General features: G+C 54.4%; 1 protein-coding gene and 1 non-coding gene across 2 annotated transcripts; one reads left to right on the top strand and one right to left on the bottom strand.

Annotated features, from left to right (window-relative positions):
* Positions 1-23093: 23093 nt before the first annotated feature.
* Positions 23094-53344, top strand: LOC144949521 (hepatocyte nuclear factor 4-gamma-like). Its single transcript, XM_078879445.1, has 13 exons — positions 23094-23214; positions 23367-23405; positions 28233-28422; positions 34059-34153; positions 34897-35003; positions 37290-37463; positions 38147-38234; positions 42124-42276; positions 48080-48135; positions 48775-48975; positions 49399-49513; positions 50263-50397; positions 53187-53344. Exons 1-13 carry the CDS (start codon positions 23094-23096, stop codon positions 53342-53344), a joined length of 1632 nt encoding a protein of 543 aa, XP_078735571.1.
* Positions 53345-66952: 13608 nt separating this feature from the next.
* On the bottom strand, positions 66953-67059 carry LOC144949709 (U6 spliceosomal RNA). Its single transcript, XR_013640299.1, has one exon. It is a non-coding gene; the product is annotated as a U6 spliceosomal RNA (small nuclear RNA).
* Positions 67060-72089: the final 5030 nt, after the last annotated feature.

The raw sequence follows: 72089 nt of genomic DNA, 5'->3' as shown, positions 1-72089 counted from the left end.
TAGAGCAAATCTGAGATCAGATTTGGAATCGGCACCCTGAAATTACACACGGCAGACGACGATGCCGCCGCACATTCTGAATTAAACAAAACAAAAAATAAGTTTTCATTTTCTTGGTTCTTTCGGTAAAGTCACGTAGAAGGGAAATAATAAAATAATAAAAATAAAACATAATAAAAATAGATAATTATTTTATCTTGGTTCTTTCGGTAAAGTCACGTAGAAGGGAAATAATACAAGAATAAAAATAAAACATGATAAAAATTGAGAATTGTTTTATCTTGGTTCTTTCGGTAAAGTCACGTAGAAGGGAAATAATAAAATAAAACAATAAAAATAGTGAGAATGATTTTATTGTTTTATTTTTATTATTTTATTATTTTATTATTTCCCTTCTACGTGACTTTACCGACAGAACCAAGAAGATGAATCCCTGCAGTCACGAAAGAAGCTTTAAATCGAAATTTAGGTTGTCATTGTTCGACATTGTGTTGTCGCGGAGACGCGACTTATACACTGCATCTGTGGGTAAAATAGGGTCCGATTTACGACGCAGTTACAGGAACAGAATTGTCGTAAAAGCGGGGACTGCCTGTAACGACATTTTCGAGTGTGCAGAGTCGAGGAAAGTATATTCTGGTTCCTTTAAATAAATAAAAAACTACCGCCCGCAAGGGGCAGCGAACGAGTCACAAGGGGGCAGCCAAAGAGTCACAAGGGGGCAGCCAAAGAGTCACAAGGGGGCAGCCAAAGAGTCACAAGGGGGCAGTCAAAGAGCCACAAGGGGGCAGCCAAAGAGCCTCAAGGGGGCAGTCAAAGAGTCACAAGGGGGCAGTCAAAGAGCCACAAGGGGGCAGCCAAAGAGCCTCAAGGGGGCAGTCAAAGAGCCACAAGGGGGCAGCCAAAGAGCCTCAAGGGGGCAGCCAAAGAGCCTCAAGGGGGCAGTCAAAGAGTCACAAGGGGGCAGTCAAAGAGTCACAAGGGGGCAGCCAAAGAGCCACAAGGGGGCAGCCAAAGAGCCTCAAGGGGGCAGCCAAAGAGTCACAAGGGGGCAGCCAAAGAGCCTCAAGGGGGCAGTCAAAGAGCCTCAAGGGGGCAGCCAAAGAGCCACAAGGGGGCAGCCAAAGAGCCACAAGGGGGCAGCCAAAGAGCCTCAAGGGGGCAGCCAAAGAGTCACAAGGGGGCAGCCAAAGAGTCACAAGGGGGCAGCCAAAGAGTCACAAGGGGCAGCCAAAGAGCCACAAGGGGGCAGCCAAAGAATCTCAAGGGGGCAGCCAAAGAGTCACGAGGGGGCAGCCAAAGAGTCTCAAGGGGGCAGCCAAAGAGCCACAAGGGGCCAGTCAAAGAGCCACAAGGGGGCAGCCAAAGAGTCACAAGGGGGCAGCCAAAGAGCCACAAGGGGGCAGTCAAAGAGCCACAAGGGGGCAGCCAAAGAGTCACAAGGGGGCAGTCAAAGAGTCACAAGGGGACAGTCAAAGAGTCACAAGGGGGCAGTCAAAGAGTCACAAGGGGACAGTCAAAGAGCCACAAGGGGGCAGTCAAAGAGCCACAAGGGGGCAGTCAAAGAGCCACAAGGGGGCAGCCAAAGAGCCACAAGGGGGCAGTCAAAGAGTCACAAGGGGACAGTCAAAGAGCCACAAGGGGGCAGTCAAAGAGCCACAAGGGGGCAGCCAAAGAGCCACAAGGGGGCAGTCAAAGAGCCACAAGGGGGCAGCCAAAGAGTCACAAGGGGGCAGTCAAAGAGTCACAAGGGGGCAGTCAAAGAGTCACAAGGGGACAGTCAAAGAGTCACAAGGGGGCAGCCAAAGAGCCACAAGGGGACAGCCAAAGAGCCACAAGGGGGCAGCCAAAGAGCCTCAAGGGGGCAGTCAAAGAGTCACAAGGGGGCAGCCAAAGAGCCACAAGGGGGCAGTCAAAGAGTCACAAGGGGACAGTCAAAGAGTCACAAGGGGGCAGTCAAAGAGTCACAAGGGGGCAGTCAAAGAGTCACAAGGGGACAGTCAAAGAGCCACAAGGGGGCAGCCAAAGAGTCGCAAGGGGGCAGCCAAAAAGTCACAAGGGGGCAGCCAAAGATGGAGGGGGGGGTTTGCTCGGATGAAGGGGGATGGAGAGGGGGGGGGATTTAAGAATCTCGCCCCCTATTGTTTCACATGCCGCCCTGGGAGATCGAATTACCGAGCCGTCGACCCGTGGGGATTATGTATCTATTTATTATGTATCTATTTATTATGTATATATGTATTATGTATATATTTGTTATGTATCTGTTTATTGTGTGTCTATTTATCATGTAGCTATTTATTATGTACCCATTTATTGAGTATCTATTTATTGTGTATCTATTTATTATGTATCTTTTTAATGTGTATCTATTTATTATGTATCTATTTATTATGTATGCATTTATTATGTTTTTCTTTATTGTGTATCTATATATTGTGTATCTATTTATTGTGTATACATTTATTATCTATCTATTTATTATGTATCTTTTTATTGTGTATCTATTTATTATGTATGTATTTATTATGTATTTCTTTATTGTGTATCTATTTATTGTGTATCTATTTATTGTGTATATATTTATTATGTATCTGTTTATTATGTATCTTTTTATTATGTATCTATTCATTATGTATGTATTTATTTATTTTGTATTTATTTATTGTGTATCTATTTATTATTCAGTTCGATCCACACCTCCCTGCTGCTGCTGCGGGGCGGGCGGCAGGGTTCGATTCCCGGCTCGACCGCCACTCTGTGTGTGTGTGTGTGCATGTGTGTGTGTGCATGTGTGTGTGTGCGTGTGTGTGTGCGTGTGTGTGTGTGCATGTGTGTGTGTGCATGTGTGTGTGTGCGTGTATGTGTGTGCATGTGTGTGTGTGCGTGTATGTGTGTGCATGTGTGTGTGTGTGCGTGTGTGTGTGTGCATGTGTGTGTGTGTGCGTGTGTGTGTGTGCGTGTATGTGTGTGCATGTGTGTGTGTGCGTACATGTGTGTGTGCAGTCTGTACGTACAGGTGGTTCTGTAAGAGTGTGAGTTCGTGTGGGGTGTGTTGGGTGAGTGCGAATGAGTGAATGTGTGTGTTGTATGCATGAGTGAACGCGTGTGTGTTGTATGCATGAGTGAACGCGTGTGTGTTGTATGAATGAGTGAATGTGTGCGTGTGAATGAGTGAATGTGTGAGCGCGGGGCGCGGTAGTGCAGTGGTTAGTGCGTTGCTCGGCGACCTCGATGATCCGAGTTCGATTCCCACTCACGGACGAGCACCAGCGAGGTGTTGGCCACCACCACCCCCTCGTGTGCCGTGCCGGCCTTCATAGGTGCTGCTCGCTAACAGCACTTGCCCCTACAGTCTGTCAAGGCTACACGGGGGAGCTTTGTCTTTGGACGTGTGAGTGACTCCTGGTGTTGGGCATCGCTGGTCTTAGCCGTGAGCGGCAATGCAACTCGGGCAGCGTGCTAACCGCTGCGCCACCGCTCCCCAGAAAGCTATTTAGTACATATCATATGTTGTCGTGTGGCTGCGCCGTACTGTTGTGCTGTATAGTATTGTATAGTATTGTATAGTATTGTATAGTATTGTATAGTACTGTATAGTATTGTATAGTATTGTATAGTACTGTATTGTATAGTATTGTATAGTACTGTATAGTATTGTATAGTATTGTATAGTATTGTCCTGGGCTGAAAAGCGCCCCTCCCCTCCGTCAATATTTGCGGTGCCGCTTGGCGACTGCTCCGCTCCCCCCTGCCCCTCCCCCCTGCCCCTCCCCCCTGCCCCCTCCCCCCTCCCCCCTGCCCCTCCCCCCTGCCCCTCCCCCCTACCCCCTCCCCTGCCCCTCCCCCCTCCAACCTCACTCGCCCCACGACCCCTCCCCCAAACTCGCACGGATTCTTACGACCATTGATCTCAACCTCATTTACTGACCTACTGACCTGACCCATTGATCTCACCCCATGATCTGACCCATTGAACTGACCCATTGATCTCACCCCATGATCTGACCCATTGAACTGACCCATTGATCTCACCCCATGATCTGACCTATTGAACTGACCCATTGATCTCAACCCATGATCTGACCTATTGAACGTACCTATTGATCTCACCCCATGATCTGACCCATTGAACTGACCCATTGATTTCACCCCATGATCTGACCCATTGAACTGACCCATTGATCTCACCCCATGATCTGACCCATTGAACTGACCCATTGATCTCACCCCGTGATCTGACCCATTGAACTGACCCATTGATCTCACCCCATGATCTGACCTATTGAACTGACCCATTGATCTCACCCCATGATCTGACCTATTGATCTGACCCATTGATCTCACCCCATGATCTGACCTATTGAACTTACCTATTGATCTCAACCCCATGATTTTACCCATTGATCTGACCCATTGATCTCACCCCATGGTCTGACCCATTGACCTGACGCCATGATCTAATCCGATGATCTGACCCATTGTCGTGACCCCATTGATCTGACCCATTGATTTGACCCCACGATCTGGCGCATTGATCTGCCCCCATGAGATGGCCCATTGACCTGACTCCATGATCGGACCCATTGATCTGACCCCATGATCTACTACATTGATCTGACCCCATGATCTACTACATTGATCTGACCCCATGATCTGACCTATTGACCTGACCCCATGGTCTGACCCGATGATCTGATCTCTTAACTTGACTTTGGCGGGGGGGGGGGGATTGTTTTCACCTCACAGCCACTTAAAACACACACACCTGACACACACACTGACACACTGACACACACACAGACACACACACACACAGACACACACACAGACACACACACACACACAGACACACACACAGACACACACACACAGACACACACACACACAGACACACACACACACACACACCTGACACACACACACACACCTGACACACACACACACACTGACACACACTGACACACACACCTGACACACACACACACAGACACACACACAGACACACACACCTGACACACACACACACACACCTGACACACACACACACTGACACACAAACACACGCTGACACATACACACTGAAACACACACACACACTGACACACACACACTGACACACACACTGACACACACACCTGACACACACACACACCTGACACACACAACAACAACAACCGCCATTCGCCACTAAGTGGCGGTGACGTCACCACGACGCTTGTGCCAGGCCATGTGCACCTTGAGGCCACGTGAAGTGTCGAACGCCCGCTGGCAGGAGGTCACGGGGCAGACCCAGGTGCCACGGGTCGACTGACCGAGATGACCGAGATGACTGGCTGATGCACCACCTGTGCCCCCTACTGTGCCAACTTGCTGTGCTTTAGCCACCCGGCGCTCCGCTCGTTGTTGTGAGCGTCGCTCCTCCGCCCTCCGTTGTTGTTGGAGGGCGACTGCCTCCAACTGCCCAGTAGCGTCCTTCACGAGCCTCCTCCACTGAGGCCGATCTTGACACCGCTGGTACCAGTCATCGGCAAGTCCACTCAGCTCCACGTCCTCCTGTACCACATCACTCCATCTCTTCTCTAGCCCGTGCCGCGCCCGTTTAGCCCCCTCGATCCGGCCGAACAAAAGCTGTTTAGGCATGCGGTGGCTGGGCATGCGGGCTACATGACCCAGCCAACGCAGCCTTGCCTGCCGGAGGAGCTCACTGATGGGACTTTGCCCAGATCTTTCAAGGACTTGTGAGCTCCTCACACAATCCAGCCTGGTCAAACCCAGGATGGATCGTAGGCAGGCCAGCCTAAATGTTTCCAACCGGCGAAGATGCTCCACTAGGGGGGTCCACGTTTCGCAAGCGTAGAGAAGGGAGGGAATGACCGTGGCCGAGAAGACCTGAAGCTTCGTGCGGAGCGACAGACCAGGTAGCTTCCACACAGCGTTACGCAACCGATGAAAAGATATTGCCGCTCGACTGATTCGGAGTGAGACCTCTGCTGATAAACTGGAGCTGGTCATGAGCACACTGCCCAGGTATGGGAAACTCTCTACTCTCTCCACAACTGCCCCATCACCGATTGGGAGTTGTGGGGGCGGAGTGCCCGATGGTACAAAATACCCAGGCAGGTGCTTAGTTTTGGTGGGGCTGATGGTAAGGCCCCACCTCTTAGTGGCACACTCCAGCCTCAGCAGCAGCGTCTCCAACTCCTCTTCTGAATGAGCAGCTATTACCAAATCATCGGCATACATAACGTGGTTGACCAATAGGGAGCCATCCCTTGATCGCACCCGGGCGTCGATCAGCCTCCCATTATATCTGTACCAAATGGTAATTCCCCCGGTACAGCTATTGAAGGCTTCACGAACTACGCAGTCGAAATAGATGTTAAATAATGTGGGAGCCAGAGGACATCCCTGTCGCACCCCAAGGTGTACAGGGAAAGGCTCCGACTCCCGGCCACGTAGTTTTACCCGGGCCCGCTCACCATCATGAAGGTCCTTAATGATCGTGAGCAGAGGGTCAGGGACTCCGAAAGCACGAAGAACAACCCAGAGCCCAGTCCTACTGATGGTATCATAGGCCTTGACCAGGTCAATAAAGCAGAGATGTAGGTCTTTTTGGAATTCCCTACACCTCTGCTGTAGCAGACGGACAGAAAATATGGCATCTGTGCAGGACCGCCCTTTCCTGAAACCACATTGGGGCTCCGCAAGCCTCTCCTCAGCATGCCTAGCAAGGCGATGTTGAATAATCCTTGCCAGGACCTTACCCGGCACACTGAGGAGTGAGATGCCCCTGTAGTTGTTACAGTCTGTGCGGTCCCCCTTCTTAAAGAGGGGGACCACCAGGGCATCCTTCCAGTCCTGCGGAACCCGTCCAGTGGTCCAGACTGTTGTTATGATGTCATATAGGGCAGTCTGTGCACAAACGCCACCCTCCCTCAGCATTTCGCCTGGGAGATCATCTCTGCCCGGTGCCTTCCCTGGTCTCAGACTCCGGATCGCCCTCAGTACTTCCTCAACAGCCGGTACCTCAGCCAGCCACTCACAGGGGGTGACCTCTTCCAATATTTGAGGCACCGCAGCCTCAGCAGGGTTATCCCCACTTTGTGCCATGATGTTTTCCTGGCTGAGAGATTTTCCCTCCCCCAGGACCTCACAGAAATGCTCAGCAAATCTGCAAACCTGTTCCTGGGGGTCGGAGATTGGATCACCGTTTTTTCCTCTAATGATGGTAATAGGTGTGGCGCTGCAGGTTACTTTTTTGATGGAGTTAAATAGTGATTTGTGATCGCGGGCCACTGAGGCAGACTCCATCTCCTCAGCAACCCGCGACCACCACCCATCCTTACAGCGCCTTACGGCTCTCCGAACCTCCGAGCGAAGGCTGCGGTAAACCTCCTCATTCTCTGACGTGGGATGCTGTAGGCGATGAGAGTGGGCCTGTCGCTTTTTCTCAATTAACCTGAACACCTCCTCCGTCAGCCAGGGTTCCCGGGGAGGTCTGGACCGCGTACCCAAAGCAGCCATTGCAGCTGCATGAGTCACAGTCTTAAACCTCGCCCATTTACCCTCGACATCAGGTGGAGTGGGGGACGATGCCAACCCCAGCTGCAAGCGATGATGAAATTCTCGCTTGCAACTTTCATCAGCTAACTTAGACCAGGCCACTTTTGGTTGGAATGGGATCCTGGGTGTACACCCACCACCGGAGTGGAAGAATGGCAGGCGCATCTTACAGATGACTAGTCGATGGTCAGAGGGCAGATCAGCTCCACGGTAGGTCCTGGTGTCAAGGACATGGGCTCGCATCCGCTGGTCCGTCACTACGTAGTCCAGCAGATGTTCTTGCTTGGACCCGGCATGCATCCATGATGTTGTGTGGATGCGCCGATGCCGGAAGAGCGTGTTGGTAATTACAAGCCCATGGGCTGCACAGAAATCTAGCAGCCTCCTACCGTTGTTATTGAGCTGATCTGGCCCATGCCTTCCAATCACTCCAGACCAGGTGCCAGCATCATGACCAACTCGGGCATTGAAGTCACCCAACAAGATGACTCTGTCCCGAGTGGCCACTTTAGCCAGCACCTGTGACAGTAGGTCATAGAAAGCGTCTGACTCATCGGCTTTGCCTGCATCCCTCCACGGATGTTCGTCTTCGGTGGGGGCGTAAGTAACCACGACCACCACTCCTCGCCTCTGGTTGATGGGAAGGCGAGCCCAAAGTATCCTGGGGCTTACAGCTTCCCACACCTCACCGCCACGCTCCCACGCCCCCTTCATTCTTTTGTTCAGAAGAAGAGCCACACCCTGTTGTTTGGCAGTCTCCTGCCCCGAGTAGAGGACTGTCCACCCCTCATGGTGGCAGGAGCCAGAACCGGTCCACCGGACCTCCTGAATGCCACAGAGATCCAGGCGGTACCGGTCCAGCTCCCGACAGAGGAGTGGCAGCCTCTCCTCCGCAGTGAGCGTTCGAACATTCCACGTGGCCATCCGCAATGGTTTTTCGTTGTTACTGGAGGAGCCCCGAGGGTTAAAATTCAATCTCCTGGCTCCGCCAAATGGGGTTTGGCCAGGAGACGTCATAAAAGCCTGACCCCCCGGGGCCTCCGGCACAAGCTTATTAATTACAGGTTTATGTTTAAATCGTAGTTTAGTGGTGGTTAATTGAAGGTGGAGGGGTTACCAGCCCCTCGCACCCGTCCAGAGCCCCCGTTTAGCCACTGTGGTGGTCACAGACGCCATGAGGGGAGAGGCCAATGGGCATTGGCCCTCCCCCCACAGCACTGCCCACGACAGTGTTGCCCGTCCGGCACCGCGAGGAGGTAGGAGGCTGACACACACACACTGAAACACACACACACTGACACACACACTGACACACACACTGACACACACACACACTGACACACACACACCTGACACACACACACACTGACACACAAACACACGCTGACACACACACACTGAAACACACACACACACTGACACACACACACTGACACACACACTGACACACACACACACTGACACACACACACACTGACACACACACACACCTCACACACAACAACAACCGCCATTCGCCACTAAGTGGCGGTGACGTCACCACGACGCTTGTGCCAGGCCATGTGCACCTTGAGGCCACGTGAAGTGTCGAACGCCCGCTGGCAGGAGGTCACGGGGCAGACCCAGGTGCCACGGGTCGACTAACCGAGATGACCGAGATGACTGACTGATGCACCACCTGTGCCCCCTACTGTGCCAACTTGCTGTGCTTTAGCCACCCGGCGCTCTGCTCGTTGTTGTGAGCGTCGCTCCTCCGCCCTCCGTTGTTGTTGGAGGGCGACTGCCTCCAACTGCCCAGTAGCGTCCTTCACGAGCCTCCTCCACTGAGGCCGATCTTGACACCGCTGGTACCAGTCATCGGCAAGTCCACTCAGCTCCACGTCCTCCTGTACCATAACACTCCATCTCTTCTCTAGCCCGTGCCGCGCCCGTTTAGCCCCCTCGATCCGGCCGAACAAAAGCTGCTTAGGCATGCGGTGGCTGGGCATGCGGGCTACATGACCCAGCCAACGCAGCCTTGCCTGCCGGAGGAGCTCACACACACACACTGACACACACACACACCTCACACACACGGACACACACACACACACTGACACACACACACCTCACACACACACACACTTCACACACACAGACACTGACACACACACACACCTCACACACACTGACACACACACACACAACCACACACACACCTCACACACACACACACCTCACACACACAGACACTGACACACACACACACACTGACACACACACAGACACTGACACACACACACAAACTGACACACACACACCTCACACACACACACACCTCACACACACAGACACTGACACACACACTGACACACACACACACACCTCACACACACACACACCTCACACACACAGACACTGACACACACACACACACTGACACACACACACCTCACACACACACACACCTCACACACACCTCACACACACACACACTGACACACACACACTGACACACACACACACACTGACACACACACACACCTCACACACACACACCTCACACACACAGACACTGACACACACACACACACTGACACACACACACACACCTCACACACACACACACCTCACACACACACACACCTCACACACACAGACACTGACACACACACACACTGACACACACACACACCTCACACACACACACACACCTCACACACACACACACACCTCACACACACAGACACTGACACACACACACACACTGACACACACACACACCTCACACACACACACACAGACACTGACACACACACACTGACACACACACACACACTGACACACACACACACACACACACTGACACACACACACACTGACACACACACACACACTGACACACACACACACACACTGACACACACACACACACACACACTGACACACACACACACTGACACACACACACTGACACACACACACACTGACACACACACTGACACACACACACACACTGACACACACACACAGACACACACACACACACACACTGACACACACACTGACACACACACACACTGACACACACACACACCTCACACACACAGACACTGACACACACACACACAGACACACACACTGACACACACACACACACACACTGACACACACACCTCACACACACACACACCTCACACACACACACACACTGACACACACACTGACACACACACACACACACTGACACACACACACACACACACACTGACACACACACACACACACTGACACACACACACACACTGACACACACACACTGACACACACACACACTGACACACACACACACTGACACACACACACACACTGACACACACACACACTGACACACACACACACTGACACACACACACACAGACACTGACACACACACACACTGACACACACACACACACAGACACACTGACACACACACACACACTGACACACACACACACACACACACTGACACACACACACACACTGACACACACACACAGACACACACACACACACTGACACACACACACACACACTGACACACACACACACTGACACACACACACACCTCACACACACAGACACTGACACACACACACACACAGACACACACACTGACACACACACACACACACACTGACACACACACCTCACACACACACACACCTCAAACACACACACAATGACACACACACTGACACACACACACACACACACTGACACACACACACTGACACACACACACACTGACACACACACACACACTGACACACACACACACTGACACACACACACTGACACACACACACAGACTGACACACACACACACTGACACACACACACACACTGACACACACAGACACTGACACACACACACACACTGACACACACACAGACACACTGACACACACACACACACACTGACACACACACACACAGACACTGACACACACACACACACACACTGACACACACACACAGACACACACACACACACACTGACACACACACACACTGACACACACCTCACACACACACACACACCTCACACACACACACACTGACACACACACTGACACACACACACTGACACACACACACACACACTGACACACACACACACTGACACACACACTGACACACACACACACACCTCACACACACACACACTGACACACACACACACACACTGACACACACACACACACACTGACACACACACTGACACACACACACACACTGACACACACACACACTGACACACACACTGACACACACACACACACTGACACACACACTGACACACACACACACTGACACACACACTGACACACACACACACACACACTGGCACACTGACACACACACACACTGACACACACACACACACTGACACACACACACACACTGACACACACACACACCTGTCGCGCGAGACAAAGGCGGCCGTTGCCGCTCGTGGCAGGAATCACGGCCCCGTGCCCGAGAGTGGCGCGCGCGCGCGAGCGCGAGAAGAAGAAAAAGTGCCGGGGTCACGTGGGGTCACGTGGGGTCACGGTCTGCGCCGGCGTGAGGGCCGAACTCGCAGCTCGCTGGGGTCGTCAGACAAAGGCGGCGCCGTGACACACGGGGTGCACGTGACTGGCTAGAGTCCCCGTGACGCACGGGGTGCACGTGACCGGTTCGAGTCCCCGTGACACACGGGGTGCACGTGACCGGTTCGAGTCCCCGTGACACACGTGGTGCACGTGACCGGTTCGAGTCCCCGTGACACACGTGGTGCACGTGACCGGTTCGAGTCCCCGTGACACACGGGGTGCACGTGACCGGTTCGAGTCCCCGTGACACACGTGGTGCACGTGACCGGTTCGAGTCCCCGTGACGCACGGGGTGCACGTGACCGGTTCGAGTCCCCGTGACACACGGGGTGCACGTGACCGGTTCGAGTCCCCGTGACGCACGTGGTGCACGTGACCGGTTAGAGTCCCCGTGACGCGTTAAACTCAACAGTGAAGGCAGCAGCCGTGGAGTTGCTCGTCTCTGCCAGAGAGAGGGAGAGAGGGAGAGGCCTTCTCGGGACTTTCAAAATTGACAGCGGTGCGAGGGAAGGATTGTGACCTGCGGTGTGGTGAGTGGGTGGGTGAGTGGGTGAGGGTGTTGTTGTGACCTGCAGTGTGGTGAGTGGGTGGGTGAGTGGGTGAGGGTGTTGTTGTGTGACCTGCGGTGTGGTGAGTGGATGGGTGAGTGGGTGAGAGTGTTGTTGTGGTATGAAGAGTGGTGAGTGGGTGGGTGACAGTGTTGTTGTGTGACCTGAAGTGTGGTGAGTGGATGGGTGAGTGGGTGAGTGTGTTGTTGTGGCCTGCAGTGTGGTGAGTGGATGGGTGAGTGTGTTGTTGTGACCTGCGGTGTGGTGAGTGCGTGGATGGGCGAGTGCTGTTGGGAACTTCATCACTCACCATCCCTCTCCAACACTCACCATCACTCACCATCACTCTCCAACACTCACCATCACTCACCATCCCTTACCATCACTCACCATCACTCACCATCCCTCACCATCACTCACCATCCCTCACCATCACTCACTATCACTCACCATCCCTCACCATCACTCACCATCACTCACTCACCATCACTCACCAACTCTCACCATCCCTCACCATCACTCACCATCCCTCACCATCACTCACCATCACGCACCATCCCTCACCATCACTCACCATCACTCACCAACACTCACCATCCCTCACCACCACTCACCAACATTCACCAACACTCACCATCACTCACCATCACTCACCAACACTCACCATCCCTCTCCAACACTCACCATCACTCACCATCACTCTCCAACACTCACCATCCCTCTCCAACACTCACCATCACTCACCAACACTCACTATCCCTCTCCATCACTCACCATCCCTCACCATCACTCACCATCCCTCACCATCACTCACTATCACTCACCATCCCTCACCATCACTCACCATCACTCACTCACCATCACTCACCAACTCTCACCATCCCTCACCATCACTCACCATCCCTCACCATCACTCACCATCACGCACCATCCCTCACCATCACTCACCATCACTCACCAACACTCACCATCCCTCACCACCACTCACCAACATTCACCAACACTCACCATCACTCACCATCACTCACCAACACTCACCATCCCTCTCCAACACTCACCATCACTCACCATCACTCTCCAACACTCACCATCACTCACCATCACTCACCATCCCTCTCCATCACTCACCATCCCTCACCATCCCTCACCATCACTCACTCACTCACCATCACTCACCATCACTCACTCACCATCACTCACCAACACTCACCACCCATCTCGTCACTCATCATCCCTCACCATCCCTCTCTATTACTCACCAGCCACGCTCACCACTCGTTTGGTCACGTGCCGTCATTAATGAGTCAAGGAGTGCGTGATGGAGTCACGTGACCTGCAATCAAAGCCCCCCCGCTCACGTGGGACTAGCCCCCCCCCCATCCACCGACGCCCCCTCTCCCCCCCCCCTTCACCGACGCCCCCCCCTCCATCCCTTCACCGAATCCCCCATCCACCGACCCCACCCCCCCTGTCTGCTTGTGGGCGGGGCTAACGTGACAGCCCTGACGTCACTCAAAATAGGTCACGCCTACCGGCGTGGCATCTCTGTGTGTGTGCTCTCAAGAAGGGGCATTGCCCGAAACGTCGCCCGTTACTGTACATAGGGTGTTGTGTTTAAGGCCACGGTGTTATTGACTACTTTGGTAAAGAGTGGGGGGTGGTGGGAGCAAAGCTGGGTGCAACCATTCATCCCAAACCTCCCGCCCACCTTTCCCCCCACCACTCACCCCCCACCTCACCACTGACAACCTCCCTCCATCCACCCCCCCAACCCTCTCCTTTTTCCTCGCGATTCTAAACTAAACTAAACCAAGGCCGTAATTATCATATATATTGGGGGGGACACATTCCCCCCCCAATATTCAAATATGCTCAAAATATCTCCCCCCAAATTTCTTTGCTATAAAATAGATTTTTGTTGAAATGAGTGTGGTTATGGTTGTACTTTATGAATCCCTAATCTCTGCCATTACATACAATGAAACAAGAAAAGGTACAAAAGAAAATACACTATTAGACATTATTGTAAAAAATAAAAGTCCATCCTGTGTGTTAGTGAATTTTTTAAATATTTTAGGCAGGAAATTAGTTTTCAAATTTATATTTTTTTCGGGGGGGGGGGACCCCCAGACCCCCTGAAAGATTTGGTCCCCCCCAATGTTGACTCCATGGCTACGGCCTTGAACTCAACACATTAAACAAAACAATGTTACCAGGTAAGGGCTCCGCTGAGCTACGTAGCTCTGGCCGCAAACGATCATAGCTCAACGAAGGTGGCTTATAATTTCACGTCGTATTTAAAATTAAATTCTTTGTGTTGTTGTCCGCATCTCTATGCACTGATGTCGTTCGTTACATCTCGCTCTCGTCCAGATCTCTCCTGTCATCATCTCACAAGGAGTTTGTAAACTACTAAATTTAACGTTGTAGATTTTGACTTAAAACTTTCGTGACTGCAGGAATTCATAATATTTGGTTCTTTCGGTAAAGTCACGTAGATATAAAATTATATTAAAATAAAATTAAAATAGCTTTTATTTTTAATTTAATTTAAATGTTCTTTCTACGTGACTTTACCGAAAGAACCAAAGAATATAACATTTTAGATTTTACCAGGCAAGACCCACTGAGCTATATTTCTCGTTTTCAAAAGCGACCTGAACACAAATGATTGCTCAACGAAGCGGCTTATCGCGTGGACATTTATAGCAGCCAAATGACTCTAAACGCGTGACGTTGATTCAAAATGTGACGGGAAAAACCGGAGGACACGGAGAAAAACCCACGGGGAGAGAGAGGAGAGAGACACCGCAAACTCCAATTAGATAACAGGCACCAACAGGGTCGGGAACGAACCCACGACCTCCCGTAAACCAGGCGAGGTAGTTAACATCTCACCTCGGAGAGACACACAAACTCCAATATACAGCAGGGTCCCGTCAGGGTCGGGATCGAACCCACGACCTCCTGTATACCAGGCGAGGTAGTTAACATCTCTCCCCGATTCTCGTGAGGTTGACATGGTGACCTCGCTTCGTTACCGCGTCGTTGGTTAACAATTCTATTGACTCGATGGGCCCAAGTTCAATGCTTTGCATATCATTTGCATGATTATGTAAAACAGCGAGTCGCACACGCGCGTTACGCGAATCGTAAGAGGTTTTGTTTTTAAGCCATTTGTGGTGACACCCCCACTGGGTGCTGAATGGAGAGTGCAGGGTGGAGAGTGCACGGTGGTGAGTGCAGGGTGGTGAGTGCAGTGTGGTGAGTGCAGGGTGGTGAGTGCAGGGTGGTGAGTGCAGGGTGGAGAGTGCACGGTGGTGAGTGCAGGGTGGAGAGTGCACGGTGGTGAGTGCAGGGTGGTGAGTGCAGGGTGGTGAGTGCAGGGTGGAGAGTGCAGGGTGGTGAGTGCAGGGTGGTGAGTGCAGTGTGGTGAGTGCAGGGTGGTGAGTGCAGGGTGGTGAGTGCAGGGTGGTGAGTGCACGGTGGTGAGTGCAGGGTGGTGAGTGCAGTGTGGTGAGTGCAGGGTGGTGAGTGCAGTGTGGTGAGTGCAGGGTGGTGAGTGCAGGGTGGTGAGTGCAGGGTGGTGAGTGCAGGGTGGTGAGTGCAGGGTGGTGAGTGCAGGGTGGTGAGTGCAGGGTGCGATACGCAGAGTATCGAGTATAGATCGTTACACTGGTCAACAAAAAAAAAGCATATTTTTCTGGTCGGGACTTTTGCAGCTGTTTTAGACTAATTTCAGGGTGCTGATTCCAAATCTGATCTCAGATTTTCTCTATCACATCATTTTTATGCTATCGGCATACCCCATTTTCATTGATTTTACCCGAAATTAACTCTGTCACTTATGATTGCAAGTTGTTGCGAGTCAGTGACTGCTTTAGTGTTAAAAATATGGTGCTGTATTTTTAGGATAGTGTGTTTATAATATAATTAAATGTAGATATCCACATTTATTTAATATTTTTCTTCTGCAGTTATTATTGAAAATGCAATATTTGATATCTCAAAAACCTGATGTGATAGACAAAAACTGATGCCAGATTTGGAATCAGCGCCCCAAAATTACCTTACAACCTTTGGAATACCTTATGCCAGAAAAAGTGTGTTGACCAGTGTTATCGTTGCAAGGTGTTAGGTGTGCGATGTGCATTTTGGGGTAGGGGGGGGATTTGAGGTTGACCCCCCCCCGGATGAATGACGTGGCAGTGACGTAGCAGTGACGTTGCACGAGCGTGGATGACGTTGCAGTGACGTGGCAGTGACGTTGCACGAGCGTGGATGACGTTGCAGTGACGTGGCAGTGACGTTGCACGAGCGTGGATGACGTTGCAGTGACGTTGCACGAGCGTGGATGACGTTGCAGTGACGTGGCAGTGACGTTGCACGAGCGTGGATGACGTTGCAGTGACGTTGCACGAGCGTGGATGACGTTGCAGTGACGTTGCAGTGACGTGGATGAGCTCGGGAGGGAGGCTGCTCGTGGCTGACTTTTGCCACGTGGCCAGAAGATGGCAGCACGATCATGGATTCATGAATCCATCCGTGCGACCCGGAGCTTTGAGTGGCTTATAGCACGTGGGAGCAGGGAAAACGGGGCACACAGCTGTATGTCGTGCGGCAGAGTGCAGGGTGCTGTGCCTATAGTGCATGGGGCTGTGTGCGGGGTGCATGGCACTGTGCCAATAGTGCAGGGTGAGGAGTGGTGGGTGCAAAGTGCAGGGTGAAGGGTGTTGCTGTGTGCAGGGTGTTGCTGTGTGCAGGGTGTTGCTGTGTGCAGGGTGTGCTGTGTGCAGGGTGTTGTGTGTGCAGGGTGTTCTGTGTGCAGGGTGTTGCTGTGTGCAGGGTGTTCTGTGTGCTGTGTGCTGTGCAGGGTGGTGCAGGCTGCAGGGTGTGCTGTGTGCAGGGTTGTGCAGGCTGCAGGGTGTTCTGTGTGCAGGGTGTTGCTGTGTGCTGTGTGCAGGCTGCAGGGTGTTGCTGTGTACTGTGCAGGGTGTTGCTGTGTGCAGGGTGTTGCTGTGTTCTGTGTGCAGGGTGTTCTGTGTGCAGGGTGTTGCTGTGTGCAGGGTGTTCTGTGTGCAGGGTGTTGCTGTGTGCAGGGTGTTGTGTGTGCAGGGTGTTCTGTGTGCAGGGTGTTGCTGTATGCAGGGTGTTGCTGTGTGCAGGGTGTTGTGTGTGCAGGGTGTTGCTGTGTGCAGGGTGTTCTGTGTGCAGGGTGTTGCTGTGTGCAGGGTGTTCTGTGTGCAGGGTGTTGCTGTGTGCAGGGTGTTCTGTGTGCAGGGTGTTGCTGTGTGCAGGGTGTTGTGTGTGCAGGGTGTTCTGTGTGCAGGGTGTTGCTGTGTGCAGGGTGTTACTGTGTGCAGGGTGTTACTGTGTGCAGGGTGTTGCTGTATGCAGGGTGTTGCTGTGTGCAGGGTGTTCTGTGTGCAGGGTGTTGCTGTGTGCAGGGTGTTCTGTGTGCAGGGTGTTGCTGTGTGCAGGGTGTTGTGTGTGCAGGGTGTTCTGTGTGCAGGGTGTTGCTGTGTGCAGGGTGTTCTGTGTGCTGTGTGCTGTGCAGGGTGGTGCAGGCTGCAGGGTGTTGCTGTGTGCAGGGTGTTACTGTGCTGGGTGTTCTGTGCTGGCTGCAGGTTGTTACTGTGTGCAGGGTGTTACTGTGTGCAGGGTGTTACTGTGTGCAGGGTGTTGCTGTGTGCAGGGTGTTACTGTGTGCAGGGTGTCACTGTGTGCATGGTGTTGCTGTGTGCAGGGTGTTACTGTGTGCAGGGTGTTACTGTGTGCAGGGTGTTACTGTGTGCAGGGTGTTGCTGTGTGCAGGGTGTTGCTGTGTGCAGGGTGTTGCTGTGTGCAGGGTGTTACTGTGTGCAGGGTGTTGCTGTGTGCAGGGTGTTACTGTGTGCAGGGTGTTCTGTGTGCAGGGTGTGCTGTGTGCAGGGTGTTCTGTGCTGGGTGTCGCGGCCTCGGGGGCGAGGTGACGCGGTTATGGCCATGGGGTTCAAAGTCCTCGCTCTGTCGTAATGCGAGCCGCGGGGTGGGGGGGCGGGAGGGTGGGGGGTGAGGTGGGTGGGTCGGTTTGGGGGGGGGGGGTGAGGTGGGGGGGTAGAAATCCGCGGAAGCTCCACGTTCTCGTTGTCTCCCCCCAAATTATACTCTGGCATGTTGAGGTTGTCCGTACTCTGTGGGGAAAGACAACAATCACAGGCGCACGTACGTGCACACACACACCTGTACACACACACACACGTGTACACACACACACACCTGTACACACACAAACACGTGTACACACACACACACAAACACCTGTGTACACACACACAAACACGTGTACACACACATATACGTGTACACACACGTGTACACACACACATATACGTGTGTACACACATGCATGTATGTGTACACACACACACGTGTACACACACACACGTGTACACACACGTGCACAAAGACAAATATCCCCCTTATAGCCTCACCAGACTGATGGGGCAAGTGCTGTTAGCGAGTAGCTCTTACTAAGGCCGGCACGGCACGCAAGGTAGAGGATGGCAAACACCACGCCCGGCCGCCTTTGTCTCCCCCCCCCCACCCCGGAGTGGCAATGTTTACACATCTCTGCACCAGGGAACTAATTTGAGGCCGAGTCGACCTAGAGGGGGAGGGCCCTAGACCGGTTCAGCTGACCGCGAGGTGAGTGTCAGGGTGAGTGTACCTGGAAGGGAGGGGGGGTGAGGAGAGAGGCGAGTGGTGAGCGGGGTGAGGGGTCAGGTGAGTGGTGAGGGGCGCGAGTGGTGAGGCGAGTGGTGTTGGTTGGTCGCCGTGAGCGGGAATGGAACTCGCGTCGCCGGGTGCGTTGGGGCAGCGCGCTCACCACTGCGCCCACCGCTCCCCCCCCCCAACACACAAAGACAAAGACCCCCCGTGTAGCCTTAACAGACTGTAGGGGCAAGTGCTGTTAACGAGCAATTACGAAGGCCGGAACGTTACACGAGGAGGTGGATGGTCAGTGGCGATGTTTACACACCGCACCAGGTACTCATTTGAGGCTGAGTCCACCTAGGGGAGGCCCGGGACCGGTTCAGATAATTGTCACTGGTGTTGGCCGTGAGCGGGAATCGAACAGGTTCGTAGCGCAGCGCGCTAACCGCTATACAACCGCACCCCACAGACACACACACGCGCGCACACACGCGCACACGCACACACACGCGCACACACGCAGACACACACGCACACACGCGCACACACGCACACACGCACGCACACACACACGCACACACGCACACACACACAAACACGCACACACACACAAAAACATGCACACACACACACGCGCGCACACACACGCACACACACACACGCGCACACACACACGCGCACACACACACGCACACACGCACACACACACACAAAAACATGCACACACACACACGCGCACACACACACGCACACACACACACGCGCACACACACACACACGCGCACACACACACACGCACACACACGCACACACGCACACACACACACACGCGCACACACACACGCACACACGCACACACGCGCACACACACACACACGCACACACACACGGCACTGGCTTGACACACGTGGGGTGAGGGGGGCGTGAGGGGGGTGGTGGGGGTTGACCCTGGGGGTGTTACTGGGGGGGGGGGGAAGTAACTTTTCGGTGATGTTTGGGAAAAGCGTAGATCGAAGCAACACGGGTACCGGTCGTGTGATCACTCACCAACACTCACCCTGACACGGCCATCACTCACCATCACTCACCAACACTCACCGTCACACTCGCTCGCCGTTAGAGTCACACGAACTCACCGTCACTCGCCCTCACACCTGCAATCACACTCACCAACTCGCACTCACCCCCCTTGCTCATGTACACCCCTCTACTCACCGTCATTCAAACTCACCCTCACCACGCAGGCTCGCCCTCACACTTACCCTCATTCAAGCTAGTCCACCCTCTCACTCACCCTCACACTCCCTCGCACTCACCAACACTCGCGACAATTACACTCACCCATTCACTCACCGTTCACTCACCCGTTCACTCACCCGTTTACTCACTCATTCACTCACCCATTCACTCACCCGTTCACTCACCCGTTCACTCACCCGTTCACTCACCCATTCACTCACCCATTCACTCACCCGTTCACTCACCCGTTCGTTCACCCGTTCGGTCACCCGTTCACTCACCCGTTCACTCACCCATTCACTCACCCATTTACTCACCCGTTCACTCACCCGTTCATTCACCCGTTCGGTCACCCGTTCACTCACCCGTTCACGCACCCGTTCACTCACCCGTTCACTCACCCATTCACTCACCCATTCACTCACCCGTTCACTCACCCGTTCACTCACCCGTTCACTCACCCGTTCACCCACCCATTCACTCACCCATTCACTCACCCGTTGACTCACCCACTCACCCATTCACCCATTCACTCACCCATTCACTCACCCGTTCACTCACCCGTTCACTCACCCGTTCACCCACCCATTCACTCACCCATTCACTCACCCGTTGACTCACCCACTCACCCATTCACCCATTCACTCACCCATTCACTCACCCATTCACTCACCCGTTGACTCACCCACTCACCCATTCACCCATTCACTCACCCATTCACTCACCCACTCACCCATTCACCCATTCACTCACCCATTCACTCACCCGTTCACTCACCCCCGCGCTCGCTCGACTCGCATGGCCGGGGTGAGCAGGCCCCATCGGCAGGCATCACTAGTGGCCGAGTGTGTAAGAAGGGGTGAGGTGAGGGGTGAGTGTCTCTAAGTGGTGATGAGCAGAGTGAGGGGAGCGTACGTCTCAAAGGGGTGAGCATTCGGGTTCGGCGAGTGATATTGGGTGGTGATGGTTAGGTGGCGAGGGTTAGGTGGTGTAGGTGAGCGTCACTGTGAAGTGATCGGTGAGGAGTGTCCCTGGGGGTGAGGAGAGAGGTGAGTGAGGTAAGATTGTCCCTGGGGGGTGAGGTGGAGATTGTTTTGACGGGCCGAGTTTGGAATTAGGTGAGGAGCAAGGTGAGCGATCCCTGGAGGGTGAGGCAAGCAGCGGGGTAAAAGGTGAGGAGGCGAGGCAAAGTGGTGAGGCGAGTGGTGAGCAGAGTGGTGAGGGGAGTGGTGAACAGAGTGGTGAGGCAAGTGGTGAGGCAAGTGGTGAGGCGAGTGGTGAGGGGAGTGGTGAGGGTAGTGGTGAGGCGAGTGGTGAGGGGAGTGGTGAGGCAAGTGGTGAGGGGAGTGGTGAGGGTAGTGGTGAGGGGAGTGGTGAGGCAAGTGGTGAGGCAAGTGGTGAGGCAAGTGGTGAGGGGAGTGGTGAGGGTAGTGGTGAGGGGAGTGGTGAGGCAAGTGGTGAGGTGAGTGGTGAGGCAAGTGGTGAGGCAAGTGGTGAGGGGAGTGGTGAGGGGAGTGGTGAGGGTAGTGGTGAGGCGAGTGGTGTGGGGAGTGGTGAGGCAAGTGGTGAGGGTAGTGGTGAGATTAGTGGTGAGGGGAGTGGTGAGGCAAGTGGTGAGGTGAGTGGTGAGGCAAGTGGTGAGGCAAGTGGTGAGGGGAGTGGTGAGGGGAGTGGTGAGGGTAGTGGTGAGGCGAGTGGTGAGGGGAGTGGTGAGGCAAGTGGTGAGGGGAGTGGTGAGGGGAGTGGTGAGGGGAGTGGTGAGGGGAGTGGTGAGGGGAGTGGTGAGGGTAGTGGTGAGGGGAGTGGTGAGGCAAGTGGTGAGGCAAGTGGTGAGGTGAGTGTTGAGGCAAGTGGTGAGGCAAGTGGTGAGGCAAGTGGTGAGGGGAGTGGTGAGGGGAGTGGTGAGGGTAGTGGTGAGGCGAGTGGTGAGGGGAGTGGTGAGGCAAGTGGTGAGGCAAGTGGTGAGGGGAGTGGTGAGGGTAGTGGTGAGGGGAGTGGTGAGGCAAGTGGTGAGGCAAGTGGTGAGGTGAGTGGTGAGGCAAGTGGTGAGGCAAGTGGTGAGGGGAGTGGTGAGGGGAGTGGTGAGGGGAGTGGTGAGGGGAGTGGTGAGGGTAGTGGTGAGGGGAGTGGTGAGGCAAGTGGTGAGGCAAGTGGTGAGGTGAGTGGTGAGGCAAGTGGTGAGGCAAGTGGTGAGGGGAGTGGTGAGGGGAGTGGTGAGGGGAGTGGTGAGGGGAGTGGTGAGGGTAGTGGTGAGGGGAGTGGTGAGGCAAGTGGTGAGGCAAGTGGTGAGGGGAGTGGTGAGGGTAGTGGTGAGGGGAGTGGTGAGGCAAGTGGTGAGGTGAGTGGTGAGGGGAGTGGTGAGGCAAGTGGTGAGGGGAGTGGTGAGGGGAGTGGTGAGGCGAGCCGGGCGAGCAGCAGGAGGAGGATGCGCCTGTCGCCACGTCTCACCGCGGACATCATGTCCGACTTCCCCGCCCTCGACCCCGATTTCTCGCGTCTCATGGAGTTTCACGGGGACCAGCAGCAGGGCGTGGGGTCCCCTCACGGTGAGACCCCCAACAGGGACCCCTCTCAGCAACCCCCTTCCTCCCCCCCCCCTGATGGACCTCACGGATACTGCCTCCCTCACCCCTCTATCTTCAGGGGTCTCACAGAGGGGTTCTGGGGACCCGCTTTGGGACCGAGTGCGTCTCCTCAGGAACCTCACAGAGGGGTTCTGGGGACCTGTTTGTGTCCAGTGAGACCGAGTGACTCTCTTCAGGAACCTCAGAGGGGTTCTGGGGACCTGCTTTGGGACCGAGTGAGTCTCTTCAGGAACCTCACAGAGGGGGGTTCTGGGGACCTGTTTGTGTCCAGTGGGACCGAGTGACTCTCTTCAGGAACCTCAGAGGGGTTCTGGGGACCTGCTTTGGGACCGAGTGAGTCTCTTCAGGAACCTCACAGAGGGGGGTTCTGGGGACCTGTTTGTGTCCAGTGGGACCGAGTGAATCTCTTCAGGAACCTCAGAGGGGTTCTGGGGACCTGCTTTGGGACCGAGTGAGTCTCTTCAGGAACCTCACAGAGGGGGGTTCTGGGGACCTGTTTGTGTCCAGTGGGACCGAGTGAATCTCTTCAGGAACCTCAGAGGGGTTCTGGGGACCTGCTTTGGGACCGAGTGAGTCTCTTCAGGAACCTCACAGAGGGGGGTTCTGGGGACCTGTTTGTGTCCAGTGGGACCGAGTGAGTCTCTTCAGGGACCTCACGGAGGGGTTCTGGGACCTGCTTGTGTCCAGTGGGGCCGAGTGAGTCTCTTCAGGGACCTCACGGAGGGGTTCTGGGACCTGCTTGTGTCCAGTGGGGCCGAGTGAGTCTCTTCAGGGACCTCACGGAGGGGTTCTGGGACCTGCTTGTGTCCAGTGGGGCCGAGTGAGTCTCTTCAGGGACCTCACGGAGGGGTTCTGGGACCTGCTTGTGTCCAGTGGGACCGAGTGAGTCTCTTCAGGGACCTCACGGAGGGGTTCTGGGACCTGCTTGTGTCCAGTGGGGCCGAGTGAGTCTCTTCAGGGACCTCACGGAGGGGTTCTGGGACCTGCTTGTGTCCAGTGGGGCCGAGTGAGTCTCTTCAGGGACCTCACGGAGGGGTTCTGGGACCTGTTTGTGTCCAGTGGGACCGAGTGAGTCTCTTCAGGGACCTCACGGAGGGGTTCTGGGACCTGCTTGTGTCCAGTGGGACCGAGTGAGTCTCTTCAGGGACCTCACGGAGGGGTTCTGGGACCTGCTTGTGTCCAGTGGGGCCGAGTGATCCACACCGCGATGTTTAGAGACGAGTGGGCGATGTTACAGATGGGCGAGTGATGTTATAGGCGAGTGGTGTGTGTTGAACACGTAGGAGGAAATGAGCTCGAGTGTGGGTGCTGCGTGGATTGTTACAATGACAGGATCTATAGAGTTGGTGGCGGCTTAGAGAGGCATTCATCCAGCAGTGGATAGACCATTGATGATGGGTAAGAAGTGACTTGTGAGTGACACGACGTCTTACTAAAGCGTTGTTCATGTCCAACCATCGTTCGGAGAGTGACGTGATGGCAAACCTCCCCCCACTTCACACAGACACTTTCAACCCTACTTTTAATGTATCTATGCATGTTGAACTTCTTTCGCACCGTACGTAGCCAACCCGTGCCAATCGGAGGTGCGGGGGAAGGGCAACAAACTAGCGCACGCAATAAGCAGCGCTGAATAAATTGTTGATCTAGATGTGCATAGAGGTGAGCGAGCGATGTTACATATGAGTGATGTTAAAGGTGATGTTACAGGTGAGTGAGTGATGTTATAGGTGAGTGAGCGATGTTACGAGTGATGTTAGAGGTGAGTGATGTTACGAGTGATGTTAGAGGTGAGTGATGTTAGAGGTGAGTGATGTTACAGGTGATGTTACAAGTGAGTGAGTGATGTTACAGGTGAGTGAGTGATGTTACAGGTGAGTGAGTGATGTTACAGGTGAGTGAGTGATGTTACAGGTGAGTGAGTGATGTTACAGGTGAGTGAGTGATGTTACAGGTGAGTGAGTGATGTTACAGGTGAGTGAGTGATGTTAAAGGTGATTGATGTTACAGGTGAGTGAGTGATGTTACAGGTGAGTGAGTGATGTTACAGGTGAGTGAGTGATGTTACAGGTGAGTGAGTGATGTTACAGGTGAGTGAGTGATGTTCCGAGTGATGTTGAAGGTGATGTTACAGGTGAGTGAGTGATGTTACAGGTGAGTGAGTGATGTTCCGAGTGATGTTGAAGGTGATGTTACAGGTGAGTGAGTGATGTTACAGGTGAGTGAGTGATGTTCCGAGTGATGTTGAAGGTGATGTTACAGGTGAGTGAGTGATGTTACAGGTGAGTGAGTGATGTTCCGAGTGATGTTGAAGGTGATGTTACAGGTGAGTGAGTGATGTTAAAGGTGAGTGAGTGATGTTATAGGTGAGTGAGTGATGTTACGAGTGATGTTACAGGTGATGTTACAGGTGAGTGAGTGATGTTATAGGTGAGTGAGTGATGTTATAGGTGAGTGAGTGATGTTATAGGTGAGTGAGTGATGTTATAGGTGAGTGAGTGATGTTACGAGTGATGTTACAGGTGATGTTACAGGTGAGTGAGTGATGTTAAAGGTGAGTGAGTGATGTTATAGGTGAGTGAGTGATGTTATAGGTGAGTGAGTGATGTTAAAGGTGAGTGAGTGATGTTATAGGTGAGTGAGTGATGTTACGAGTGATGTTACAGGTGATGTTACAGGTGAGTGAGTGATGTTAAAGGTGAGTGAGTGATGTTATAGGTGAGTGAGTGATGTTATAGGTGAGTGAGTGATGTTATAGGTGAGTGAGTGATGTTATAGGTGAGTGAGTGATGTTATAGGTGAGTGAGTGATGTTATAGGTGAGTGAGTGATGTTATAGGTGAGTGAGTGATGTTATAGGTGAGTGAGTGATGTTATAGGTGAGTGAGTGATGTTATAGGTGAGTGAGTGATGTTATAGGTGAGTGAGTGATGTTATAGGTGAGTGAGTGATGTTACGAGTGATGTTAAAGGTGATGTTACAGGTGAGTGAGTGATGTTACAGGTGAGTGAGTGATGTTCCGAGTGATGTTGAAGGTGATGTTACAGGTGAGTGAGTGATGTTAAAGGTGAGTGAGTGATGTTATAGGTGAGTGAGTGATGTTATAGGTGAGTGATGTTATAGGTGAGTGAGCGATGTTACGAGTGATGTTAGAGGTGAGTGATGTTACGAGTGATGTTAGAGGTGAGTGATGTTACAGGTGATGTTACAAGTGAGTGAGTGATGTTACAGGTGAGTGAGTGATGTTACAGGTGAGTGAGTGATGTTACAGGTGAGTGAGTGATGTTACAGGTGAGTGAGTGATGTTACAGGTGAGTGAGTGATGTTCCGAGTGATGTTGAAGGTGATGTTATAGGTGAGTGAGTGATGTTACAGGTGAGTGAGTGATGTTAAGAGTGATGTTGAAGGTGATGTTACAGATGAGTGAGTGATGTTACAGGTGAGTGAGTGATGTTATAGGTGAGTGAGTGATGTTACAGGTGAGTGAGTGATGTTACAGGTGATGTTAGAGGTGAGTGATGTTACAGGTGAGTGAGTGATGTTACGAGTGATGTTAGAGGTGAGTGATGTTAAAGGTGAGTGAGTGATGTTACGAGTGATGATAGAGGTGAGTGATGTTACAGGTGAGTGATGTTACAGGTGAGTGAGTGATGTTACGAGTGATGTTGAAGGCGAGTGATGTTGGAAGTGAGTGATGTTAGAGGTGAGTGATGTTAGAGGCGAGTGATGTTACAGGTGAGTGATGTTACAGGTGAGTGATGTTACAGGTGATGTTGGAGGTGAGTGATGTTAAAGGTGAGTGAGTGATGTTACGAGTGATGTTGAAGGCGAGTGATGTTGGAAGTGAGTGATGTTAGAGGCGAGTGATGTTACAGGTGATGTTGGAGGTGAGTGATGTTACAGATGAGTGCCATCTGTCCACTCAGCAGAGTCGATTCGCAGTGTGCGCGTGGTGGGGGGTAGAGTGTGGGTACGACGACGATGGTCACCGCATCGCGCGGCGCCTTCAGACGCGCTTCTGCGGCCGTCTGGAACGCTCCTCCTTCCGATATGAGGAAGCCACTGGGAGCGAATGCACTTTCATATCTGGATTGAAAACTCATTTCTTTAGAACTCCTTTTCGTGTTGTTTGCGGTCCTTCCTCCGCGCCTCCGATTATCACGGTTGGCAAGGTACGGTGCGAAAGAAGTTCCACAATCAGTACATACACCCCACCTCTTACAAGACGCCAGAGCTTCCGCCAGCAGGGGCGCGACGGAGCACTTGCAGGAGCTGCGCCTAATACAAATAAAACATAATAAAATTCTCACGACGTTTCGGCCACAACGCAAGCAGCCGTCCTCAGGTGAAGAACAGGGCTGTCGGTAAGACAGCGTCTGAATGAACACGTGTTCATTCAGACGCTGTCTTTCCGACAACACGTGTTCATTAGGACAGCTGTCTTTCCGACAGCCCTGTTCTTCACCTGAGGACGGCTGCTTGCCGAAACGTCGTGAGAATTTGATCTTATTGTTTTATTTTTATTATTTTATTATTTCCCTTTTACGTCACTTTACTGAAAGAACCAAGAAGAAGCCTCCTACGTGTTAATCTTATTTTGAACTCTTCCCCCCCTACCCCCCCCACCCAACCCCTCCCCCTACCCCCCACCCCATCTCCCCCCACCCCACCCTACCCCCCCTACCCCACCCCCCACCCCACCCTACCCCCCCCTACCCCATCCCCCCCACCCCACCTTACCTCCCCCTACCCCAACCCCCCCCACCCCACCTTACCCCCCCCTACCCCATCCCCCCCCACCCCCTCCTACCCCCCCCTACCCCATCCCCCCCACCCCACCCTACCCCTCCTACCCCATCCCCCCCCACCCTACCCCCCCCCACCCCCCACCCCCCCTACCCCCCCTACCCCATCCCCCCACCCTACCCCACCCCTCCCTACCCCCCCCCCACCCCTACCCCTACCCCCCCTACCCCCCAGGTGTGCATGGGCCCTCGGACTCCGTGGGGCCCGGGGGCCCCGGGGCGGGCGTGCTGGTCGGCGGCGTGGTGGCCACGTGCGCCATCTGCGGAGACCGCGCCACCGGGAAGCACTACGGCGCCTCCAGCTGCGACGGCTGCAAGGGGTTCTTCCGGCGCAGCGTGCGCAAGAACCACATCTACACCTGCAGGTGCGGCGGGGGCGGGGCTTGCACCTGCAGCGCTTGCACCTGCAGTGCTTGCAACCCGCAGCGCTTGCAACCTGCAGCGCTTGCACCTGCAGCGCTTGCACCTGCAGCACTTGCACCCGCAGCGCTTGCACCCGCAGCGCTTGCAACCTGCAGCACTTGCACCCGCAGCGCTTGCAACCTGCAGCGCTTGCACCCGCAGCACTTGCACCTGCAGCGCTTGCACCTGCAGCACTTGCACCCGCAGCGCTTGCACCCGCAGCGCTTGCAACCTGCAGCGCTTGCACCCGCAGCACTTGCACCTGCAGCGCTTGCACCCGCAGCGCTTGCACCTGCAGCGCTTGCACCCGCAGCACTTGCACCTGCAGCGCTTGCACCCGCAGCGCTTGCACCCGCAGCACTTGCACCTGCAGCGCTTGCACCCGCAGCACTTGCACCCGCAGCACTTGCACCTGCAGCGCTTGCACCCGCAGCGCTTGCACCCGCAGCGCTTGCACCTGCAGCGCTTGCACCCGCAGCACTTGCACCCGCAGCGCTTGCACCCGCAGCGCTTGCACCCGCAGCGCTTGCACCCGCAGCGCTTGCACCCGCAGCGCTTGCACCCGCAGCGCTTGCACCCGCAGCACTTGCACCTGCAGCGCTTGCACCCGCAGCGCTTGCACCCGCAGCGCTTGCACCTGCAGCGCTTGCACCCGCAGCACTTGCACCCGCAGCGCTTGCACCCGCAGCGCTTGCACCCGCAGCGCTTGCACCTGCAGCGCTTGCACCCGCAGCGCTTGCACCCGCAGCGCTTGCACCCGCAGCGCTTGCACCCGCAGCGCTTGCACCCGCAGCGCTTGCACCCGCAGCGCTTGCACCCGCAGCGCTTGCAACCTGCAGCGCTTGCACCCGCGGTGGCAGCGGCGCGCCCGCCTGCAGTTTCAGTATCGCGCTGCCTGGCGTAGTAAACGAAGCGCACCGCCTGTAGCAGCGTGACACCTGCGGTGCACCACCTGCAGCAGTGTGACACCTGTAGCAGTGTGACACCTGTAGTAGCACCCCGCTTGTAGTACACCACCTGTAGCAGTGTGACACCTGTACCAGCGCACCACCTGTAACAGCACCCCGCTTGTAGTACACCACTTGTAGCAGTGTGACACCTGCAGCGGACCACCTGTAGCAGCGTACCGTCCATAAATGATGTCACGCGATTTTAGACGATTTTTGACCCCCCCCTCCCCTCGTCACACGGCGTCACAATAAGCCAGACCCCCCCCCTCAAATATGACGTCACAAAGCTCTGCCCCCCGCGCCCCCCCAAAACCATATTTTCATTTTGAAAATAAAACATGTTTCAAATCGCTTTAAACTATTGTCATTGTAGCGCGTATTTAATGTGGCGCTGCACTCTGATGTTGTTGGAGTGTTGTTATAACAATTCTATATTTATTTAAAGTTGCGCATTTTGACGTCACACATCGTCACAAATGTCTGACCCCCCCCTAGGTGCGTGACGTCATTTATGGACGGCCCCTAGTGTACTGCCTGTAGTAGCGCACCGCCTGTAGTGCACCGCTGCCTGCAGCATTGATTCAAGCATAGCCTGACTCTGCTGATGACACACCTGTCCTGAGCTTGCCTGCGTTCAACCAATGGAGGAAGGGCCGTGCGGGTGATGGGATGGGCGCTCGCGCGTGCACACGTGTGTCCACCTGTGTGTCCACCTGTGTGTCCACCTGCGTGTTCACCTGCGTGTTCACCTGTGTGTCCACCTGTGTGTCCACCTGCGTGTCCACCTGTGTGTCCACCTGTGTGTTCACCTGTGTGTCCACCTGTGTTCACCTGTGTGTCCACCTGTGTGTCCACCTGTGTGTTCACCTGTGTGTCCACCTGTGTGTCCACCTGCGTGTTCACCTGTGTGTTCACCTGTGTGTCCACTTGTGTGTCCACCTGTGTGTTCACCTGCGTGTCCACCTGTGTGTCCACCTGCGTGTCCACCTGCGTGTCCACCTGTGTGTCCACCTGCGTGTTCACCTGTGTGTCCACCTGTGCGTCCACCTGTGTGTTCACCTGCGTGTCCACCTGTGTGTCCACCTGTGTGTTCACCTGCGTGTCCACCTGTGTGTTCACCTGTGTGTCCACCTGTGTGTCCACCTGTGTGTTCACCTGTGTGTCCACCTGTGCGTCCACCTGTGTGTTCACCTGCGTGTCCACCTGTGTGTCCACTTGTGTGTTCACCTGTGTGTCCACCTGTGTGTTCACCTGTGTGTCCACCTGTGTGTCCACCTGTGTGTTCACCTGTGTGTCCACCTGTGTGTCCACCTGTGTGTTCACCTGCGTGTCCACCTGCGTGTTCACCTGTGTGTTCACCTGCGAGTCCACCTGTGTGTTCACCTGTGTGTCCATCTGTGTGTTCACCTGCGTGTCCACCTGTGTGTCCACCTGCGTGTTCACCTGCGAGTCCACCTGTGTGTTCACCTGCGTGTTCACCTGTGTGTCCACCTGTGTGTCCACCTGCGTGTTCACCTGCGTGTCCACCTGCGTGTCCACCTGTGTGTCCACCTGCGTGTTCACCTGTGTGTCCACCTGCGTGTTCACCTGCGTGTTCACCTGCGTGTCCACCGCCCCGGGGCTTCGTTCGTGCGGCCTCTGCCAAAACCCACGAGGCGTCGACGACGACGTGGGATGTCGATTTTACGACCCCCCTGCTATCTCCACTTTACTGCCCCGATAGTAGCAGCCAAGGTCGCTCCGTGCGTACCCAACGCTCACCTGCAGTGGGGGAGTGGGGGCGGGCGATGGGGCGGCTAAATGAGTTACCCATTAACGCAAACCGCAAACCCTCCCATGCAAGCCCCCGTCACCCCACACTAATCCCAGATACCCCCCCCCGCCCGGCCACGCGGCCAAAGCCCGGCACAGGCCGTGAGCGAGGATCGTATCGGGGAACCCAAGTAGCTCCAATCATCCCGGAATGGCTCGCTCTGGACACCACTGCCACCCCTCGCACCCTCCCCGCCTCTCCAGCCGGTGGCGTCTCTCTGACCAAACCGACCGCTCGTTGTTGTTTGTTGTGATATTTTGACAATCCTAGGAAAAAAATCAACCAGGACGGGTGGTAAACCTAGCCATTCCAAACGCAGTCAAGCTAACCTAACCATAACAAAAGCCGTACCACACCCGGTCAAGCTAACCTAACCATAACCTTTGCCATTTTTCGTTCGAATTTGGTAAAAACTATTTTTTTTAAACCGCACTGTATGTGAATGCGAGACAGTGGTCCTTAATGAGTAACGTCACGAAGCACTCCTTAGATTGAAGAGCCACGTGCAGCTCTGAAGCTGCAGGTTGCCGACCCCTGCCCTAGCCATACTGCAGCCAGTCTAGCTGGCCTAACCATAACCCTAACCGTACCACACCTGGTCTAGCTGGCCTAACCATAACCCTAGCCCTACCACACCTGGTCTAGCTGGCCTAACCATAACCCTAGCCCTACCACACCTGGTCTAGCTGGCCTAACCATAACCCTAGCCCTACCACACCTGGTCTAGCTGGCCTAACCATAACCCTAGCTGTACCACACCTGGTCTAGCTGGCCTAACCATAACCCTAGCCCTACCACACCTGGTCTAGCTGGCCTAACCATAACCCTAGCCCTACCACACCTGGTCTAGCTGGCCTAACCATAACCCTAGCTGTACCACACCCGGTCTAGCTGACCTAACCATAACCCTAGCCCTACCACACCTGGTCTAGCTGGCTTAACCATAACCCTAGCCCTACCACACCCGGTCTAGCTGGCCTAACCATAACCCTAGCCCTACCACACCCGGTCTAGCTAGCCTAACCATAACCCTAGCCCTACCACACCCGGTCTAGCTAGCCTAACCATAACCCTAGCGCTACCACACCTGGTCTAGCTAGCCTAACCATAACCCTAGCCCTACCACACCTGGTCTAGCTAGCCTAACCATAACCCTAGCCCTACCACACCCGGTCTAGCTGGCCTAACCATAACCCTAGCTGTACCACACCTGGTCTAGCTAGCCTAACCATAACCCTAGCTGTACCACACCAGGTCTAGCTGGCCTAACCATAACCCTAGCCCTACCACACCTGGTCTAGCTGGCCTAACCATAACCCTAGCACTACCACACCCGGTCTAGCTGGCCTAACCATAACCCTAGCCCTACCACACCCGGTCTAGCTAGCCTAACCATAACCCTAGCTGTACCACACCCGGTCTAGCTGGCCTAACCATAACCCTAGCCCTACCACACCCGGTCTAGCTGGCCTAACCATAACCCTAGCCCTACCACACCTGGTCTAGCTGGCCTAACCATAACCCTAGCTGTACCACACCCGGTCGAGTTAGCCTAACCATAACCCTAGCCCTACCACACCCGGTCTAGCTGGGCTAACCATACCCCTAGCTGTACCACACCCGGTCTAGCTGGCCTAACCATAACCCTAGCGCTACCACACCCGGTCTAGCTGGCCTAACCATAATCCTAGCGCTACCACACCCGGTCTAGCTGGCCTAACCATAACCCTAGCGCTACCACACCCGGTCTAGCTGGCCTAACCATAATCCTAGCGCTACCACACCCGGTCTAGCTGGCCTAACCATAACCCTAGCGCTACCACACCCGGTCTAGCTGGCCTAACCATAACCCTAGCTGTACCACACCCGGTCTAGCTGGGCTAACCATAACCCTAGCGCTACCACACCCGGTCTAGCTGGCCTAACCATAACCCTAGCCCTACCACACCCGGTCTAGCTGGCCTAACCATAACCCTAGCTGTACCACACCCGGTCTAGCTGGGCTAACCATAACCCTAGCTGTACCACACCCGGTCTAGCTGGCCTAACCATAACCCTAGCCCTACCACACCCGGTCTCGCTGGCCTAACCATAACCCTAGCCCTACCACACCCGGTCTAGCTGGCCTAACCATAACCCTAGCTGTACCACACCCGGTCAAGCTAGCCTAACCATAACCATAGCTGTACCACACCCGGTCTAGCTGGCCTAACCATAACCCTAGCCCTACCACACCTGGTCTAGCTGGCCTAACCATAACCCTAGCCCTACCACACCTGGTCTAGCTGGCATAACCATAACCCTAGCCCCACCACACCTGGTCTAGCTGGCCTAACCATAACCCTAGCCCTACCACACCTGGTCTAGCTGGCCTAACCATAACCCTAGCCCTACCACACCTGGTCTAGCTGGCCTAACCATAACCCTAGCTGTACCACACCTGGTGTAGCTGGCCTAACCATAACCCTAGCCCTACCACACCAGGTCTAGCTGGCCTAACCATAACCCTAGCCCTACCACACCTGGTCTAGCTGGCCTAACCATAACCCTAGCCCCACCACACCTGGTCTAGCTGGCCTAACCATAACCCTAGCCCTACCACACCCGGTCTCGCTGGCCTAACCATAACCCTAGCCCTATCACACCCGGTCTAGCTGGCCTAACCATAACCCTAGCTGTACCACACCCGGTCTAGCTGTCCTAACCATAACCCTAGCCGCACCATACCCAGTCAAGCTATCCTAACCATAACCCTCTCTGTACCACAACCTGGTAGTGAGTAAATTTTTGTCAAATGACCTTTGACCCGCTCCCCTGGATGACCTCTGACCCCCAGGTTCAATCGGCAGTGCGTGGTGGACAAGGACAAACGCAACCAGTGCCGCTACTGCCGCCTGCGCAAGTGCTTCCGTGCGGGGATGAAGAAGGAGGGTGAGCGGAGGCAATCAGATTGAAAAGCCGTTAATCCCAAAGGGAAACCCTATTAAAAGCGAGAGAAAATTAAATTCGTAACCCATGGAAAATATCTCATTAAAGCTCAGTGGTAATTCTGTAAAAAACCCGACGTAAAATTCTATTAAAACACAGAGAACATTATTTAAACCGCATTGAAAATCCAAAAACTTGAACCACAGAAAATCCCATAAAAATCCCATTAAATCAGGAATAACCCCATTAATAATCGATAGAAATTTCCACTAAAAAACATTAAATACATAACAACCCAGAGAAACTCCATTAAACTCATAGATAATCCTAATATCCAGTGAAATCCCATCAAAACAGTGAAATTTCCATTTAATCCTATAAAAACTCCCATTAAACCCCATAGAAAAAAATACCATTAAAATCCAGATAAAATTCCATTAGACCCATTAAAACCCAGAAAAACCCCATTAGACCCATAAAACCCCATAAAACCCCAGAGAACCCCTCCCTCCCCCCATTAAAACTCTTTAAAATCTCATTAAACTCAGACGTACTACACCTGGGACAGCTAGCCTGACCCATAACCCTCGTCTGCTCTTCGCACCAACTTGTGTCCTGCCCTGGTTGTCAGTGAAGCCGAGTGGTGTTGACGATCTTGTGCTGCACACCCAAAATCATCTCACCGCCACCCCCTACTCCCCACTGTCCCCACCTCACCCCAAACCCCTCACTCCCCCCTCAAGCAGCCGTGCAGAATGAGAGAGATCGGATCGCCCTGCGGAGACCGAGCTACGAGGAGGTGGGGTCGCTCTCAATCAGCAGCCTCGTGCAGGCTGAGGCCCTCTCCAGACAGGTGCCCTTAACCTAACATGGCACCCTCACTCTAACATTGCACCCTCACTCTAACATGGCACCCTCACTCTAACACGGCACCCTCACTCTAACATGACACCCTCACTCTAACATGGCACCCTCACTCTAACATGGCACCCTCACTCTAACACGGCACCCTCACTCTAACATGACACCCTCACTCTAACATGACACCCTCACTCTAACACGGCACCCTCACTCTAACATGGCACCCTCACTCTAACATGACACCCTCACTCTAACACGGCACCCTCACTCTAACATGGCACCCTCACTCTAACATGGCACCCTCACTCTAACATGGCACCTTGACTCTAACATGGCACCCTCACTCTAACGTGACACCCTCACTCTAACATGACACCCTCACTCTAACATGGCACCCTCACTCTAACATGACACCCTCACTCTAACACGGCACCCTCACTCTAACATGGCACCCTCACTCTAACATGACACCCTCACTCTAACACGGCACCTTCACTCTAACATGGCACCCTCACTCTAACGTGACACCCTCACTCTAACATGGCACCCTCACTCTAACATGACACCCTCACTCTAACACGGCACCCTCACTCTAACATGGCACCCTCACTCTAACATGGCACCCTCACTCTAACATGACACCCTCACTCTAACATGGCACCCTCACTCTAACATGGCACCCTCACTCTAACATGGCACCCTCACTCTAACATGACACCCTCACTCTAACATGGCACCCTCACTCTAACATGGCACCCTCACTCTAACACGGCACCCTCACTCTAACATGGCACCCTCACTCTAACATGGCACCCTCACTCTGACACGACACCCTCACTCTAACATGGCACCCTCACTCTAACATGACACCCTCACTCTAACATGGCACCTTCACTCAAACAAGGCACCCTCACTCTGACACGACACCCTCACTCTAACATGGCACCCTCACTCTAACATGGCACCCTCACTCTGACATGACACCCTCATTCTAACGTGACACCCTCACTCTAACATGGCACCTTCACTCTAACATGGCACCCTCACTCTGACATGACACCCTCACTCTAACGTGACACCCTCACTCTAACATGGCACCCTCACTCTAACATGGCACCCTCACTCTAACATGGCACCCTCACTCTAACATGACACCCTCACTCTAACATGGCACCCTCACTCTAAAATGGCACCCTCACTCTAACATGGCACCCTCACTCTAACATGGCACCCTCACTCTAACGTGACACCCTCACTTTAACATGACACCCTCACTCTAACATGGCACCTTCACTCTAACACGACACCCTCACTCTAACATGGCACCCTCACTCTAACATGACACCCTCACTCTAACATGGCACCCTCACTCTAACATGGCACCCTCACTCTAACATGACACCCTCACTCTAACATGACACCTTCACTCTAACATGGCACCCTCACTCTAACATGGCACCCTCACTCTAACATGACACCCTCACTCTAACATGGCACCCTCACTCTAACGTGGCACCCTCACTCTAAAATGGCACCCTCACTCTAACATGGCACCCTCACTCTAACATGGCACCCTCACTCTAACGTGGCACCCTCACTCTAAAATGGCACCCTCACTCTAACATGGCACCCTCACTCTAACATGGCGCCCTTACTCTAACATGACGCCCTTACTCAAGCGTGGCGCTCTCGGTCTTTACGATGACGCTCTCACCCTAATGTGGCGCACCTCACCCTCACTGATGTCCCGACGTCACCTTCATGAGCAATTGCCCCTAAAGTCCGTTCGGGCAATACGGTAAAATACAAGTTCGAATTTAAAGTTCTTGTATTGGCCTTCAGCGCCATGACAGGGCGTTAGTGGCTCCATTATATCTCGGAGATCTGCTGAAACCGTACTCTGCCCCTGTCCGGTAACTTTGATCCACCAAATCCGGGCACCCCGAGTATACCGAGGACAAATCTGCATGCAATGGGTGATGATAGAGCTTTCAGGAATCAGGGCGTTTCGCTTGTGGGATGTTTTGCCCCAGTCCGTCAGGGACGCTCCTTCAGTCGAGATTTTGAAGGCTCGCCTGAAAACACATTTATTTTCTCCTGCATATCCGTCTGTACGGTGTTGTTTTACTCACTGTTTTAATGTCAATGTTTTTTGTTGTTGTTTACCGGGATTGCGTTGTAAAGCGCCGTGGGGCCTTGCACGAACGGCACTATTTAAAACCGAGTCTTACTCGCTTCACCTCACACGGGGGGTTGTTCTTTGTCTCTGTGCGCATAGATCACGGGGGCCAGGGAAGTGGGGGGCTCGGGGCCGATGGGGGACGGCGGGGGGCCCGTGCGCAAGCTGGCCGGGGTGCAGGACGTGTGCGAGTCGATGAAGCAGCAGCTGCTGGTACTGGTCGAGTGGGCCAAGTACATCCCGGCCTTCTGCGACCTGCCCCTAGATGACCAGGCACGGCGACTCCCACTCCTCATCAATCACGTGACCCACCCTCCTCACCAATCACGTGACTCCCACTCCTCATCTATCACGTGACTCACCCTCCTCACCAATCACATGACTCACCCACCTCATAAATCAAGTTACTTGCCCTCCTCACCAATTAAGTGACTCCCACTCCTCATCTATCACGTGACCCACCCTCCTCACCAATCACGTGACTCACCCTCCTCATAAATCAAGTTACTTGCCCACTTCACCAATTAAGTGACCCACCCTCGTAACCAATCACGCGACTTGCCCTCCTCACCAATCACATGATTCTCCCTCCTCACCAATCACATGACTCTCCCTCCTCATAAATCAAGTTACTTGCCCACTTCACCAATTAAGTGACTCACCCTCGTAACCAATCACGCGACTCGCCCTCCTCACCAATCAAGTGACTCGTTGTCTTCACCAATCAGGTGACTCGCCCACCTCACTAATCACGTGACTCCCCCACCTCACTAATCACGTGACACGCCCTCCTCACCAATCACGCGACTCGCCCTCACCAATCGTGCAACTCGCCCATCTCGCCAAGCAAGTGACTCATCCCTCACGTGTCCTGCTCACCGCTCACCGCTCGTGTGCCCCCCTCGTCGCTCACCCCTCGCGTGCCCCCCTCACCCCTCGCGTGCCCCCCTCACCAGGTGTCTCTGCTGAGAGCTCACGCTGGTGAGCACCTTCTTCTTGGGGTCTCCAAGCGCTCCCTGCCCTACAAGGAGCTGCTGCTGCTCGGTGAGCACCACACTCACACGGACAAAGGTGCCCCGTATAGTCTTCAACAGACCGTTGGGGCGAGCGCTGGTCCTGAGCACCTATGAAGGCCGGCATGGCGCACGAGGGGGTGAGTGGCCAGCACCACGCCCAGTGGCGATGCTCATTTGAGGCCGAGTCGGCCTAGGGGAGGCCCAGGACCGCTTCAGATAAATCCTCACCGATGTTTGGATGGAAAGTGAGTAGGAATCAAACTCGGGTCATTCGGTTTGCAGTGCAGCGTGCTAACCACTGCACCGCCGCTCTTCACAACTGCCGTGAAGTGTCGATCCCGTTGCCATGGGTTCACTGGCGATCCCGTTGCCATGGGTTCACTGGCGAGGCCGTTGCCATGGGTTCACTGGCGATCCCGTTGCCATGGGTTCACTGGCGATCCCGTTGCCATGGGTTCACTGGCGAGGCCGTTGCCATGGGTTCACTGGCGAGGCCGTTGCCATGGGTTCACTGGCGAGGCCGTTGCCATGGGTTCACTGGCGATCCCGTTGCCATGGGTTCACTGGTGAGGCCGTTGCCATGGGTTCACTGGTGATCCCGTTGCCATGGGTTCACTGCTGAGGCCGTTGCTATGGGTTCACTGGCGATCCCGTTGCCATGGGTTTACTGGCGATCCCATTGCCATGCATTCACCGGCGAGCTGTTGTCATGCGTTCACTGGCGAGCTGTTGCCATGGGTTCACTGGCGAGCTGTTGCCATGCGTTCACTGGCGAGCTGTTGCCATGCGTTCACTGGCGAGCTGTTGCCATGCGTTCACTGGCGAGCTGTTGCCATGCGTTCACTGGCGAGCTGTTGCCATGCGTTCACCGGCGAGCTGTTGCCATGCGTTCACTGGCGAGCTGTTGCCATGCGTTCACCGGCGAGCTGTTGCCATACGTTCACTGGCGAGCTGTTGCCATGGGTTCACCGGCGAGCTGTTGCCATGCGTTCACCGGCGAGCTGTTGCCATGGGTTCACTGGCGAGCTGTTGCCATGCGTTCACCGGCGAGCTGTTGCCATGCGTTCACCGGCGAGCTGTTGCCATGCGTTCACCGGCGAGCTGTTGCCATGGGTTCACTGGCGAGCTGTTGCCATACGTTCACCGGCGAGCTGTTGCCATGCGTTCACTGGCGAGCTGTTGCCATGCGTTCACTGGCGAGCTGTTGCCATGGGTTCACTGGCGAGCTGTTGCCATGCGTTCACCGGCGAGCTGTTGCCATGGGTTCACTGGCGAGCTGTTGCCATGGGTTCACTGGCGAGCTGTTGCCATGCGTTCACCGGCGAGCTGTTGCCATGGGTTCACTGGCGAGCTGTTGCCATGCGTTCACCGGCGAGCTGTTGCCATGCGTTCACTGGCGAGCTGTTGCCATGGGTTCACTGGCGAGCTGTTGCCATGCGTTCACTGGCGAGCTGTTGCCATGGGTTCACTGGCGAGCTGTTGCCATGCGTTCACCGGCGAGCTGTTGCCATGCGTTCACTGGCGAGCTGTTGCCATGGGTTCACCGGCGAGCTGTTGCTATGGGTTCACTGGCGAGCTGTTGCCATGGGTTCACTGGCGAGCTGTTGCCATGCGTTCACCGGCGAGCTGTTGCCATGGGTTCACTGGCGAGCTGTTGCCATGCGTTCACTGGCGAGCTGTTGCCATGGGTTCACTGGCGAGCTGTTGCCATGCGTTCACCGGCGAGCTGTTGCCATGCGTTCACTGGCGAGCTGTTGCCATGGGTTCACCGGCGAGCTGTTGCCATGGGTTCACCGGCGAGCTGTTGCCATGGGTTCACCGGCGAGCTGTTGCCATGGGTTCACCGGCGAGCTGTTGCCATGGGTTCACCGGCGAGCTGTTGCCATGGGTTCACCGGCGAGCTGTTGCCATGGGTTCACCGGCGAGCTGTTGCCATGGGTTCACTGGCGAGCTGTTGCCATGGGTTCACCGGCGAGCTGTTGCCATGCGTTCACCGGCGAGCTGTTGCCATGGGTTCACTGGCGAGCTGTTGCCATGCGTTCACCGGCGAGCTGTTGCCATGGGTTCACTGGCGAGCTGTTGCCATGCGTTCACTGGCGAGCTGTTGCCATGGGTTCACTGGCGAGCTGTTGCCATGCGTTCACCGGCGAGCTGTTGCCATGGGTTCACTGGCGAGCTGTTGCCATGGGTTCACTGGCGAGCTGTTGCCATGCGTTCACCGGCGAGCTGTTGCCATGGATTCACCGGCGAGCTGTTGCCATGGGTTCACTGGCGAGCTGTTGCCATGCGTTCACTGGCGAGCTGTTGCCATGGGTTCACTGGCGAGCTGTTGCCATGCGTTCACCGGCGAGCTGTTGCCATGGGTTCACTGGCGAGCTGTTGCCATGGGTTCACTGGCGAGCTGTTGCTATGCGTTCACCGGCGAGCTGTTGCCATGGATTCACTGGCGAGCTGTTGCCATGCGTTCACCGGCGAGCTGTTGCCATGCGTTCACTGGCGAGCTGTTGCCATGGGTTCACTGGCGAGCTGTTGCCATGCGTTCACTGGCGAGCTGTTGCCATGGGTTCACTGGCGAGCTGTTGCCATGCGTTCACCGGCGAGCTGTTGCCATGCGTTCACTGGCGAGCTGTTGCCATGGGTTCACCGGCGAGCTGTTGCCATGGGTTCACCGGCGAGCTGTTGCCATGGGTTCACCGGCGAGCTGTTGCCATGGGTTCACTGGCGAGCTGTTGCCATGCGTTCACCGGCGAGCTGTTGCCATGGGTTCACTGGCGAGCTGTTGCCATGGGTTCACCGGCGAGCTGTTGCCATGCGCTCACTGGCGAGCTGTTGCCATGGGTTCACCGGCGAGCTGTTGCCATGGGTTCACTGGCGAGCTGTTGCCATGCGTTCACCGGCGAGCTGTTGCCATGCGTTCACTGGCGAGCTGTTGCCATGGGTTCACCGGCGAGCTGTTGCCATGCGTTCACTGGCGAGCTGTTGCCATGGGTTCACTGGCGAGCTGTTGCCATGCGTTCACTGGCGAGCTGTTGCCATGGGTTCACCGGCGAACTGTTGCCATGCGTTCACCGGCGAGCTGTTGCCATGGGTTCACCGGCAAGCCGTTGCCATGCGTTCACCGGCGAGCTGTTGCCATGCGTTCACCGGCGAGCTGTTGCCATGGGTTCACCGGCGAGCTGTTGCCATGCGTTCACCGGCAAGCTGTTGCCATGCGTTCACTGGCGAGCTGTTGCCATGCGTTCACCGGCGAGCTGTTGCCATGGGTTCACCGGCAAGCTGTTGCCATGCGTTCACTGGCGAGCTGTTGCCATGCGTTCACCGGCGAGCTGTTGCCATGCGTTCACTGGCGAGCTGTTGCCATGCGTTCACTGGCGAGCTGTTGCCATGGGTTCACTGGCGAGCTGTTGCCATGCATTCACCGGCGAGCTGTTGCCATGGGTTCACTGGCAAGCTGTTGCCATGGGTTCACCGGCGATCTGTTGCCATGCGTTCACTGGTGATCCCGTTGCCATGCGTTCACCGGCGATCCCGTTGCCATGGGTTCACCGGCGATCCCGTTGCCATGGGTTCACTGGCGAGGCTGTTGCCATGCGTTCACTGGCGATCCCGTTGCCATGCGTTCACCGGCGATCCCGTTGCCATGGGTTCACCGACGAGCTGTTGCCATGGGTTCACCAGCAAGCCGTTGCCATGCGTTCACCGGCAAGCCGTTGCCATGGGTTCACCGGCAAGCTGTTGCCATGGGTTCACCGGCGAGCTGTTGCCATGGGTTCACCAGCGATCCCGTTGCCATGGGTTCACCGGTGAGCCGTTGCCATGGGTTCACCAGCAAGCCGTTGCCATGGGTTCACCAGCAAGCCGTTGCCATGCGTTCGCCTTACCGGGCCGCTGCGGCGTTCCCCGGCGTCTCGCCGCAGGCTCCGAGTCGGTGATTCCCAGGAACTGCCCCGAGCAGGAGCTGTGCCGCGTCTCGAACCGCGTGCTGGACGAGCTCGTGCGACCTTTCCGTGACCTCCAGCTCGATGACGCGGAGTTCGCGTGCCTCAAGGCCATCGTCTTCTTTGACCCAGGTGAGAAACAAAAAAACTCCTGGAGCCCCGCGTGTGAACTCTGTGACAATCTTAATTTTGGAGCTTTCGTGACCGCAGGAATTATTCTTTGGTTCTTTCGGTAAAGTGACGTATAAAGATAAAATAATAAATTAAATACTAGCATACTACGACGTTTCGATTGCAACACAAGCAATCATCATCAGGTATAAAAGAAATAGCAACAAAAATCTAACCAGAAAACTATAGACAGATATCACCAAGATACATAGAGAGAGTAACACAGGTACAGAGAGGGAGATCGTCTCTGTGGGGTGGCCTTAAATAGACAGAGGGGGGGGGCGGAGGCAGAGAGAGGGAGGGGGCAGAGAAAAAATTAGCATGTCTCTGCCCCCTCCCTCTCTCCGCCCCCGCCCCCTCTCTATATTTAAGGCCCCGTCACAGAGACGACCTCTCTCTTTGTGCCGATACGTGTTCTCTCTCTGTGTATCTTTATGATGTCTGTCTGCTTATATGTCTGTCTATAGTTTTCTGGTTAGATGTTTGTTGCTATTTCTTTTATAACTGATGATGATTGCTTGTGTTGCAATCGAAACGTCATAGTATGCTATTGTTTAATTTATTATTTTATCTTTATACGTGACTTTACCGAAAGAACCAAAGAACAACTCTATGACCCTCTCTCTATGTATATCTGTGATATCTGTCTCTGCTTATGTGTCTGTCTGTGTGTCTCTGGTTCTGCGTTTTATCTCTCTCTCGCAAATTTAGCATTCTCAGGAAGAACGTAATCAACCAGGTAGGGTGTTGACTGTTATGTTATCAGACTCTCTGTTGTAGTAGTGTATAGTGTAGTGTAGTAGTGTATCGTAGTGTATAGTGTAGTGTATAGTGTAGTGTAGTAGTGTGTAGTGTAGTGTATAGTAGTGTAGTGTATATCTTCTTGGTTCTTTCGGTAAAGTCACGTAGAAGGGAAGTAATAAAATAATACAAATAAAACATAATAAAACAATTCTCACGACGTTTCGGCCACAACGCAAGCAGCCGTCCTCAGGCGAAGAATGAGACATTATCAAGCTAGGAGCTTATATAGGTGTAGCGAGGAGGAGCGCCTTAACAAAAGAATGTGCATATGAAGAGGAATTTTAGCATACCAATGGGCAATGCGTAGGAGGGGGGGCGGAGGGGTTTCAAAGTCCCATTATGCCCATGCATTATGCAGGATCAACAGCACCACGGGGGGGCGCAAGGAACAACGTTAATAAAGGAAAGGAATGTTAATGATATGTAGCTGCATTTACCAAACAACCACGTAGAAAACCAAAGTAAAAACTACATAAAAAAAAAACTAAAATATAAACTGATACTATACTCTACAATAAGCTGAGTTACTAACAACAAATAATAAATTACAATTCTACGTCGTAAGAAGTATATAATATACTTCCATCTAAACTTTATTCTCTTAGCATATACAGTACTATATACTGCCATAGATAAACCCAACATTAAATTATATACTGTATTGCTGTAAACAACCCTATACTTTATACATTTTAATATAACACTATGTATTATTCAACTCACCCTAATGTGTATCGAAATGGTTTATTACGTCCTTCCAATGATTGCTAAGCCTGAATCCATCTTCTCGGTTAAAATTGTCTCTGTGTTTGTATATGTGGATCGCCTCATGAACGAATCTCTCATGATAGCCAGATGGCTTGCAGAGAACCTCCGTCTTGGAGAAGTCAATGTCATGTGAGCCCACTGAGTTGTAACAGTGGTCTGCCACGGCTGAGGTGTTTGTCCTACCGTGTTTTAGATCAGCTTTATGTTCACGAATGCGGTCTGAGACGTGTCGTTTGGTTTCCCCAATGTAACTGCTACCACAGAGGCAACTTAGTTTGTAGACGCCAGGGTACTGTATGTCTGGAATCACATCTTTTACAGACGGTACCAGATCACGGATTTTATGTACTGTGTTGAATCGGACCTGGATCTTGTGTTTAATCAGGATTTTGGAGATCTTTTTTGTGACCCCAGCAATGTAGGGTAAGGTGATGGTCTTGAAAGGCTCCTCAACAGGATCCTTCTTAATGGTTGGAGTGATGGCTTTGCGGATTGTGTAGTCGGAGTAACCATTAGCCTTAAGAGCTTGGCGTACGTGTTTGAGTTCACTGGAAATGTGTTCATGGTCGGAGATGCATTGGGCTCTATGATATAGAGTCTTGATGAGGGAATTCTTCTGGGATGGATGGTGGTGGGAATCCGGTTTTAGATAAGCATTCGTGTGGGTGGCTTTCCTGTAGACAGAGTGGCTCATTGAACCATCAGGTCTCCTTTTGATTAGGACATCCAAAAAGGGTAGCTTGCCATCATTTTCGACTTCCATGGTGAATCTGATGGCTGGGTGTATGGAATTGATGTGGTCGAGAAATTGGTCTAGAGCAGGCCGGCCATGTGGCCAGATGACAAAAGTGTCGTCTACGTACCTCTTCCATAAGGTCGGGCGTAGAGTGGCAGTCTGGATGGCGTCCGCCTCAAATTTCTCCATGAAGATGTTGGCTACAACCGGAGATAGGGGGGAGCCCATTGGGGTGCCCTCAATTTGCTTGTAGAAGGTTCCATTCCAGGTGAAGTATGTATTAGTTAAGCAGTGTCTCACCAGGGGGGGTACCCCAGCATTTAGTCCTTGATGAACCAAGTCTTCAATGATTGCGATGGTGTCGGGCACAGGCACCTTGGTGAACAAGGAAACCACATCAAAACTGACAAGCAGGTCGCCCCCCCTCCTACGCATTGCCCATTGGTATGCTAAAATTCCTCTTCATATGCACATTCTTTTGTTAAGGCGCTCCTCCTCGCTACACCTATATAAGCTCCTAGCTTGATAATGTCTCATTCTTCGCCTGAGGACGGCTGCTTGCGTTGTGGCCGAAACGTCGTGAGAATTGTTTTATTATGTTTTATTTGTATTATTTTATTACTTCCCTTCTACGTGACTTTACCGAAAGAACCAAGAAGATGAATCCCTGCAGTCACGAAAGCTTTAAATCGAAAGTGTAGTGTATAGTGTAGTGTATAGTGTAGTGTATAGTGTAGTAGTGTATAGTGTAGTGTGTAGTGTAGTAGTGTATAAGTAGGGTGTTGACTGTTATGTTATCAGACTCTCTGTTGTATTACATTACATTGCTAAGTATACTAGATTTGTGTTTTCTATTTCATTTATACCTGATGACGATTGCTTGTGTTGCAATCGAAACGTCGTATGCTAGTATTGAATTTATTACTTTCTCTTTATACGTCTCTTTACCGAAAGAACCAAAGAGTCATTCCTGCAGTCACGAAAGCTCCAAATTAAGTTTCTGTGACACTCGCCAACCTCTCATTTCTCGCTGGCTACTCCCCTCCGCCCTCTCTTGGCTACGGCAGCCGTGGCTTTCTGTGGGAGCTCCCAGTCGACCTTCTCTCAAATGGAGGCTGCTGATTCTCCTCTGGTGACCCCTATAGCAGAGGTCGCAAACGGGTTTTGATTCCTTACCCGTACCCGTACCCGGCCGCACCAGGGTCGCAAACGGGTACCCGTACCCGATACCCGGCCGGGTACGGGTAGCCAGGTATCGGGTCGGGTGCGGGTATCGGGTACCCGATTGTGACCTCTGGGATGAAGCCATGTTGCAGGCGTGGGTGGGTTGATTCTAGGAACTTGAATTGTGAGAAGAGACAAGACGTTGGGAAAGGATTGACAAACGGTTACTCACCAGTGACTCACGGCCTACCCGTACCCGTACCCGGCCGCACCAGAGTTGCAAACGGCTACCCGATACCCGGCCGGGTACGGGTAGCCGGGTATTGGGTAGGGTACGGGTATCGGGTACCCGATTGCGACCTCTGCCCTATAGTCTGGAACTACCCCCCTCCACCCACCCACCCCCCACCACCAGAGCCTGCCCAGCCATTAAGCGACCCTTGCAATTGCAAAGGGCCCCGTGGCCAGCAGAGGGCCCCCTAGAGTCACTGCTAGCGAGTGGGTGAAAAAAATCATACATCAAAGGGGCCTCCAACCAAATTTTGCTTAGGGGCCCCAAAGGTCTAGGGCCGGTTCTGCCCACCACCACCACCACCACCACCCCAGCCGTCTCCTTGCTCCCTGTTCAAATCCAGGCTCAAGACCTCCCTCTGCACCTTCACTCTTCATGTAAAATACACCCAGTGCTACCCGCACACCTGTAAACAACAACAACAACAACCGGCGATGCCACGGCAGAGCCCTCGTGCCAGGCTAGGTCCAGCTTGAGGTTATCACGTGGCGTGTGGAAGACTCGCTGCAGGCAGGGGGTCATGGGGCACACACAGGCGCCATGGGTTGACCGACCGAGACGACTGGCAGATGCACCACCCGGTGGTACATGTGGTCAGTGGTGAGACTGTGGGTGAGTGTGGGTGGTGAGGCTGTGGGTGAGTGTGGGGTGGTGAGGCTGTGGGTGAGTGTGGGTGGTGAGGCTGTGGGTGAGTGGGGGTGGTGAGGCTGTGGGTGAGTGGGGGTGGTGAGGCTGTGGGTGAGTGTGGGGGTGGTGAGACTGTGGGTGAGTGGGGGTGGTGAGGCTGTGGGTGAGTGGGTGTGGTGAGACTGTGGGTGAGTGGGGGTGGTGAGGCTGTGGGTGAGTGGGGGTGGTGAGGCTGTGGGTGAGTGGGGGTGGTGAGGCTGTGGGTGAGTGGGGGTGGTGAGACTGTGGGTGAGTGGGGGTGGTGAGGCTGTGGGTGAGTGGGTGTGGTGAGACTGTGGGTGAGTGGGGGTGGTGAGGCTGTGGGTGAGTGGGGGTGGTGAGGCTGTGGGTGAGTGGGGGTGGTGAGACTGTGGGTGAGTGGGGGTGGTGAGGCTGTGGGTGAGTGGGGGTGGTGAGGCTGTGGGTGAGTGGGGGTGGTGAGGCTGTGGGTGAGTGGGGGTGGTGAGACTGTGGGTGAGTGGGGGTGGTGAGGCTGTGGGTGAGTGGGGGTGGTGAGGCTGTGGGTGAGTGGGGGTGGTGAGGCTGTGGGTGAGTGTGGGGTGGTGAGACTGTGGGTGAGTGGGGGTGGTGAGGCTGTGGGTGAGTGTGGGTGGTGAGACTGTGGGTGAGTGTGGGTGGTGAGGCTGTGGGTGAGTGGGGGTGGTGAGGCTGTGGGTGAGTGGGGGTGGTGAGACTGTGGGTGAGTGTGGGTGGTGAGGCTGTGGGTGAGTGGGGGTGGTGAGGCTGTGGGTGAGTGGGGGTGGTGAGACTGTGGGTGAGTGGGGGTGGTGAGGCTGTGGGTGAGTGGGGGTGGTGAGGCTGTGGGTGAGTGGGGGTGGTGAGGCTGTGGGTGAGTGTGGGGTGGTGAGACTGTGGGTGAGTGGGGGTGGTGAGGCTGTGGGTGAGTGTGGGTGGTGAGACTGTGGGTGAGTGGGGGTGGTGAGGCTGTGGGTGAGTGGGGGTGGTGAGACTGTGGGTGAGTGTGGGTGGTGAGGCTGTGGGTGAGTGGGGGTGGTGAGGCTGTGGGTGAGTGGGGGTGGTGAGACTGTGGGTGAGTGGGGGTGGTGAGGCTGTGGGTGAGTGGGGGTGGTGAGGCTGTGGGTGAGTGGGGGTGGTGAGGCTGTGGGTGAGTGTGGGGTGGTGAGACTGTGGGTGAGTGGGGGTGGTGAGGCTGTGGGTGAGTGTGGGTGGTGAGACTGTGGGTGAGTGGGGGTGGTGAGGCTGTGGGTGAGTGTGGGTGGTGAGACTGTGGGTGAGTGTGGGGGTGGTGAGGCTGTGGGCGAGTGGGGGTGGTGAGCGCTCACCCGGTGTGCGTGACCTCGCTGTTGTTGCAGATGCGAAGGGATTGAGCGACGCCGCTCGAATCAAAGCGATGCGCTTCCACGTGCAGGTGAGTGGCGTGCGCGAGGGTGAGCGACGGTGGCTGAGGGTGAGTGACTGGTGAGAGAGCGGAGAGTGAGTGACCGGTGACTGGGTGACTGGTGACTTGGTGAGACGGGACATTGACCCATGAGTGACTCATGCTCGCTCACCCCAGGTGCTGCTGCTGGACTACGTGACTAAACCATGTGCGTGCTCACCCACTCACTCGCTCACCCACTCACCCGCTCACCCACTCACCCGCTCACCCACTCACCCGCTCACCCACTCACCCGCTCACCCACTCACCCGCTCACCCACTCACCCGCTCACCCACTCACCCGCTCACCCACTCACCCGCTCACTCACCCCAGGTGCTGCCGGATGAGTACGTGCCTAATCCATGTGGGTGCTCACCCACTTACCCGCTCACCCACTCACCCGCTCACCCACTCACCCGCTCACCTGCTCACCCGCTCGCTCACCCCAGGTGCTGCTGGAGGACTACGTGACTAAACCATGTGCATGCTCACCCACTTACTCGCTCACCCGCTCGCTCGCTCACCGACATGCTCGCTCACCCCAGGTGCTGCTGGAGGACTATGTGACTAATCCATGTGCGTGCTCACCCACTTACCCGCTCACCCGCTCGCCCGCTCGCTCACCCCAGGTGCTGCTGGAGGACTACGTGACCGACCGCCAGTACGAGAGCCGCGGACGATTCGGCGAGCTGCTGCTGCTGCTGCCGGCGCTGCAGAGCATCACGTGGCAGCTCGTCGAGCAGGTCCACCTCCTCCGACTCTTCGGCGTCGCCAAGGTGGACAACCTTCTGCAGGAGATGCTGCTCGGAGGTACGGCGGAGGGGCGGGAGGTTTCAGTCCGTCCTCCTCCACGTCTCGCGAGGTGCCGCTATGAAGGGGCATCACCGGCGAGAAATGCGGCAGAAGCTGGCGTGTAGCGGTGGCTCAGAGATGTTAACTCCCTCGCCTGGTATGCGGGAGGTCGTGGGTTCCATCCTGAGCCTGGCGCCTGTATTTTTGGAGTTTGCGGTGTCTCTCCCGCCGTGCTCGCGTGGATTTGTCTCCGGGTGCTCCGGTTTTTCGAATCAACATCACGCGTTTTGAGCATTTGGCTGCTGCTATTAATGTCGACACGATGATGATGATGAGCCACTTTCGTTGAGTTATATAGCAGCTCAGCGGGGCCTTACCTGCTAAAATAAAACGACATCGTTTTAATAGCTTCCCTCTCGCGGGCTTTTTAACCCGTTGCGCTTTTGCGGCTTTCGCGCCAGCGTTTGATTGAGGCCACACGGCTCGCCGAACGCACCTCCCCGCCCCGCCGGATGGGAACGGCGGTCAAGAATAATAGCGACGGAGCGGCAGCCGGGCAATGGTCCGTGTCCGATGGTAGGTCGTCCACGCAGGCGGGAGATGGAGCGGTGGAATCGGTTAATTTGCTGCGGTTTGGAGCTGGGGTTGGCAACCGGCGGCTTTGGAGCCGCGTGCAAGTGGCTCTTTGGCTGCCCCCTTGCGGGCAGCCGCTTAAAAAAATAAACTAAAAATAATTTTAATCTAAAACGTAATTTCACCTAAAGTTCATCGGCAATCTTCTTGGTTCTTTCGGTAAAGTCACGCAGAAGGGAAATAATAAAATAATAAAACATAATAACATGATTCTCACGACGGCTGCTTGCGTTGTGGCCGAAACGTCGTGAGAATTATTTTATAATGTATTATTATTATTATTTTATTATTTCCCTTCTGCGTGACTTTACCGAAAGAACCAAAAAGATGAATCCCTGCAGTCACGAAAGCTTTAAATCGAAATGTAATCGGCAATGTATTAAATACAACAGGGAATGGGGGTGTCACTATTTGATGTTTTGGCGACAACACAATGAACTACAGTCGAACTGTGTGATTGTTAACGAATAACAGAAAAACGAAATAGACGCCGTTTATTCCATCACCTATTTTTGTTGATTGCAGTCAGGTTTTGTTTCTCGTCGGCCGTGTGCCCGCTTGCTGTGTTTGTGTGTACAAGTTGTTGTGCGTGTGACGCGGCTCTCAAACTATTTTGTCTATTCAAGCCAGAATGCGTGGTGTTGTCATCGGCCGTGTGCCCGCTTGCTGTGTGCGTGTGTACATGTCGCTAGCTGCCCGTGCTACTTTGGTCAAAGACCAAGACAAAAAACGTCTCTTCGTCTTCTTCTGCTTTGAGAGGTTGCCGACCCTTGGCCTAGAGTCATGGATAGAGGAGGAAGGGCGGAAGAGGAAGATTGCTGCTCAGGGCGATTCCAAATCCGCTTGAATTTGGCACGGGTTTGGGCTGTGAAGCCGGTGACCTGCTGCGGTTAAATCTCAGTGACGGCCAAACACGAAGTGGCCGGGAGATAACCTCGGCAGTGCCGGGGAGCGGTGGGCCCAGCGGTTAGCGCGGACCCGGCCGCCAGCTCGCTCGCTCGTCAACGTCGCTGACGAATATTTGAACCGGTCCTGGGCCTCCCCTAGGTCGACTCAGCCTGAAATGAGTACCTGGTTGCAGTACACCGGGGAGGCAAAGTGAGCGTGGTTGCCGGCCACCTCACCGGCTCATGCGCCGTATCGGCGCTCGCTAGCGGCACTTGCCCCAACGGTCTGTTCGAGGCTACACGGGGGGCCTTTGTCTTTGTGCGTGCGCAGGAGTGACGGCCGACGCTGCACCCGCCGGCCAGGCGCCCGCTCACCCCGCTCACCCCCAGCTCCTGCCCCACCTGCCTCACCTGCCTCACCTGCCCGCTCACCCCCCTCACCAGCAGCAGCAGCAGCAGCAGCAGCCGCCGCCCCCTTCCAGCTCCCCAGACCCCCCGCATCACTTCCTGGGCAACTCTGGCAGTGGGCACCCGGTCATCATCAGCAACCCCATGGCCACGCAGCACACCATGCAGCACACCGCTCACCTGTGTGAGTAGACGCTCACCACCACCACACCGCTCACCTGTGTGAGTAGACGCTCACCACCACCACCATGCACCACACCGCTCACCTGTGTGAGTAGATGCTCATCACCACCACCTTGTAGCTCACCACTCACCTGTGCGAGTAGACGCTCACCACCACCACCATGCACCACACCGCTCACCTGTGTGAGTAGATGCTCATCACCACCACCTTGTAGCTCACCACTCACCTGTGTGAGTAGACGCTCACCACCACCACCTTGTAGCTCACCACTCACCTGTGTGAGTAGACGCTCACCACCATCACCATGTAGCACACCGCTCACCTGTGTGAGAAGACGCTCACCACCATCACCTTGTAGCTCACCACTCACCTGTGTGAGAAGACGCTCACCACCACCACCTTGTAGCTCACCACTCACCTGTGTGAGTAGACGCTCACCACCATCACCATGTAGCACACCGCTCACCTGTGTGAGAAGACGCTCACCACCACCACCTTGTAGCTCACCACTCACCTGTGTGAGTAGATGCTCACCACCATGTAGCACACCGCTCACCTGTGTGAGTAGACGCTCACCACCACCACCTTGTAGCTCACCACTCACCTGTGTGAGTAGATGCTCACCACCATGTAGCACACCGCTCACCTGTGTGAGTAGACGCTCACCACCACCACCTTGTAGCTCACCACTCACCTGTGTGAGTAGATGCTCACCACCATGTAGCACACCGCTCACCTGTGTGAGAAGACGCTCACCACCACCACCTTGTAGCTCACCACTCACCTGTGTGAGTAGACGCTCACCACCACCACCACGCACCACACCGCTCACCTGTGTGAGTAGACGCTCACCACCACCACCACGCACCACACCGCTCACCTGTGTGAGTAGACGCTCACCACCACCACCATGTAGCACACCGCTCACCTGTGTGAGTAGACGCTCACCACCACCACCACGCACCACACCGCTCACCTGTGTGAGTAGACGCTCACCACCACCACCATGTAGCACACCGCTCACCTGTGTGAGTAGACGCTCACCACCACCACCATAACGCTCACCTGTGTGAGTAGATGCTCACCACCACCACCATGTAGCACACCGCTCACCACTGTTTGTGTGCCTGTGTGTGTGCACGTTGGTTAGACACATTTAGGCTGGCCTGCCTACGAACCATCCTGGGTTTAACCAGGCTGGATTGTGTGAGGAGCTCACAAATCCTTGAAAGATCTGGGCAAAGTCCCATCGGTGAGCTCCTCCGGCAGGCAAGGCTGCGTTGGCTGGGTCATGTAGCCAGCATGCCCAGCCACCGCATGCCTAAACAGCTTTTGTTCGGCCGGATCGAGGCGGCTAAACGGGCGTGGCATGGGCTAGAGAAGGGATGGAGTGATGTGGTACAGGATGACGTGGAGCTGAGTGGACTTGCCGATGACTGGTACCAGCGGTGTCAAGATCGGCCTCTGTGGAGGAGGCTCGTGAAGGACGCTACTGGGCAGTTGGAGGCAGTCGCCCTCCAACAACAACGGAGGGCGGAGGAGCGACGCTCACAACAACGAGCAGAGCGCGGGTAGCTAAAGCACAGCAAGTTGGCACAGTACGGGGCACAGGTGGTGCATCAGCCAGTCATCTCGGTCATTTCAGTCAGTCGACCCGTAGCACCTGGGTCTGCCCCGTGACCTCCTGCCAGCGGGCGTTCGACACTTCACGTGGCCTCAAGGTGCACATGGCCTGGCACAAGCGTCGTGGTGACGTCACCGCCACTTAGTGGCGAATGGCGGTTGTTGTTGTTGTGCTCGTCCGTGGGGAGCAGTAGTGTAGCGGTCAGCGCTACGCTACGAATCTGGCGACCCAGGTTCGATTCCCTCTCACGGCCAACACCAGTGACGATTATCTTAACCGGTCCTCGGCCTCCCCTAGGTCGACTCAGCCTCAAATGAGTACCTGGTGCGATGTGTAAACAACGCCACTAGGGAGACGAAGGCGGCCGGGCGTGGTGTTGGCCACCCACCCCCTCGTGTGCCGTGCCGGCCTTCGTAGGTGCTCGCTAACAGCACTTGCCCCAACAGTCTGTTACAGGCTACACGGGGATCTTTGTTTTTGTGTGCGTGTGTGGTGCGTGTCTCTGCGTCGCAGCCACCCCGGACACGCCGCTCCCGTCTCCTCCCGGGAGCTCCCCCCCTGGGGGTCCCGACCCCTACAAGATGAGGGGGGGGGCCCTGCCCCACGAGGGACGCCCACCCTCCCCATCCCACACATCCCACACAGTGCTCACCAAGCGGGAGACTCAGTGACTCTGCACAACAGGAGCACACCTGCTGTACACGCCGGCAGTAGCACACCTGTACACGCCTGCAAAAACAGTGGCACACCTGTACACACCTGTAATGACACACCTGTACACACCTATACACACCGGCAGTAGCAAACCTGTACACACCTGCAGAAACAGTGGCACACCTGTACACACCTGTAATGACACACCTGTACATACCTGTACACACCTGCAGGAGCACACTTGTACACACCTGCAGGAGCACACCTGTACACACCTGCAGTAGCAGTGCCACACCTCAACACACCTGTAGTAGCACACCTATATACACCTGTAATGACACACCTGTACATACCTGTACACACCTGTAAACACCTGCAGTAGCAGTGGCAAACCTCAACACACCTGCAGTAGCACACCTGTATACGCCTGTACAGGAATCCCCCGCTCTACATAAGGGTTGTGTTCCTGAGAAATGCTACTTAACTCGAAATATCTTAAAAGCGAACTCTAATATCCCATAAACATGTTAAGATAAGGGGTTGCGTTCCTAACCGACATTTCAGGAATAAAATGCGTGACTAAATGTCATGAAGTTTATTTAAAAAGAAACCCATCAGGTTACATGGATTTTAACGAATAATAAATATAAATAATTCGATAAAACTTACCAGAGATGGTAAAGCAAAGCTTATTGATCGACGACTGTGGAGTTATGCAGACGAAGGCCACGCATTATTGCAAATATCGACAGCCTTTTCACCTGCTTAATAACGATTTTAAACTTCTGATTTATCGTTGAGATTCTTTACCTTTCGCCTTTTCTTGCCAGAGGCGCTATCATCATTTCCCGTGCATTTTGCACTCACCTTTCTAAGGCCTTTGTACTGTAAAAAAGAAAACTATCACCGAACGCGACATTTCTACCTAACCACGTGCGCTGCGATCACACAAGATGGCGGTCTGGCAGACGAGGAGGCGGATCACGTGACGGAACGATATTCGGTGGTACGCGAATATTCGCCCAACGTGCGGCATTACATCGCAACATAGTCCGTGTGCGTTCCGAGTTAAAAAAATGTTGCAAACGTTTTTGGCGCAAATATACATATATATTTTCGATCCATAATAGAGGTTTTCTTTGGGTTAGACCGCGTGAATATAAATGTGTCGTTAAACCCGCCACCAACCAACACAGCCAATTAAACAGAACGTGGCTGATTCGTTACTAGTACAGCAACACCGGTGTGTTGGAGAGCAAATCCACAACATTTACAATCTGAGTACGACGTTTCGCCGGTAATTACAACCGGCATCATCAGGCGGCAGCCAGACTTGTAGAGAAATCCTCCTGTTGCGTTCCTTAAATAGAGGGATACTAATTGGCTGTGTCGGGTGGTGGCGGGTTTTAACGACACACATTTATATATTTACGTGATCTAACAAAAAAAAATAACCTCTATAATGGATGATATCGGTCGCGAAAGCCTACGTGTTGATATAAATTTTTGAAACAACGCATATGCGAAACATAACACTTCAACGGAAATATGTTCCCTTATTAATCGGCAATGTATTTGCAAAACAACGCACGTGGAACCTTATCGCGGGGGATTCTTGTACACACCTACATTTGCTGCGGAACACCTGTACACACCTGCAGCAGTGCACCAGCACACACCTGTGGACAGTAGCCTCACACCTGTACACACCTGCAGCAGTGTACCAGTACACACCTGTGGACAGTAGCCTCACACCTGTACACACCTGCAGCAGTGCACCAGTACACACCTGTGGACAGTAGCCTCACACCTGTTCACACCTGCAGCAGTGCACCAGTACACACCTGTGGACAGTAGCCTCACACCTGTACACACCTGCAGCAGTGCACCAGTACACACCTGTCGACAGTAGCCTCACACCTGTACACAACTGCAGCAGTGCACCAGTACACACCTGTGGACAGTAGCCTCACACCTGTACACACCTGCAGCAGTGCACCAGCACACACCTGTGGACAGTAGCCTCACACCTGTACACACCTGCAGCAGTGCACCAGTACACACCTGTGGACAGTAGCCTCACACCTGTACACACCTGCAGCAGTGCACCAGTACACACCTGTGGACGGTAGCCTCACACCTGTACACACCTGCAGGAGTGCACCAGTACACACCTGTGGACAGTAGCCTCACACCTGTACACACCTGCAGCAGTGCACCAGTATACACCTGTGGACGGTAGCCTCACACCTGTACACACAAGGAGTTGCAGCACACCTGTGCAAGACAAAGATAAAGATCCCCGTGTAGCCTCAACACACTGTTGTGGCAAGTGCTGTCAGCGAATAGCGCCTACGAAGGACAGCACGGTACACGAGGGGTGGGGGGGGGGCAGCACCACGCCCGACCACCTTTGTCTCCCCCAGTGGCGATGTTTACACACCTCACCAGGTACTCATTTGAGGCTGAGTCGACTTAGGGGGAGGCCCAGGACCGGTTCAGATAACCGTCACTGGTGTTGGCCATGAGCTGGAACCGAACTCGGGAAGCCGGGGTTCGTAGCGCGGCGCGCTAACCGCTGCGCCACGGCTCCCCCGTGCACACCTGTGCAACACCTGGCGCCCGACAACACCTACGCCGCCGATGTGCCGTACAGGTGTGGGAGATCACCTGTACATACCTCACCTGGGGGCATTGGTGGTGCCACGGGGAAGGCTGTGGGGGGTGGGGGCGTGCGCAGTGGGGGGGGGGGGGTCTTATACTGGTGTGGGGGGCCATCAACAGAATACGATTGGTGGGGGGGGGGCCTGTGAGCAGATTGAGTTATTCTCAAATCACCCCGCCACAGGAACGCCAGACGGTCAGAATCCTCATCTCTCGCGGAGAAATCCGTACGAGTTTTGGAGTTCTCTTTTACCCGCAGGTCGTCCCGGTAAATGCCACCGCTGGTTCCGTGGGCGTTGAACGTGAGCTGCCCACCAACAACAATGCCTCAATGTAAGATATCGATTTCTTGACTTGAAGCTTTCGTGACTGCAGGAATAATTCATTTTCTTGGGTCTTTCGGTAAAGTCACGTAGATTCTTTGAACATATCTACGTAGATATGTTCTTTGAAGCGAAAGACCCAATATTATTGATCGATTTCTGTTTTGGCTGTCATAGGGGGTAGGGCGTGCAGGGGTGGTGGGGGGTGGGGTTGTTTGTCCATACTTTGCCACTTTTGGTTGGTTAAACTAAAACTCAATCTCGGTTTAAAGCTTTCGTGACTGCAGGAATCCATACTCTTTGGTTCTTTCGGTAAAGTCACGTAGGTAGAATTAATAATGAATCTCGACGTTTCTATCGCAACACAAGCAATCGTTATAATGGTGCAAAGATACAGCAGTAGGACTGCTGAACAAGAAAGGGCTGCTGCAACAAGAGATTATACACTGGTCAACACACTTTTTCTAGCATAAGGTATTCCAACGGTTGTAAGGTAATTTTGGGGTGCTGATTCCAAATGTGGCATCAGTTTTTGTCTATCACATCAGGTTTTTGAGATATCAAATATTGCATTTTCAATAAAAACTGCAGAAGAAAAATATTAAATAAATGTGGATATCTACATAAGATGATATTATAAACACACTATCCTAAAAATACAACACCATATTTTAACACTAAAGCAGTCACTGACTCGCAACAACTTGCAATCATAAGTGACAGAGTTAATTTCGGGTAAAATCAATGAAAATGGGGTATGCCGATAGCATAAAAATGAGATGTGATAGAGCAAATCTGAGATCAGATTTGGAATCAGCACCCTGAAATTAGTCTAAAACAGCTGCAAAAGTCCAGGCCAGAAAAAAACTTTTTGTTGTTGTTGACCAGTGTTTTATATATATAGGTGTGAGGTGGGTGTCACCCAAGGGTAAGTGGGCAGGGTCAGAAATCTTCTTGGTTCTTTCGGTAAAGTCACGTAGAATGTAAACAATAAAATAACAAAAATAAAACATAATGAAACAATTCTCACGACGTTTCGGCCACAACGCAAACAGCCGTCCTCAGGTGGAGAACAGGTCCGTCAAGTAGACAGAGTCTGAATGAGACGCCCCAGGCTTGGAGCGACTATTTAAGCTGGGTTGGAGGGGCGAAGAGCGCCTAGACAAAATAATTTGCATATCAAGAGGAATTCAGCATATTTATGGGAAATGCAGATATGCGATTAGTACTACTTGTGAAATGCGTAGGAGGTTTGGCGAGCGGTTTACATTCTACGTGACTTTACCGAAAGAACCAAGAAGATGAATCCCTGCAGTCACGAAAGCTTTAAATCGGGGTCAGAGATGTCAATCTGTCCCTTGAACGCAGCTGCTGCGCATGCGTGCGGCGACGGGACTCCGTCCCACCTCTGACCCCTCCCACTTACCCTTGGGTGACACCCACCTCACACCTGGATATATGACCTCTTGTTGCAGCAGCCCTTTCTTGTTCGGCAGTCCTAACGTTGTGTCTTTCCACCTGACGACGATTGCTTGTGTTGCGATCGAAGCGTGGAGATTTATGTTTTTGTTTTCTACCTACGTGACTTTACCGAAAGAACCAAAGAGTATGGACTAAGACTAAACCTTTTTATTTTACCCGGCAAGGCCCACTAAGCTGCTACATAGCTTTTGTTTCTTTCTAGAAGTGACCTGGCCATCACAAATGATAGCTCACACGAAGTGGGCCCATCATTATCATCGTCATCATCATCGTCATCATCGTCATCATCATCATCGTCGTCATCATCATCATCATCATCGTCATCATCGTCGTCATCATCATCATCATCGTCATCATCATCATCATCGTCGTCGTCGTCGTCGTCATCATCGTCGTCATCATCATCATCGTCATCATCGTCGTCATCATCACCATCGTCGTCATCATCGTCATTATCATCGTCATCGTCGTCATCATCATCATCGGCATCATCATCATCATCATCGTCGTCATCATCATCATCGTCGTCATCATCATCATCATCGTCGTCATCGTCGTCATCATCATCATCGTCGTGCGGACATTCATAGCAGCAGCCAACTTCTCGCGGAACGCGTGACGTTGACTCTGAATGTGGAGGAGGGGGGGGGAAAACCCGGAGGGACCCGGAGACAAAAATCCACGCGACCACGGGGGGGGGGGGGGGGGGAGCGAGAGAGAGAGAGACACGCACCCCGCGGACTGCCTCCGATATTCCGGGCAACGACAAAGCGCACACTGCGCTAACCGCTGCGCCACCGCTCCCCCACCCCCTCCTATTCTACACGGATGAGACGAGGTATCCGGTATTGCTGCTGCTGCTGCTGCACCTAGCCTGGCACAAGCGGGGTTGCTTGATTTGGACGTCAGGGCCGATGCGGTGAGTAGCATCGTCCATCGGAGATGAATCGACAAGAACAGCAGCAGCAGCAGAAACAAAAACTAATCTTAATCTTAGGTAAAGGTAATTTATTTCGAATTGATTTGTACATACGGAGAAATTTAATATTTTTTTATACATATAGACGGATAAATATAGTCCCGGGTTAATACGTTCCGCCAATTAATTGCAAGATTGCCCCTGAATTTTACTGCGGCTGGGTACAGCTGTGTCCGGGGGGGGGGGGGGGGGCGAAGTGGGGGGTGGGGGCAGGCAACGTTCATGTGTGTGGGGAGGGGACGTGAGGGCTCGTGATTCGGAAGGGCGTTCACGTGTGTGTGTGGGGAGGGGTTCATGCGTGTGGGTGGGTTCCCATGTGAATTAAAGATCCGTTGACACCCTTTCTCGTCTGGAGTCTCCGTCGGAATCGTGAACGTGGCGCTGAGCACCCCCCCCCCCCCACACACTCCCCTCGGTCACCCCTCGGATTGTCGTGCCGGCCGCCTTCGTAGGTGCTGCTTGCCACTCGCTAACAGCACTTGCCCCGACAGTCTGTCCGCGCTGTACGGGGGACCTTTGTCTACGTCGTTCTTTCGTGTCAGAGATCGCGCGTGTGGGGCAGTTCAGGTGTTCGGGTCAAGCAACTATCGACCTAATCGTGGACGTCGTTCTTACCACGCACCTCCGATTGGCACGGCTTGGATACGTACGGTGCGAAAGAAGTTGAACTTGCATACGTGCAGACGCTTTCCCCTCCTCCACTGGCTTGATCCTGCTCGGCCCTGACAAGGACAGCGAGCCAGGGGAGTCCCAGGGCCTATCCTGCCGGTCTTCAGTCTTCACTGGTAAAGCTTCTCACACACTGGCCCCGAGCTCTCTCGCTCCCCGCCTTTTATAGGAATCCTCTCCGAGGGGTGGGGCTATGGGGGATCACAGCGCCCCCCCCCCCATGGCCCCCCAGGGTTAACCGATGCGGACGTGGATGTAGACACCCGTGTGTGGGTGCAGACACCCTTGTGTTTCTGTCCGCCTTGCTCCCCGTAACAACCCCTACACATACTTCATCATTAGACCTCCTTTGTCAGTAGCAAAATAGAATAATTGGGGGTTTCCCCTTTTTTCTGGCAACAAAGCTGAAACCTTTTTACAAGGATTCATGTTACTGCATTAACCACAACACCTGCAGTCGAAATACAAACACAACACACGATGATACTATATGCATTGTGCTTGAACACAGAGATACACAGACCGCATACATAGAGACCCATCGACTTACACAGAGATCCATAGACCGCATACATAGAGACCCATCGACTTACACAGAGATCCATAGACCGCATACATAGAGACCCATCGACTTACACAGAGATACATAGACCGCATACATAGAGACCCATCGGCTTACACAGAGATCCATAGACCGCATACATAGAGACCCATCGACTTACACAGAGATACATAGACCGCATACATAGAGACCCATCGACTAACACAGAGATCCATAGACCGCATACATAGAGACCCATCGACTTACACAGAGATACATAGACCGCATACATAGAGACCCATCGACTAACACAGAGATCCATAGACCGCATACATAGAGACCCATCGACTTACACAGAGATACATAGACCGCATACATAGAGACCCATCGACTTACACAGAGATACATAGACCGCATACATAGAGACCCATTGACTTACACATAGATCCACAGACCGCATACATAGAGACCCATCGACTTAGAGACCCATAGATCTACTTATCGGGTTCTGAAGAAACCAAACTAAACTCTTTTTATGTGGCTAGGTTAAGGCCCACTGAGCTATACAGCTATTTTTCAGTGGATAGAGAACGGCTGTAAGGGGCCGTCCATAAATGACGTCACACACCTAGGGAAGGGGGGGGGGTCAGAAATTTGTTACGATGTGTGACGGCGGGGGGGGGGATTTGAGAAATGTGACGTCACATCAAAATGCGCCACTTGAAATAAATATAGACAACACGCTCTACTTAATTAAATAGACATGATAATTAATGTTTTCTCCTACAACATCAGAGTGCAGCGGCACATTAAATACGCACTACAATGACAATAGTTTAAAGCGATTTGAAGCATGTTTTTTTTTTTTTGGGGGGGGGGGGGCAGAACTTTGTGACGTCATATCTGAGAGGGGGGGGGGTCTGACTTTTTGTGATGCCGTGTGACGAGGGGGGGGGGGGGGGTCAAAAATCATCCAAAATCGCGTGACGTCATTTATGGACGGCCCCTAACACTGACAGTAACCCTTGTACCGTGTAAGTTAGTTTTGTTGTTCATGGGTGAGCAGAGCCGGGGGGGGGGGGGGTTGTAGCGGCACCAGAGGGCGCTGTGGGATCGCCCGTGGCCGGGGGAATGGGGCTCGGTGCTGGGGAGCGGTGGCGCAGCGGTTAGCGTTGCGCTGCGCCACGAAACCCAACGGATCGCGGCCACCAACGCCTGTGACGATGATCTGAACCGATCCTGGGCCCCCCCTCCCCTAGGTCGACTCGGCATCGAATGAGTACCTGGTTGCGGTGTGTAAGAAACTGGGGGAGACAAAGGCGGCCGGGCGCCGTGCTGGCTACATAGCGAGGTGCTGCTACTCGCTAGCAGCACTTGCCCCTACAGTCTGTTCAGGCTATACGGGGGATCTTTGTATTCTGTGCCGCGATCACCGTCCTGGGGTTCACAAAGATGGCATTCATAGACCTTCCTAACACCGAGACAACGTTGTTAGCCTCCATCCCTAACCACACCCCCGTCTCTAACACGAGTGATAGTTCTAAACCCCAACCATCTCACCCTAACCACGCCCCCGTCTCTAACACGAGTGAGAGTTCTAAACCCCAACCATCTCACCCTAACCACTCCCCGTCTCTAGCACGAGTGAGAGTTCTAAACCCCAACCATCTCACCCTAACCACACCGCTGCCTCTAACACGAGTGATAGTTCTAAACCCCAACCATCTAACCCTAACCACACCCTGTCTCTAACACGAGTGATAGTTCTAAACCCCAACCATCTAACCCTAACCACGCCCCCGTCTCTAACACGAGTGATTGTTCTAAACCCCAACCATCTCACCCTAACCACACCCTGTCTCTAACACGAGTGATTGTTCTAAACCCCAACCATCTCACCCTAACCACACCCTGTCTCTAACACGAGTGATAGTTCTAAACCCCAACCATCTAACCCTAACCACATCCCCGTCTCTAACACGAGGCATAGTTCTAAAACCCAACCATCTAACCCTAACCACACCCTGTCTCTAACACGAGTGATAGTTCTAAACCTCAACCATCTAACCCTAACCACACCCTGTCTCTAACACAAGTGATAGTTCTAAACCCCAACCATCTAACCCTAACCACACCCTGTCTCTAACACGAGTGATCGCCCTAACCCTCTATCCCTAACTATACCACTGTCCAAATATGCTTGGACAACGTGGAAGAGTAGGCCAAATACTATCCAGAGTTTGATGTGGTGGGGGAGGGGGCTGGCACTCTCTGTCTTGGTGTTAGCGCGAGAATTTTTTTTTCAAACGACTAAACTATTTTGTTATTACCAGGTAAGGTCCACTGAGCTATGTAGCTTATCGTCGTGTGGAAATGTATTGCAGCCAAATTACTCTAAACTTCATGGTGAAGTTGATTCTAAATGTGGAGGGGAAAAAACCGGAGGACCCGGAGAAAAATCCACGCGACCCCCACGGAAAGGAAAACATCAAACCACCAAATATATACAGCAGCAGGCGTCAGGGTCGAGATCGGACCCACGACCTCCTGTATACCAGGCGAGGTGGTTAACATCTCCTAGCCACCGTGAGTATGATGAGAGAGACACACACAAACTCCAAATATACGGCAGGCGTCAGGGTAGAGATCGGACCCACGACCTCCTGCATAACAGGCGAGGTAGTTAACATCTCCTAGCCACCGTGATGATGATGATGATGAAAGAGAGAGAGACGCAAACTCTCAATATACAGCAGCAGCCGTCAGGGTCGAGATCGAACCCACGACCTCCTGCATAACAGGCGAGGTAGTTAACATCTCCTAGCCACCGTGATGATGATGAGAGAGACACACACAAACTCCAAATATACAGCAGGCGTCAGGATCGGGATCGAACCCACGACCTCCAGCACACCAGGCGAGGTAGTTAACATATCCTAGCCACCGTGATGATTATGAGAGACACACAAACTCCAAATATACAGCAGCAGGCGTCAGGGTGGGGATCGAACCCACGACCTCCTGTATACCAGGCGAGGTAGTTAACATCTCCTAGCCACCGTGATGATGATGATGATGAGAGAGAGACACACAAACTCCAAATATACAGCAGCAGGCATCGTCAGGGACGAGATCGGACCCACGACTTCCTGTCTACCAGGCGAGGTAATGAACATCTCCTCGACACCGCGGCGCCCACGAGAAGTTGCAGGGGCTGCGCCTCTAGCCGCCACCCCCCACCGGCGTCTCCCACGCGCGTTGGGCGGTGGCTGCAGCCGGGAAGCCGCTCCCGCGATGAACGCGGAGGACGAGGAGGAGGTTGGGGCCCTTCGGGGTCGGCCTCATGCAACGCTCCTGTGTAGTGACAGCGCAGCATAAAATCTCGATATTTCTTTAAACTTATAAAAATGTTAAGTAAATAAACGTTGCACCCCACCCCCCTCTGCCCCTCTCACCCACCCACCCACCCACCCACACCTCCACCCCCCCCCCCACCACCATCGCTCTCTCCCGCCCGGGCCCCCCCCCCCCACCGCTTCAAACGAATATTTGCTGCGATGTAATGAATGACGACGTGACGGCACTAGGAGCGCGCGCGCACAGAGAGAGGAGAGAGATGGAGAGAGAAGAGAGAGATTGGGGGGGGGGGGGATACAGACAATGAGATGGAGTGAGAAGATCAACTTTAATTAGAGTTGCGAGAGAGAGAGAGAGTGTGTGAGAGATAATGTGGAGATAGAACAGAAGGAGAGAGGAGAGAGTTTTAAACCACTTTCATTTTTGCCAACAGCGAAAGCACTGAAGCCCATTCCGATGCAAAATCACATTGAGTACAGCGTCACGCGTTCGCACCACTCTGTGACGCGCGTGTCACGTGGCGCCGCACGTGACGCGCACGTCACAAACACCGCCGTCGTCACGCACGCCACGGCACGCGCGACCAATGCGCTCGTTATGAAGTAGAATTCAAGGAGAATGCGTTTTGCGCCTGTGCCGAGGACTTGAGCTGCCTCACCCACCACCGTCAAACATTTTAAAAAGCGCTCGTCCCGAGAGAGAGAGAGAGACAGAGAGGAGACGGAGCCGTGGTGACAATCGAGGCGTGGTTCACAAACAAAGAACCGACGTTTCGCTGAGAAGCAAATGAAGGAGATAAGAGACGATAGAGGGCGAGGAGGGTATATGAGAAGATTGAAGAGCAGGGGAGAGGAGGAGAGATGGAAAGAGGGAATCGGAGAGCAGAGAGCGAGTGGAGATATCAGGAGACGCGAGGATGAGACATTGGGAGCGGAGGAGAGATGTGGTGGTGGGTGGGAGAGTGGGAGAGGAGAGTGGGAGAGAGACAATTGGAGAGAGATGGAGAGAGTAGCGGGTGAGAGTGAGAGAGGAGAGAAACGATTGGAGACTGACTTTTAAACATCTTTTATTGCCGCCAGCACCAACAGCACCGGAGGCGATTCCGATACGAAATACACAAAGTCACCAGCAACACAAATGACAATAAACGCTACAAATCCACGCGCTGTGGCGCTAAAAGCACCGCGCACAACACGAAAGAAAAGGCGCGTGGTGGTGGTGGTCATCGCGCACGCCACGGTGACGAGCGAGCGCTTCAGAAGGTGAACACCACGAGGGTGCCGTCCACGCTGGTACAGAGAGGGGCTTTTCCGCCCCCCCCCAGCGTTCGAAGAAGACGCGCACATCACCGGCATGTGTGTGGTACATGGCGTGCTCCAGCCGGAGCCGCGCCCTAAGCATCCCTTGCCTCTCGTATTCCCCGTCTCTCCACTCGCTCTCCACACTCCACTCTCTCCCCACTCCCCCGCTATTCTTCCCTTTCTCTAACCCCACTCTCCAATCCCCCCATCTCTCTCTCGCATTTCTCATACTCCCCTCTCTCTCTCTTTGATAGTTCTCTCTTGACTATTTCCCATCTCATCTGCTCGATCTGCCACTCTATCTCTGCTCTCCTCTCTGTCCGAACAACTCTCTATCTCTCTGTGATGTCTCTTTCCACTCTCCCACTCTGTTCTCTCTCAACTCCAGATGAACCCTCTCCTTTTTTTTACGATCAGTGGAAACAAGAAGATGCTCGGTGTATTCGGCACTTTGCTTCGTTCATCATTTCGTGTTTTTTTTTTTACATTTTAAAACTTAGCTTTATGTAAAACCCCCACCTCTCGCTCACTCTCTCGGTCACTCTCTCGGTCACTCTCTCGCTCACTCTCTCGCTCACTCTCTCGGTCACTCTCTCGGTCACTCTCTCGGTCACTCTCTCGCTCACTCTCCCGCTCACTCTCTCGCTCACTCTCTCGCTCACTCTCTCGCTCACTCTCTCGCTCACTCTCTCGCTCACTCTCTCGCTCACTCTCTCGCTCACTCTCTCGCTCACTCTCTCGCTCACTCTCTCGCTCACTCTCTCGGTCACTCTCTCGCTCTCTCTCTCGGTCACTCTCTCGCTCACTCTCTCGCTCACTCTCTCGCTCACTCTCTCGCTCACTCTCTCGCTCACTCTCTCGGTCATTCTCTCGGTCACTCTCTCGGTCACTCTCTCGGTCACTCTCTCGCTCACTCTCTCGCTCACTCTCTCGCTCACTCTCGTTCTGCACGCAGCCCTTCTCACAATCCGACGGCCTCCGACTCTCCCTCTGTTGCATGCCAAATCTCTCCTCTCTCTTTGCTCTGTCTCAGTGGAAACGAATGTACGAGTCTCTCCCGTAGCCAAACGCTGCGGTGACCTCCAGTGGAGATTGGCACACTGCACGTTGCCATCGGCCGTGTGACTCAGCCATATCTCGCCAGGGGTAACAGACTTGTGCATTTCCAGGGAGGATCTGCCCCACCAGTACTTACGCTGTCAGCGGCTCAAACCAATGTTCCGCCTCTTGGAGGACATCTTCAGGAAACTGGAGGTGCCCTTCTACAACAGCTGCAGCTTCGTATATGGGGTGGTGTCTTACTTGGCTAACAAGCGCCATGACCTCGCCAACTTCGCCTGTGTTCAGGCGAAGTTGGCGGTGTACAGAACGAGGAAAAAGATGCTGCAAGGTGACACTGATGGCTGCTCTGTGCTGCTTCCAGTGTTCAGGGGCCTGCTCAAGGCGCGGCTCCGGCTGGAACACGCCATGTACCACACACATGTCGGTGATGTGCACGTCTTCTTCGAACGCTGGGGAGCCGGACAAGCCCCTCTCTGCACCAGCGTGGACGGCACCCTCGTGGTGTTCACCTTCTGAAGCGCTCGCTCGTCACCGTGGCGTGCGCGATGACTACCACAACCACCACCACCACAACCACCACCACCACCACAACCACCACAACCACCACAACCACAATCACCACCACCACAATCACCACCACGTGGCTTTTCTTTCGTGTTGTGCGCGGTGCATTTAGCGCCACAACGCGTGGATTTGTAGCGTTTAATTTAATTTGTTTGCTGGTGACTTTGTGTATTTCGTATGGGAATCGCCTCCAGTGATGTTGCGGCAATAAAAGTTGTTTAAAAGTCAAAGTCTCTCTCTCTCTGCCCACCATCTCTATATTCGAGCCACTCTCCACCTCATCTAACCCCCAACTTCCTTGAGCTCTCTTCCACTGCCCCACCTCTCTCTCTCTCTCTACTCCCTTCCCTCTCTGGACAACGTCTCCCTTCCCTCTCTTGTCTCTCCCTTCCCTCTCTCCGCGCTACTCTAGTCTTGCCTCTCTCATCTCTCTTTTCTTTTTTACGATCAGAGGAAACAAGAAGATGCTCCGTGTAGTCGGCACTTTGCTTCGTTCATCATTTCGTTTTCTTTTTGTTTTTTTTTCAATGCTTTGCTTTATGTGCCCTCCCCCTTTTCTTTCTCTCTGTTCTCTCTCTCCACTACCCCCTTGGCTCTCTCTCTCATCTCTCCCCCTCCCTCTCTACCCAATACCCTCTTAGCTCTCTCATCTCTCCCCTCTCTCCCCCCACCGCCCTCTCTTTTTTATTCGTTTTTTATTCACGAATTTGCGTGTCATCCTTGCGCAGGGGTCATGCTAATCTTCTCTGTATCGTTCCAATTTTAGTATATGTACTGCCGGAGCAAGTACTTCTCATCTCCCTCCTCCACCGCTCCACCGCGCGTCCTCTCTCTCTCATCTCTCCCCTCTCTCCACCCCGCGCCCTCTCATCTCCCTCCCCACCACTCCACCCCGCGCCCTCTCATCTCCCTCCCCACCGCTCCACCGCGCGCCCTCTCTCTCTCCCCACTGCTCTACCCCGCGCGCTCTCTCTCTCATCTCACTCCTCTCTCCCCCCACCGCCCTCTCATCTCCCTCCCCACCGCTCCACCCCGCGCCCTCTCTCTCTCTCGTCTCCCTCCCCACCGCTCCACCCCGCGCCCTCTCTCTCTCATCTCACTCCTCTCTCCCCCCACCGCCCTCTCATCTCCCTCCCCACCGCTCCACCCCGCGCCCTCTCTCTCTCTCTCCCTCATCTCCCTCCCCACCGCTCCACCCCGCGCCCTCTCTCTCATCTCATCTCCCTCCCCACCGCTCCACCCGCGCCCTCTCTCTCTCTGATCTCTCTCCTCGACACGGGGAGTCGATCCTCGATGCCCTCTCGCTACGAGGCTCCGGGGAGCCATCGGCCTGCGGGTGACGCAGCGAGCGAGATACTTCCACGTGCAGCGGTGGGTGTAGCGCTCAGCGCGCTGCGCTACGAACCCGGCGACCCGAGTTCGATTCCCGCTCACGGCAAACACCGGTGACGATTATCTCAACCGTTCGTGGGCCTCCCCTAGGTCGACTCAGCCTCGAAACGAGTACCTGGTGCGGTGTGTCAACATCGCCACTGGGGAGACAAAGGCGGCCGGGCGTGGTGCTGGCCACCCACCCACCCAGCCCATCGAGTGCCGAGCCGTCTGGGCCCGAAACAGTCCGTCAAAAGGCTTCACGGGGGAATATTTTGCCTTTTTTTGTTTCGTGCCCAAAGGTCAAGGCGCAGCCCTGCAATTGCCTGCTCACGCCACTGCTGTGCGGATTGGGCCTCCCCCCTACTCGAAGGCGCTATCGAACCCCGCCGCCCTCTCCTCTCTATACAGAGGGGGCCTTTCTCACCCAGCTGTAGAGAGCCACCCTCTCTATAGACGCCTCTGTCTCTCTCGCTCTGGGGTGCCTTACCTGGCTAACAAGCGCGGTGAGCGGGGTGAGTGGGGTGAGCGGGGTGAGTGGGTGAGTGGGGTGAGCGGGGTGAGTGGGGTGAGTGGGGTGAATGGGTTACTGGGTGAGTGGGTGAGTAGGGTGAATGGGTTACTGGGTGAGTGGGTGAGTGGGGTGCGTGGGTGAGTGGGGTGAATGGGTTACTGGGTGAGTGGATGAGTGGGGTGAATGGGTTACTGGGTGAGTGGGTGAGTGGGTGAGTGGGGTGCGTGGGTGAGTGGGTGAATGGGTTACTAGGTGAGTGGGTGAGTGGGTGAATAGGGTGAGTGGGTGGGGTAAATGGGTTACTGGGTGAGTGGGGTGAGTGGGTGAGTGGGGTGAATGGGTTACTGGGTGAGTGGGTGAGTAGGTGAGTGGGGTTAGTGGGTGAGTGGGGTAAATGGGTTACTGGGTGAGTGGGTGAGTGGGGTGAGTGGGTGAGTGGGGTGAATGGGTTACTGGGTGAGTGGGGTGAGTGGGGTGAGCAGGGTGAGTGGGTGAGTGGGGTGAGCAGGGTGAGTGGGTGAGTGGGTGAGTGGGGTTACTGGGTTACTGGGTGAGTGGGGTTACTGGGTGAGTGGGTGAGTGGGGTGAGCAGGGGGAGTGGGTGAGTGGGTGAGTGGGGTTACTGGGTTACTGGGTGAGTGGGGTGAGTGGGTGAGTGGGGTTACTGGGTGAGTGGGTGAGTGGGGTGAGCAGGGTGAGTGGGTGAGTGGGTGAGTGGGGTTACTGGGTTACTGGGTTACTGGGTGAGTGGGTGAGTGGGTGAGTGGGTTGAGCAGGGTGAGTGGGTGAGTGGGTGAGTGGGGTTACTGGGTTACTGGGTGAGTGGATGAGTGGGTGAGTGGGGTGAGCAGGGTGAGTGGGTGAGTGGGTGAGTGGGGTTACTGGGTTACTGGGTGAGTGGGTGAGTGGGGTGAGCAGGGTGAGTGGGTGAGTGGGTGAGTGGGGTTACTGGGTTACTGGGTGAGTGGGGTGAGTGGGGTTACTGGGTGAGTGGGTGAGTGGGGTGAGCAGGGTGAGTGGGTGAGTGGGTTACTGGGTGAGTGGGGTAAGCGGGGTGAGTGGGGTGAGTGGGGTGAATGGGTTACTGGGTGAGTGGGGTGAGTGGGGTTACTGGGTGAGTGGGTGAGTGGGGTGAGCAGGGTGAGTGGGTGAGTGGGTGAGTGGGGTTACTGGGTTACTGGGTGAGTGGGTGAGTGGGGTTACTGGGTTACTGGGTGAGTGGGGTTACTGGGTGAGTGGGTGAGTGGGGTGAGCAGGGTGAGTGGGTGAGTGGGTGAGTGGGGTTACTGGGTTACTGGGTGAGTGGGTGAGTGGGGTTACTGGGTTACTGGGTGAGTGGGTGAGTGGGGTTACTGGGTGAGTGGGGTGAGCAGGGTGAACGGGGTGAGCTGTACAAACACGCACCACTCACGCGGTTTCCGCGCCCTGGGAGCGGCGGAAACGGAGCTGCCAAGTCTCAACTGCCCGTGCGTGTGTGTGTGTGGGGGGGGGGGGGGTGTGCGTGCGTGTGTGTGCCAGTGTGTGTGGGGGGTGTGTGGGGGGGGGGGGGGGTGTGCGTGCGCGTGTGTGCCAGTGTGTTTTTGTGTGGGGGGTGTGTGTGCGTGTGTGTGCCAGTGTGTTTGTGTGCGTGTGTGGGGGGTGTGTGTGCGTGTGTGTGCCAGTGTGTTTGTCTGTGGGGGGTGTGTGTGCGTGTGTGTGCCAGTGTGTGTGTGTGCCAGTGTGTTTGTGTGCGTGTGTGGGGGGTGTGTGTGCGTGTGTGTGCCAGTGTGTTTGTGTGTGGGGGGTGTGTGTGCGTGTGTGTACCAGTGCGTTTGTGTGCGTGTGTGGGGGGGTGTACGCGTGTGTTTGTGTGCCAGTGTGTTTGTGTGTGTGGGTGTGTGCGCGTGTGTGTGCCAGTTTGTTTGTGTGTGTGCGCGTGCGTGTGCCAGTGTGTTTGTGTGCGTGTGTGTGCGCATGCCAGTGTGTTGCGTGCGTGTGTGTGGATATGTGTGTGTGGATGTGTTTGGCAGTGTGTGCGTGTGTGTGGGTGTGTGCGCGCGAGTATGTGTACGTGTGTGTGTGTGCGTGTGGGTAGGTGTGTGTGTGTGTGCACTAGAGATACAAAAGTGCTCCCTTACAGCACTTGCCCCAACATTATGCTAAGGCTATACGGGTGACCTTTGCCTTTGTGCCTGGGTGGATGTGTGCAAGTTTGTTGTGTTTGTGTGTGCGCGTCTAATTCACACGTGGACTCGCGTGGAAACACATTGCACAGAGACCCATGGACTCGGATGGAGACCCCATAACGCTCACATAGACACACAGAGAGACACACGGAGACCGATACACACATCACCCACAGGGCAGGACACGGGAGATGACGAACGCTGCCCCCAATGTTCGTGTGAGCAGCGGTCTTTGGAAGTGGTCAGTCAACCCATGGCACCTGGGTCTGTCCTGTGACCTCCTCGTGCACCTAGCCTGGCACAGCAGTCAACCCATGGCACCTGCAGGGTCTGTACCGTGACCTCCTCCTGCACCTAGCCTGGCACAGCAGTCAACCCATGGCACCTGCTGGGTCTGTCCCGTGACCTCCTCCTGCACCTAGCCTGGCACAGCAGTCAACCCATAGCACCTGGGTCTGTCCGGTGACCTCGTCCACCCAGCCTGGCACAGCAGTCAACCCATGGCACCTGCTGGGTCTGTCCCGTGACCTCCTCGTGCACCTAGCCTGGCACAGCAGTCAACCCATGGCACCTGGGTCTGTCCCGTGACCTCCTCCTGCACCTAGCCTGGCACAGCAGTCAACCCATGGCACCTGCTGGGTCTGTCCCGTGACCTCCTCGTGCACCTAGCCTGGCACAGCAGTCAACCCATGGCACCTGCTGGGTCTGTCCCGTGACCTCCTCGTGCACCTAGCCTGGCACAGCAGTCAACCCATGGCACCTGCTGGGTCTGTCCCGTGACCTCCTCGTGCACCTAGCCTGGCACAGCAGTCAACCCATGGCACCTGGGTCTGTCCCGTGACCTCCTCCTGCACCTAGCCTGGCACAGCAGTCAACCCATGGCACCTGCTGGGTCTGTCCCGTGACCTCCTCGTGCACCTAGCCTGGCACAGCAGTCAACCCATGGCACCTGCTGGGTCTGTCCCGTGACCTCCTCGTGCACCTAGCCTGGCACAGCAGTCAACCCATGGCACCTGCTGGGTCTGTCCCGTGACCTCCTCGTGCACCTAGCCTGGCACAGCAGTCAACCCATGGCACCTGGGTCTGTCCCGTGACCTCGTGGTGCCAGCAGCGAGCCTTCGACACCTCGTGCGATGGCCTCAAATTGACGTCACAAAAGCACTTGTGCTTTTTGTGACGTCAACGGCTGTTGTTGTTGTTGTTATTTGGGAGTGCTGCGTGACGTCATGTTTTCTAGGCCGAGGGAGGGAATCCGGCGTTGCGCTGTAGTTCTGCGACTCCCCCCCCTCGCCCTGCCCCCCCCCCTCGCCCTGCCCCCCCCTCGCCCTGCCCCCCCCCCCTCGCCCTGCCCCCCCCCTCGCCCTGCCCCCCCCTCGCCCGGCTCCCCCCTCGCCCTGCCCCCCCTTGCCCTGCCCCCCCCTCGCCCTGCCCCCCTCCCTCGCCCTGCCCCCCCCCCCTCGTCCTGCTGCCCACATTTTCTACCCCCCCAGGTCGCGCGTGTCTTGTCAGGTGTGGCCCCCCGCGAACTTGAGCAATTATCGATTTGTTTTGATTGGAAGCGTCGAGGGAGCGTGGGTGGGTGTATGTCTTTGTTTGTGTGTCTGTGTGCGTGTGTGTGTGTATGTCTTTGTGTGTGTGTGCAGGTGCGCGCGTGTGTGTGCACGTGTGCGTGTGTGTGCGTGTGTGTGTATATGTCTTTGTACGTGTGGACGTGTCTGCGCGTGTGTGTGTATGTCTTTGTGTGTGTGTGTGTGCAGGTGCGCATGTGTG

The sequence above is a fragment of the Lampetra fluviatilis genome, chromosome 54 (genome assembly GCF_964198595.1).
Source record: "Lampetra fluviatilis chromosome 54, kcLamFluv1.1, whole genome shotgun sequence".
Classification (NCBI taxonomy): Eukaryota; Metazoa; Chordata; class Hyperoartia; order Petromyzontiformes; family Petromyzontidae; genus Lampetra; species Lampetra fluviatilis.
The sequence above is the reverse complement of the archived record's forward strand: the minus strand, read 5'-3'. Positions and strand labels throughout refer to the sequence as shown.

What these genes read in the sequence shown, in the direction of transcription:
- LOC144949521 (XM_078879445.1), top strand. Translation starts at nt 23,094, where the DNA reads ATGCGCCTGTCGCCACGTCTCACCGCGGACATCATGTCCGACTTCCCC. An exon ending in GCAATGGTCCGTGTCCGATG is followed by an intron (nt 49,514 to 50,262) that starts GTAGGTCGTCCA and finishes ACATGTCGCTAG; the next exon opens with CTGCCCGTGCTACTTTGGTC. An exon ending in GAGGAAGATTGCTGCTCAGG is followed by an intron (nt 50,398 to 53,186) that starts GCGATTCCAAAT and finishes TCTGCGTCGCAG; the next exon opens with CCACCCCGGACACGCCGCTC.